The sequence below is a fragment of the Salvia hispanica genome, chromosome 6 (assembly GCF_029641045.1).
Source record: "Salvia hispanica isolate PSC_SH4W2 chromosome 6, Shi_PSC_v1, whole genome shotgun sequence".
NCBI classification, from domain to species: domain Eukaryota; kingdom Viridiplantae; phylum Streptophyta; class Magnoliopsida; order Lamiales; family Lamiaceae; genus Salvia; species Salvia hispanica.
In genome coordinates, this window is record NC_142697.1 from 7305953 (window position 1) to 7378041 (window position 72089).

Genomic DNA, 72089 nt, shown 5'->3' on the forward strand with positions numbered 1-72089 from the left:
TTCTTTTATTTTCACAACCTTTCACATTTTTTTTTCTTTTTTTTTCTTTTTCTTTCTTACACATCCTTTATTTTCTTTTCTAAGGTCAAGCACATACTTGGAATTTTTCTCAACTTCACAACTTGTACTTTCTTTACATTAAGCACACTACTTTTATATTTTCCCCTTATCTCTCCAATTCCTTTACAAAATAAGATAGTAATGACTAACTAACCCAAGGAATTGTCCCCATAATTTTGGCTTCCAAAGAAAGGGCTTAAAGGCTCAAACTTGGCTCTGAAGGGAAAAATTTTGAATATAAAATTTTTTTAGAGGGTCAGGATTTTTAGATAAAAGTAGGCTAAGAAAAGATGGTCAATCATCCTCCTAAATCGACTTAAACACTATGTAAACTTAGGCAAGACTAGGAGCAAGTTCTAGAAACATATACATGCATGCAGATAAATCACACAAGAATAAATTTTTGGCTCAAATCCTCACAAGGTATAAACATGATTAAAGGCGAACAAGCAATTCACTAATTATGCACATTTTTACCAAACCATCAAATCAAAACGTTAAGTCACACTTAAACATTAGATGGAATGTAATATCATCGACAACTCGATCTAAAGTATGTCCCTAAGCATGCGTGTTTCTAAGTTCTTCATGTTGAATTCACGACATGGATTCAAGAAAACATTTTTAGAACACAAAATTCACCTACGGGGTTTTTGAAAATAAAAGCAAAAACTAAACTCACGGTCCACCACTTCATCCCCCCAAACTTATTTACAACAAAGTGTAAAATAGTTTGCAGAGTTGGTAGGGACGTGAGTGAACTACTGAAAAAAAAAACGTACCTTGAAAATTCTCGCGTTGAGGCTTGACCGGGCGAAAGTGGAGAAACTTTGGAAAAATCACGCTGGAAAAATACCCCCAGGCGGCGGCTCGCCGCAGACTGTCCTGCGGTCGCCACGCGACAACAAAATATTCCAGCGAGTATGTGGCGGACCGCCGCAGCACATGCGGCGGTCGCCACGGAGAGGTCAGAACCTGCAAAAAATTAGAACTGACACCAAAAACACTTAACTTAAAGCAAAAATAGTCAAAAACAAGAAAAGAAATTGTCTTGAAACATCCAAAACTATGATACAAATGCTCATTTATAGTCACTGAGCTTGACTTCTTCAATCTTGAGGAGGAGGGGGGAAACGGCCATTGAGGTCGTCAAATGCGCCAATAAGATAGGCGATTTCACCACTCATTGTTTGGCGCTCTTGGCGAGCCTCGGCGGCCATCCTTTGAAGATTTTCGATTTGTTGATGGCGATGCACGTCTTCTAGTCTTTGTTGCTCCCAAAATTGTTGTTCCGCCGTGCGCCAATCGCCTTGAGCCGTCCATCCTTGGCGGTTGTAGGCGTTCTCCCTTTGTTGCTCCGCCCATCGGGTGTCCCAAGTGTTGGACACGTTTTGCATGTAGGAGTATATCTCCTAGTTGGGCGGAGGTGTTTGCTTGAAACTCATCATCGGGGTTCGGCCTTCCGCGGCAGCGGTTTGCTCTAGTCCGGCGGCGATGTCCCTCGACTTCTTCTTCTTCTTGGCGGCATTGGGGCGAGGGTGACGGTGGCACTTGATTCTCTTGGGCGTGCGAGTGCAACCCTTCTTTGGTGTAATGATCGATAGTATCGAAGGCGGAGTCCTCATCGGCCTCGAAGATGGGGATGCGAGCCAGGATGTTCCTCTTCCTAAATTCCCCATTGACGGGGTTAGCCTCAATGGCTCTCCGGTGCGCCGGGGTGTTGAGCTTCCAATTGGTTTGGTTCGCCCAAACGTCAACCTTAGTCAATTGCGGGATTGGAACGAGGAAGTGATCCCCCGCCACTTGTAGAAAAAATCCTTGCCCCAATAATCAGTCTTTAAGAGCCCCACTGAAAATAGCACCTCATAAGTGATGAAGCGCTCCCCGCCATCCTCTGTCAAACCCGCGAAAGACAATTCCAAATGCTCGGCGATTGCCGTGATGAAACCACAACAACATATGACTCCGCCATCTTTCTTCGTGATCCGATCCACATAGATAGTAAAAAGGGTTCCATAGTCGAATCCCTTCTTGTTGAGGAGGCACCAAATCACATTTAACTCCGTTTGGGAGACACTTCCCCCGTCGACCCTAGCAAACATAAGTTGGGTCATGGCTCGGTGGAGGTACCGCAAAACCGGGTTGCGGATTGAGGAAGACTTGGCGTAGCCCGCGGCATGCTCGTGCTCATTCGTCATCGCACCCCAAACCTCATCAAAGTCGTACTCATTATCGGTCTCGGGGTAGGGGTCGAAGCAATGGAAGACTCCGCAAAGATCCTCCATGGTGAGCGAGTGCCATCGGTTGCCTAGGCGGAAATCAATGCTCAGCGGGATGTTTTTCCTGCGATCCTTCGTGACCTTCAACGAGCTTAAGAACTGGAGAGTATACTTCCTAAACGACGACCACATCCTCTCAAACATGTACCTGAGGCCTTTCCCGTCACCTACATCACATAATGCCCAAAAATCCTCCGCGATCCCCAAAGTTTGAAGAGGGAAATCGTGGGGGTACCGCGAAGGCGTCGTCTCTCGCGCCGACAACTTTTTCCACATAGCCTTTTGCTCGTCCGAGGCAAGGCTTATATCGTAGTTCTTCGCATTCTCGATTTTTCCCTTTGATCCCATATTTCTACAAATGAGAAGTACAACAAATAGAAAATATTTCAATAATTGGAAAATCAACAGTTCCCCCAAACTTAAACTTTTTTTTTTAATCAATACCAATGGATCAACATGTAAGACATGTAAGTGCAAGCTTAGGTGTATAAAACTTCCTAGATGGTATCGTGGAAACATATAGCACAAAATCATCCAAAATAGGAAACACAAATCCATCCCCGAACGTGAATTCATCCCCCATGCAGAGACGTATCAACCATAGATCAATACATATCAACAATCTCTATAGGATCCTAAAGTATTGCAATTCATGGAAGTAATAATAGCCTCATAATGCTATGAACATGATTGCAACATAAAAACAAGTAGAAACAAGAAGGAATCACTATTCACAAAGCTTCAAAACTTATCACCAAAACACAATATCACAATGGAAATCCATAAATAAGCATTCCCAATCATCCCCAATCATAAAATAAGAGTTTTCACCAAACAATTCATCCAAAACATGCTTAAATCCATGGAAGAAGTAGAACAAAACTCAGAAATTTAGTTAGGATGCATACCTTGTGTTGATTGAGAATTGGAGATGAAGAACTCTAAACTTGAAGAGAATTGAGAGAATTATAGTGTGGGTGTGTGAAATTGGTGATTTATAAAGGTGGGGGTTGTGTGCAAGGAAGGAATTTGAGAAGGAATGAGAAAAAGAATGGAAAACTTACCTTTTAAACTGCATTCCCGTCTTCTGGACTGCGCGCGGTGGTCGCCGCACAGGCGTTCTAAAACAGCGATTTCTGGCAGGCCGCCGCGGCCCATTCAGCGGTTCATCCGGCCCGCCCTAAGCCTGCCCTAAGCCCGTCCTATCCTGCACATGTGAAAATACGTGTGGCGACCGTCGTGTTAAGTGCGGCGACCGACACGCGTTGAATTAATTTATTTTTTAAAAAACGAAAACGAAAAAAAAATAAAAGAAAATAACTAAATCAATGAAAAATTGGGTTGCCTCCCAACAAGCGCTTTTGTTTTTAGTCGTTAGCTCGACTTGAAGTGGCCCACTAATTGAGCGGATCAGTGACCCTAGTGTTGAAAATGGGCATAGGGAGCAACTTGGTCCCTAGCTTCTTCCACCACTTGTATTTCCCCTTATTTGTTTTGATAACATAAATCTCGGGGTCCTCATTGGTTGCCTTCTTCCTCTTTTGCTTCTTTTTCTGCGGGATAGAGGTGGAGGGGTTAGTATCGTCCTTTTTGGGAGAACGTCTTACCTCGTTGACAATGTAGATAGTGGAGGTAGTAGGATCCTCCACTTCAAAGGGGTCTTGAGGTTTGGTCAAATCCGTGACCATGATTGTCCTACACTGCCGTTCCATCTTTGCCTGCTTTGCTTCCTCAAACTTGAGCATCTCGCTTTCGATCTTATAGGTGGATTGGCTATGGTTATCGCTAATTGTGATCTCGCCACGACCTACATCAATCAAAGCTTTGCAAGTAGCGAGAAAATCTCTCCCTACGATTAGAGGGACATTCTTGTCTACTTTCATGTCAAGCACAATAAAATTGGCGGGAAAAATGAAATCATCTATTTTCACTAAGACATCCTCAATCATACCAAAAGATTTTATGGTCGAGTTATCGGCCAACCTGAGTGTTACGTGTGAATTTTTGAGTGGCCCAATGATGAGCTTTTCGTAGTACTTCAGCGGCATGAGATTGATGGAAGATCCTAGATCACATAGGGCCTTGTCAACCTTCCCCTCTCCAATCTGGCATCGGATAATGAATTGGCCCGAATCTCTCTGCTTCACCGCCTTCTCCTTTCTCGCTGCAATGATTTGGTAGCTTAAGGTCGGCTTTTGTCGGCTTTCTCATTCTCATCACTGCTTCCCTTAGTAGCTTCGCATATTTAGGTATTTCCTGCAACGATTCAACTAGAGGAATGTTAGTATGAACTTTACAAAACATGTTCAAAAAATGTTTGAACTGCTTTTCGAGCTTAAACTTCCTCTTTGGCTGGAAAGGTAGCACAATCCCATTATGCCACATGAGTCCCTGCTGAGCGGGTGCTTCTTCTTTCTCTGTGGCGGCCCGCCGCGTAGTGTGCGGCGGTCCGCCGGCGGCTGGGCAGACGCCATTCTGGGCATCAGTGGCGGTCCGCCGCGTGGTGTGCGGCGGTTCGCCGGTGTCTGGGCAGTCCCCAGTTTTCTGCTTTGCCACCCACTTTTTGTTGACGTCGTCCACTAGTATGACTGCCTTTGCCCTTTCCTCATCTAACTTCTTTTGGATTTGCTCCATCTGTGTGTTGATGTTGGTTATGGCAGTCGAGATCGTGTTCATTTCCTGCTCGAGGTTGTTTATTCTGGCTTCAACCACTCCGATCTTGGTGTCATTAACCTTCATGTCTTGCGCGATTACCTCCAAGATCCTTGTGATCCCTTGTTCATACTCTTCCTCCTTCTTGAGTGTCTCAACTACTCCTCCCTTGCTAACATTAAATCCTGCGGGGGGTTGCAAGTAATTATTGTTAGAATAAGAGAGATTAGGGTAAGGTCGGTTTCCATTATAATTATTGAAATTACCACCCCCCTGGTTAGGGCGATAGTTGATGTTGTAATTTCTATTGGGGCCGCCTCCTTGTATGTAGTTGATTTCTTCCACTATCGGGGTAGGAGTTTCAGGCTTAGAGACTGCTATAATGGAGGTTGGTGGAATCGGGTCCTCCTTCCTTGATGAATCCATTTGGTCCACCCTAACTCGAAGCTCGGCCAATTCCTTTGCAAAGGAGCTTTCCTCGGCTTCTTCAACTGCAGCTATCCTTTCCACCGTCATGGCTTCCTCACCTGACTTCCTTAAGAACCCTCCATTTGCACCTGAATCAAGCATAGCACAAATTTTCTCGTTAAACCCATTATAGAGAATCCCTACCTGGTGGTCCACGGTGAAACCATGGTTAGGGCACTTTCGGAGAAGGGCTTTGAAACGAGCAAATGCCTCATAGAGGGGTTCGTCCTGGCCTTGGATGAATTGGAAGATCTCGCTTTTGAGCTTCAAAATTGTGCCCGACAGATAATACTTGTCGAGGAAGGCAGCTACAATGTCCTTCTATGTGGACACCTTTTCTCTAGGCATACATTCAAACCACTCTTTAGCAGAATCAGTTAATGAAAAGGGGAAGAATCTTACCCTTATGGCATCGTCGCTGACACCGTTCAGTATGAGAGTGTTTGCGATCTCCACAAATTTGGAGAGATGGCGGTTAGCATCCTTTATAGCCCTACCTGCAAAAGGAGTTTGCTTGACCCTTTGAATAAGGGGCATGCGTAACTCGAAATTATTAACGTCAATACGAGGTCCTTCGGGAAAGGTGATTATTCCACTTGATTGAACATGTTCATCACGGGTTGTATCTCCTGATTCTTCTTTTCCAGAGCCTCTCGGGCCGCCGTTTCCGCATCTCTCTCATCCATCAGTAGCTTCACCATTTCCTGCAGTTTCTCGATGTCCGTTCGGTCACCCATTGTTCCTGATCCTTTTTCACTTCTTATTTTCCTACGAGTTCTCTCAAGTTCTAAATCGAGCGGTTCTAGGCTGTCCTTCCCAGAGCGCGTTCGCATACAAAACCTGCAAGAACCAAAAACAAAAACGAATTAAAAACTAAAATTAAAAACTGAAAGAAATTAAAGTCCAAAGTAGCAAAATTATCCGTTTGAAGATATCACTCCGAAGTGAATTGTCTTCTCCGGCAACGGCGCCAAAAACTTGATGCACTATTTATTAGCACTAAATAAACCTGCAAGTATACAGAGTATATCTAGTATAGCTAAAGGTTAGTACCGGATATCGAACACGGGGAAGACGAACATAAAGTGTCTATCCTCTACTAAGACTCAAATACTATCTGGAAAAACAATTGGGTTTTGAAAACTTTTGAAAAACTAAAAACAATAGAAAGCATAGACCAACTAAAAGCGAATAAAACACAGAGAAAGACGATAGAGATAAGGGAATCCCAGGGATTTGTGTTCACAGTTATGGTTATACAAAATTCCAACTACAATACCCTAGCACAGTTTATACTTTCAAAGGACGAGTCACCTAGCTTATGCTCATGCGATACAAATGTTGATTACAAGATTAGGGTTGTCAATCCTAACACGTAACTCCAAAAAGCTCCTAAGACCCTTGAAAAGTCCTCATTCTCAATTAACAGTGCCGTTTTAAGGGAAGCTAACTGTAGTGTCTACTAAGTTCATCTAACTTGCTAGAACTCTGTCACAGTTATGAAGCAAGTTATATTAAATCATACACGATTGTGTCACTCAATCATGCAGCATCAAAACTACTTAGGGAAGAAACAAAGTAAAAACAAAACGAATATTAAATAGAAAAAGGAATTTGTATAACCAAAGTCGTTACTAACACATCCACAGAATCCTATGAGTTTAGTTGCACATAATTGAATAAGCTAAAAACATAGATTGAAGAGAAGACAATTTGAACATAAAACTAAAGCAAATAGAACCCGTGGGTTGAATCCTTGTCATTCTTGATGTTCTTGAAATCCTTCTCCAACTCCTTGCACCAATGAAGTACTCTAGGTCTTGATCTATATGAAGTATTTTGCAAGTAGAAGTTCTCTCTTTTGATGAAGCTTGAGGTCTTATTTATAGGGGAAAGCCATGACTTGTTGTAGAAGGAAAAAATCTCCAAAATATGGTAAAACTGGGCGCAAATCTAGGGCTTCTCGGATTCGCCGCCTTTCTCCGGCGGTCGCCGCGTTGGACTCCAGAGAGTCTGTTCCCTCGGCGGTGGACTGCCGCACATCTTCCGGCGGTCACCGGACGAGACTTCTCTTCCAAGCACATTTTTCCGAGGTGGACCGCTGCGTTGATCTGCCCGTTGGGCGCCGGCGGTCGCCGCACACATCCGCGGCGGTCGTCGGTCGCCGTCTGACTCCAGATTTCCAAACTTGGCGTTTTGGCTCCCTTTTTTGGGATTTCTCATAAAACACGTCAACATAACAAAATACAAAATATGCAAATAATGGATGTGCAGAGTGACTTTGAAATAAAAAACGGACCAAATAATGGCCTTAAAATAGTGCAAAATCCGAGCGTATCACTGGCTCACCGTCTAGATGTGCAGTCAGCGAGCCAATCTCTGGATCTGGATCTGCCACGTTCGCCATATCACCAACTGTCTCCTCCTCTGTTTCCGAATACTATGTTTCTGATGATGACTTTGGATCCTCTTCGCCTGACGAATTCCACTCCTCTTCACTTTCTGAATCAAACGGAAATGGATCTCCCGTTCTTAACCCTGATCTGGTGGTGACAGTGGATGTAGACTCCTTGACCTGCCACTTGTATCGGCCGTTTCCTGACCCAGATGAGTTAACCCAACTTCCAAAACAGCGGCCCGCGTTCATAAACTAGAAACAACAACAACGAAACAGAAAGAAATTAAACTATATACACCAAAAACCATCTAAACACATTAGAAACAAATGCCATCCATCCCCGGCAACGGCGCCATTTGAACTCTGATATTTTTTTAGCTGCGTGCACAATATGGAATATTAAGCTTCCTGGGTCCAGAGAATCCACTAGATCACAAGGTTTAGGAACTCGCGGAACGCTGAAAGATCTCGGTCGTTGGACACACAGTATATCACTTCAAAACCCTCAACCCGCGTATACTTGAATTAGTATAGGGAAGCAGGGATAGATCCCACGAGGACAGGGGCGAAATCATGCATTTAAAGGGCTTTTGGATGGTTTGGTTGCTGCCACGCAAATTTGGGTTGAGGAACTTATACTAGACAGGGGAAAAGCAATTTAATTATCTCTAGATCTAGGAACAGGAAAACATCCACGTAACACAGATTGACATTATATCATCACTATCTTCAAACCAACTTCCTAGATCTAGTAATATTACTACCTAATCTAGCTGGACTGACTCGATGCATGTAGTGGGGACCATTTTTCCAAAAATAGAAGTGTACGACCAAAAAGCTGCAAAATAACCAATTCTAAGCCTAACTACCTACAAAACGCAAAGCATAATCGGAATTTAACTGAAACATGATGAAAACAGAACAATGATAGTAACTCAACGGCGACCAACAGATCGGACGTCAGAAAACGCCGAGAAACCCAAAAAAAAAACTCAGATCTCTATCTCCTAGATGAAGTAAAACAAAAACGAAAGCAGATTTTCAAAATCCATGCATAATTCAATTCCCCTGTTCAGATCCACACTTCGGATGCTAAATCCACTCCGGATCCAAGCATCCGAGACAAACTCCGGTCGAAATCATCTCCGTAACTACAGATTCACCAATTTTCCACAGATCAACAACAACAACCTCAGATCAACTCAAATCACCCAGATCAAGTACGCAAAGCATCCAACAAAGTGAATAACAATCAAACCTCCAGAACAAACTCCTCAAAACACAAAATTAACATAAATCAACACAGAATCAACACCATCATAACATGAAATAAAATTCATAGATAAACAGCAAGTAGCAAAACGAACAAATCGACTTTGAACGGCGAAGTTCGATAGAAATCAAAACATAAACGCTGAAAAAGGAAATGATTGTATCTTCGTCCTCCTTGAGGACGGTGTTGCACAGATTTTCCCGAAGATTAGACCCCTATTCTACCCCCGAATTCCCATTTCCCAAATGTGTGTGTGTGTGAGCTGAGAGCTATCGTCTATCTCCTCATGTCTGTTGCATGCACCTTCTTATATAGGCGTGAAAGTGGGTCCAGCAGAGGCTCTTTTCCTTTTGTGTGAATTGTCTTCTTTGCCCTCAGCTTCGGACTCCCCTCGTCTAGCCATTTTCTTCCTCGATTCTGCTCATTTTTCGCCTTCTTCCTTCGCTAGTCCACTTCCTTCAATTCTTCCTGGACCTGGCCAATTTCCTTCACACACCTGGCTTAAACAATGTGTTAGACCCAGTAAATGGTGACTTTTCATCATATAACCGATGCATGAAATTAGCCTTATCAATGGTATAGCACGCACGATCCTGCGTACAAAAGGATGTGCAAGGATGTGATCGACGCATGTCGGCGCAATTTAGGAATGCCACCCACTGATGATTATGGCATCGAGATTGGGGGCGGGGACGTCGGAGGCGGCAGCGGCGCGGGCGACGGGGATGAGGACGAGGACGAGGAGGAGGAGGAGTGAGAGCCGAGGGTTGTATTTCTCGACTTTTTATGATTATGTAATATTTAACTTAATTATATATTTTTTTAAGTATTATGTAATTTTTTTTTAATGAAGTATTCGTATTTTTCCGTATTCCTTGTAGACATTTTAATTCCGTAAATTTTAATTCCGTAAATTGAGTAATTGTGAATTTATTTTATTGCGGAAAGTCCTAGTGGAAGTCCTACATTGTGCAGTGGGATAGGAAGTTCTAGTGGAAGGTCTAGTGACGTGGCAGGAAGTTTTTGTGGGAAGTCCTGGTGGTAGTACTAGTGGGAAGTCCGCCACCGAATATGCTCTAGAGAAGTAATTTATGTGAAATTTTGTGATGCGGATGATCCAATACAAAACAAATAAGGTTTGTAAAATTAAAGAAGAATGCAACCACTGAATAGTCAATACAACTTTCATTCCAAGTCAAAACATGTTCCTTCAAAATTTTGAAAAGTATCCGTAACATTAAAATTAGAAGCAAATTGTCACTGTACATATTTAGCAAACCGACGAACCAACTAGCGTCGTGGTTTACTTTGCATTCTAACATATTACACCCTGCTGCGTAATAGTAAAATAATTTTTTATTCTGGCCGTTTTATCTTAGAGTTATTTTCTTTTTTAAGTAAAAAGTGGAGTAACATATTTTCACACTCATACTTTTCATTCTCTCTTAATTTATTGTCTCTATTTTTCTCTCTCTTCTACTTTATTATCTTTTTATTAAATATCATTACACATATTTTTTTTAATCTTCATGCCGAAGAGAAAAATGTTTCCACTCCTATGAGGGAGTAGTATAATACTTCCTTAGTCCCATGGAAGATGATACATTTTCCTTTTTAATTTATCTTATCAAAGATGACTCATTATTAGAAATAGAAATTAATTTATCTCTATATTCTCCTTTTCTTACTTTATTCCCCCAATCTAATTCACAAAATAAAATTACATAAAATCTCGTGAAGCCCAAGGAAGGGATCATCTTCTTTAGAATTTACTCCCTCCGTCTCCAAAAAAATATACTAGTTTTTTCATTTTGGATCCTACGATCCACTTATACTACTTCGATTACATTTTTTCTTTTCTCTCTTCCTTACTTTTTCCTATCTCTTCTTTAATTTATTTATTATACATTAAAACTCGTGCTATATATAACTTTCTCAATTTTTTGGGGATGGAGAAAGTATTAAATTACAAAGTGTTTTATTTTGATAGAATTCTGTTAGCATTCATTCCTTCCTCTCTCCTCAACCGAATCCTCCTTAAGAAACCCATCCCTTATGGAGTATATAGTACGCCCTCCGTCCCGGCTAAGATGACACATTGCTTAGCCGGCATAGAATTTTAGGAGTTATAGATTAAAGTGTTTAATTGAAAAGAGAAAAGGTGGGTGTAAGTATTAAAGTAAAGAGATAAAAAAAGATGAATAATTTAATAGGAGTGAGAAAAAGTGGTTGAATGGATTAATTGGAGAGAGAAAATTTTCAAAAAAAGAAATGTGTCATCTTAGTTGGGACAAACTAAAAGGAAAAACGTGTCATCTTAAGCGGGACGGAGGGAATAGTACACATTTTCTCGCTACTTACAAAAAAATCAAACATAGATAGTTACAGACAACAAACCCCACTCTCAAATCTCAAACAAACTAACTTCAGCTCTTGACATCATTCGCCAACACCTCCTCGACGATTATGCTTTTGTTGAAAACTACTCCCAAATCTCAACGAGGGAGAAGGTGAAGTTCGCGGCGGAAAGGTTTAGGAATTTGTGAATGCTTTGGGTCTCTAGTGGAATTATGCATTTTTTTAATTATTTCTATGAAAGATAGAAAAACCGTTGTGGATTTATTATTGATCTTTGTTAGAGATGAGATTACACGACATTTCAATATGAATAACGTACGTCTCTGTTCGCATTTTTCCTTTTTGTCGATCTACGCAAAATGCGAACTACAATAATGGAAATTAATTAAATATGCCCATCATGAACTAACAAGTTTATTAATGAGGAATCAAACCAGCCACTACACCGAGTACAGTATTGGCTAAACTTATTATGTTACAATTTTGAAGCAAATGAATTTCAATTTTATTAAAAATATATGGAGCTTCTGTTTTGTCATCATTATCCCTTTTGGTAGACTTCATTTTATAATTAAAATCAGATGATGTTTTATCTAAAATCTTATAATCCTTTTCTGTCCCATAAAAATATGTGCACTTTCCATTTTTATTCGTTCTACGAAAATGTATGCATTCTATTTTTAAAAAGTTTTCCTAATTTATTATCTATATACATCAATTTATTTACAACATATACCACCATTTAACACTATTAATAATGTAACAGCCCGGCATTTCTAGGGTATAATAAATGCAGCGACTGCTACTTAGGCGAACTTAAAAACAACAAGAACAGAGACTAGGGTTTCAATTAAAGAGATTTACCCTAGCAATTAATGAAGTATCAAGGCAAAAGTCAATGGCTTAGCATAATTCCAACAAAACGCAATAATTCCCCTCATTCCAAAACAAAGAATTAAGTTCACCATAACCAAAAATAATAAGTTTTCCAAAAATATTCAGCGGAAGCATTTCAAGAGAAAGCGGAGCCATGTATGAAGACACGACTACACTTATAGTTCCAAACATCCATTTTATTCGATTCAATCTTCTCAACACCACCGACCGTCCATCGCCGCTCAACCTGCACATAGGGAAAACACATGCAGGGCTGAGTATTTTAAACATACTCAGTGGACTCATGCCAAAACATTTTAATAGTTATGCCACCCTTACCATAGTGAACTCGAGGTTTTGCATTTATTTAAAGATAAGCATCGAGTGTCACAAAATATATCATGGACTGGCCAGTCAAATAATACCTCCCATTTTCTCATCAATCATCATTTCATAGTGCGACGAAAGTGTGGCCACACTATTCGCCCACGAGATCGGCCGACTAGCAAGGACGGCTCCCGATCCCACCGTGTACACAGCCTGGTAGGGTTTGCGGCCCATACTCAGACCCGAATTCGTTTAATCATAGCCACTATAGCCTAATGGAGCGTACTCACAATCTAGGCATCAGGCACACACAATATCCAAAATAATTCATAGGCATGGCATAACAGTTTAATCCACCCTTATTTCTCCAACATCATATATTTGCATATAGAAGAGAGTTTAGAATAAAGCCCACCTCGATTTCTTTTGAGTTCAACAAAAATGCACTCCTTCTTGATATCCCACCGGGAACGCGAACTATCACCTTTAGTTCATATTTTTCAAATAAGTCTCAAATCATGGATTTAAAATTATGCATGATCTCACGTTTCCCTTTTCCCTTCGATTATTTTCCAAAATCAACAATCAAAATCAAAGTACGATTATCATATCGTTTTTATTCACACAACAATTCCAGATTTATCATCAAATCGTGTCACGCATGAGTGCTTTTCTACACACAACACACGCACACACACCACACACATGTGCACGCCTACCGAGGCATGCATCACACACACACTCTCGGCCACACACACACACACACACATGCATCCAAATTCACCGAATTATTTCCCCCTTCACTCGTTCTAAATGCATGTGGACTCAGAAACACCGATTAATCGGTAGAGGAAGAAAAGATTAATAATAAAAGTACATTTTCTTGCAAAACAAACGGTAGAAACAAGTAGAATCTTGATTCTTCAATGAATTCTTGAATTGCAGCTTCAATTCTTCTCCAAAAGATGAAGAATTAATGGAGAAAATTTGGAGAGAATGGAGAAAAGGGGTGGACGAAAATATGGAGGAGTGGGCGGCGGTTTTGGATGAATTAGGTTTAGGATTTTCACTCCTTATTTATAGAGTGCAAGATATACTCCAATAATTAAATAAATCAAGATTTGGAGAAGATATGGTGGTTAAGTAGCGTTAAAGTGGTAGAGAAAAATAGGGAATTTCGAATTCTAGGCTATTAAATTAGCCTATGATTAAATTTGAATATTTCACGGAGTAGGATCAAATATCACGGAGCAAGAATAAAAATAATAAACTCCCCAATAATAGCCAAAAGTGGCATGACCTTCCATTCCTTAGAAGGAATTAGATTTAAATCCTATTTAAATTAGGATATGGTAAGATCTTCTTAGATTTGGCAAGATATGCTAGGATATTTGAATTTAATTATAGAGAAGAATAAACAAGGGATCAAATAATATAATAAAAAAATAATCCCTTCTCCCATAAAATAGGAGATTTCGAAAATCTCCTTTAGAAATAATATAGGGGCCGAAAATTTCACCCATTAAAAGGAATAATCGGACTTTGGATTTAATTTGGATAATTATTCCAAGCAATAATTAAATCCAAGAAAAATAGGATTTCTTTCCCATAAATAGGAGAGGGTCGAAAATTCCACATGATTAAATAATGCTCCTATTAAATTCTCACTCATCCCTTAGGATATTATTTCACCACAATTTTTCCCACATCAAAATATCCACATATTCGGATTTCCACCTCCACTTCACATTTTTCAACGACTTTGACCATTCCACGGCCACGTCATATTTTCCACAATATTGACTATTCAATAGTCACGTCACATATTCAACAAGTTGACCATTCAACTTAATCTCAACTCAAAATCGCAATTAGGTCACATAGAATATTGCAATAAATCACTCATCAATTAATTTCACATATCATAGCATTAAAAGCATTTAATGCAAAAATTTCCACGTCACAAAAATTAGGGTTCGAAAAAGCGGGGCGTTACAAATAATGCTACTATTTTAACTACCCTTCTCCTCCTCTCTCTTACTTTACCAATTTTGTCTTAATTCTCGTGCCATATCAATTGCCCGTATTTTTATGGGACGGAAGGAGTAAAAAATATTAGAGTAAAAGGCTAAATTTGATCCTTAACATATGGTCAAAATATTTAATTTTGAAAATCGGCTTCATAACAAATAAATCTTTGTCGATCCGGTTCTTTTCTGAGAGTTCCACCAATTTCTTACGGTCAACTGCAAATTAGTTATTTTTTAACCAGATTAGGCTTAATCTAGGATTATTAGTGACCTAATTATTTTGATACATAAATACACTTTTTTTTATTATAATTTGTACGAAAAAATCAGCCTAACATAATTATGAATGGTAAAATGTTCAGGACTAACTCAATGTTGATTATGAATATGAAAGGCTAGTTTGACGTTTATTTTGTTGTATGTTTATCTTCGACGAGTCCAAATGCAGAAAATTTAAAATTCAAAATCCAGATTCAAAATATACATATGCATTTCAACATACATCGTACAAAGTTTTTTTCAGATTCAGGGGCTAGATTCAAAATTCAAACAAGTGTGACAACAATAACAAAGCATAGACAATACGACATAATATTCACTAATTTCTCAATATTTTGCTTAATAGTATATGATAACTTCAAGGCTAAACAATCAAAATCGAAACCAACCACTGAGGTTGACGAACCGACGGCTTTGTCTTCGTCGATGGACTCGCACCACTTGAAGAAACAACATTTCTTTCTCTCACATACAAAGTAAAGCTTCTTCATTGTCGGTTTTGCTTAATTGGAAGTGAAACTAATGAGTTAGTAGAAAGTGAAGTCCCTTCATATAAATTTGGGCTAGAAATTTTTTATCTGATATGATAATCCGGTACGTTGGGTTGGATTTGACCTTATTGGGTTTGGTCAATAACGTGTTAACCTGATAACTACCCAATTTGCACGATTTGACAGTCTTAGTTCGCCCAGTATCGATCATACTTCCTTGATCATTTCTTCCAAGAAGACGATTTCGTCTAATTCTATGAACTTTTCTAGAATACTTTTTTCTTGAATATCAGTCAAAAAAATTTCGGATTGGCCGATATTCGCCCAATTAATAACCCAAGATTCCATACTTTTAGTAAATGAGAGAGAAATCCACCAGGGCAGAAATACTATAGATGCAAGATACAAAAGAGGAGTGAAAGCTTTCTTTTTTGCCATTTTTTGCCTGTTAATTTTTAATTAACCCACTCCATCTGTCGACTTTATATAATCGAATCTTTCTTTCAAACATGAGTTGTAGACAAGGCATCAAACCTATGAATCTATTTGATTTGTGATTTTATTTTGAATCTAGAAAGAATACAGAAATAGACTAAGACTCCACTTGGAATTTGACTAAAGAAATAATACAAGTGTTTCCAGATATCTCAATTCATCAAATTCCAAACAAATATCTCCTTTCGATGAATGGCCGAAAGAAGTACTTTAAGTAATGAATATTCTTGATATTTTGAGACGAAAGAACACCTTATTCTATCAAAATATCCAATATTTCCAAAAAAAAATTCCAATGATTCCCCATAGTCAAGAATAGACTAATTGGGAGAAAGATATTGGGATGGTCAAAAAAATGAGCGGCAAAACAAGAGAGAACCGGGCCAGTTATCATTAAAACCGATTATTGGGTAGTAAAGAACCCAAATGAAAGGATAAAAAGATCGATTGAAAAAAAAATTACAAGATATGGTTTATCTGTATCTGTTTATCCTAAAGTATCACTTAGTTATAGAAAAAACAGGATTCTTGCGTTTTTTCCCTCCTGCTGAGAAAGCATTCGTTCTTCAGCCCAGTTCCTTTTCTCAAAATACTTCAATCGGTACGCGCAAGAAATAGGCCAATTCCGCGGCTTTTTGTTCAATTTCTCGTGGAGTCAAATTCTCATCAGTACGAGTCAACGGAACAGCCCCCCGGCCTCTGATATCCATATAAAGGACAGGACGAGCAAAAATACCCTCTTTAACTTCTATTCGAACGGATTGAATATCTTTTATAAGGAATCGGAGGAATATGCGATGATTTTTTCCGGGAAATCCCCAACGAAAAATACACACTATTCCTTCCTTTCTATCGAATCGATCATAACCACTACCTACATTCCAGGAGATTGTGCACCACAAATAGGAACTAATAAAGAGACCCGCAATCCCGTAGAAAGACATCACGATCCCCTGTGGAAAAAAAAGGATTTGCTGAGACGGAACAAAAGATATCAAATTTCTACCAAAAAAACTGGAAGTTCCAACCAATAAGAATCCTAATGAACCTAAAAAAACGATAAGGGCCCAGCAAAAATTACTTAGTTTTCGAGACCCCGTTATAAGTTCTATCCATATATGTTCTGATCGCCAACTCATACTTCATCCGATTGCATTTTATTGAAATTGAGAGAATACCCCAAATGATTTTGACTTTACTTTTTTGGTTTCCGAATGAACTTTCATTAACTAGCACTAGTTTGGTGTGACTGGTGAAGACACCAACAAACTAGGTTCGAGCTTAATACGAGAGATTTCTAGTGCATTCACACGACATCTAAATAAAAGAGTGCGAAGCACCCGTATCAAAACAGTATACTGATATGTAGTTGTGAGATCGTGTCCATACCTACCAGATTATCCTTGTCCTTTTTGCGTTGCGGCTCTTGTCCATGTTTTCCTTTGAGCGCATAGGCCTTTGCATTCTAAGAAAGTAGTAGTTTCACAAGTTGACTACATAGAAAATGTTTTTGTATTTTTCTTAACTACTCTCACCGCCGCATAAAAATATGAACAATTTCGAGACGACACAAGAAATAATATCCAATTGGTAAGTAAGAGAGAGAATAGAAAGAAAAAGTAATTGTAGTATCGTTAGAGGAGAATGGAGCCCACCTTTTTGGAAAAAATGAAGTTACCAAAAATAGAAGAGGATATTTTTATGGAACAACCTAAAATAGAAAATGATCTTATTTTTATGGGACGGAGCGAGTGCAGACTTGAAGATATTTTTGAGATTTTCGGATAACACTTGAAAATATTGCAACAGTGGGATCAAAAGGTAAACTTAAAGAAAGTTTGAAAAAACAATAAACTTAAATAAGAAAGCGAGAAAGTGACACTAAAATGAAAAATAAAATAAATCCGGAAAGCGAAACAAACAAGAATGAAATAAAGATAAGTTTGAACACCACTACCAACAACAACTATATAAACAAATCTAAAACTAGATTGTTTCTGGAATAGAGGATGCTTTAAATGGGATCATAAGGACTACGCGACTCAGAGCATATGGTGCTCCTAGAGTGTAGATCTAATAAGCTTGAAGATTATTCCTAGCATGCTCGCCTTAGTCGGACTGATCAGACCAGATCTATCTAAGGAACTCGGCTGGTGCAAGCGACTTGTTGTGGCCGCAAGAATGGTTTTAGAACCATTTCTTCATAGTCTATGGTACGCAGAGGGAAGGGAGATGATCTACTGCAACCTACAGCAATGTTCTTTTGTTTGCCACATATCTCTTGGTCGAGTTCCTCGCATCAAGATCCTATCGCTACAATCGCTCGACCTACATACGCACATTGGCCATTGCCACATCTTTCTTTTGTAGCCTACTAAGTGTAGCCCAGGTGGTCATCAAGACTTGTTCGAACTATACACTTGGTTTCATCAACATACATTATCTATAGCTGGAAAATAATTTACTTCCTCTGTCTCATTCAAGATGTTCACTTTTCCTTTTAAATTTGTCTCACTCAAAATGTTCACTTTCCACATTTTAAAACAAATTCATCTCTCAATAAACCATTCAATTCACTCTAGTTTATTATACTCAACCACTCCACCTAAAATATTCAATCATCTTTATTGAATGGAACGAAGGGAGTACGTTATAGTAGATCACAACACACGTTCTATTTTTTACCACGAAATCAAATTTATTAAGTAAAAACTATTTATTAAAAGAATAACCAAATTAAACCAACACAAATCACATAATACAGAATTCTATTCCAAATGAGTCAGACTTGACCACATGTTTGCAAACATTAGGACACTGCTATCTGTGGACTGAACTACTTGAAAGTAAAAACAATATAACAAACGAAAGCTATTAAGAGTAACCCAGTCCTTCATAATTTGTACAGCCACTTTAGCAAATCAAATATATTTGAAAGAATAGAGAACTAATATTAAGGTGTAACACTTATAAGGCTGCACAAACGTCAGACTTGCCCAGCTGACTGCCAACCCCCACCAAGTATTAACAGCAGTCCCACTAAGACGAGCAGCATCCACTCTTCTGGGCAACAGGTTGTCCACGAATCTGCACAGTTGGTGGCCTAGCACTGTTTGATGCAGGCTGACTTGCCATCCTGCATTTATCATGAAATATTATGCTTCAACAACAGATTTGGTGTGGAGACAGGTCACTCACGCACAAGGCAACTATGATCGACTTGAACAAGGAATATTATACTCATTCGTAATATGCTGAAATCACAAAAGTGTACTGACCGATAACAAATGAACTTTGAAGAACAAGACAAAATAAAGCAAACCTATTCTTGATGTCAGCAGACATAGCCATGAAAGCCTGTTCAACGTTTGTTGCATTTTTGGCACTAGTCTCCATAAAGGGGATGCCAATTTCATCGGCGAATGCCTTCACCAAAAAAACAATTTATTTCAGCAAAGACTTATCAGTCTAAAGCAAAAGCACACAAGCAAACATAGAAAATGCTTACCTTTGCTGTTTCATAAGGCACAGCCCTGTTATCAGCAAGATCGCACTTGTTTCCAACAAGGAGCTTGTTCACATTCTCACTTGCATATCGGTCAATCTCATTTAACCATTGTTTCACGTTGTTGAAGCTTTCTTGGTCAGTTACATCATATACTATCTGCAAATATTCCAAGTCCAGAATATATCAGAAACTAGAAACACAAAGTTTTACATTTAGAGTAAATCAAGAAGAAAGATACTAACTATAATTCCATGTGCACCACGGTAATAGCTACTGGTTATAGTTCTGAAACGTTCCTGCCCAGCAGTATCCCACTGCAAAAAAAATGAAAATATACTTGCTTTTAATATACACTGGTATTGGGAGGAAGTATCACAAGGATAAAATGCAATAACATAATCGTACCCCAAATCAGTATACACCATCTGCAAATCACCACAGGATATCTAGTTTCTCATTACAAACAGAAATTTACACTTACAGCATTTGCACACATTGAAAGCTATGTCACTCATACTTGATACATTCAAAGATTAGCTGTAAATATTCCTCCACTGCAAAACTAGATGATTTGACTAGAAAACCGTACAGCAGCAGAACAAAAGGAAACCAGCAAAATCACTCCATCGGACTAAGAACAGCACTACAAGAAATGGAACATTGGTTTCCCCAAATAATTGCATCCCATTGTCTTATTGATATCATAAGGGAGCCATAGATACAACAAGGTAAACAAAAGAAACAGGTTTGTGTTCCTCAAAAAGCTACATCTAATCAGATTGAACTACATGAGAACCAGCCCTCAAAACATAAGTTTGAGATTTCCATTTCCAAAAAATGGATGGTAAAAAAAAATAAAAAATAAAAGAAATAAAAAAAAAGTTTGAGATACAAAATTACTAAGTTTCGAGTAAAAAAGACCAAAATAATCCCTCAAACAGATTGAGTTCCAAAGTTTACAATGATAAATGACTATCTACATTCCACAAGTAAACACCCAAATTATACTGTTCATAATAATATAGAATCAGAAGGGAACCATACACACTACAAAATGAAAACAAGAAGCATGTATGTGTCATTCAAAAACATTACATCTAATAAGATGATGTACATCAGACCTAGCAAGTAAAAGACCAATATAAGCCCCCAAACATATGAAGTATAAAACAATTAGACAATGATGAAACAACTATCAACAAATAAACAGAATAACTCTGCCATTGATAATAAAATAGAATGAAAAAGAAAAGCTTACTATCTGAAGCTTGATAGTCTTCCCATCTTGCTCCACTGTACGAATTTTCTGCAGTAATTGAATATGTGATTAGAATTGTAACTAAACCATGTAAAATATACAGAGCAAAAAGGATAACCCCTTACAAAATCAACACCGATTGTGCTGATGTAGCTATCAAGGTAAGAATCATCCTGCCATAAAATCAAATACAGGTAAATCAGTAATGCTGTTTGAGAAAATAATTGATTTACATGAGAGAGGAATTCTTTTGGAAAAAAAGCAAAGGCATGCAAAACCAAAAAAATATAACAGACAATGACCAAACACTCGCTTAAGCAACACTTACAGCAAATCTGAGTAGAAGGCATGACTTGCCAACACCAGAGTCTCCAATCAAAAGAAGCTTGAACAAGTAGTCGCTGAAAGACACAATTAAGGGGGGAAAAATTAGATGATTTAGTATTCAGTGGCAAAAGTAAGTGATACTACCTAATTTGAGCAATCTGCGAAATTTATCTTATCTACGTCCTGCTCCAACAGGAGAAAACGACAGTTGTTATCCATTCCTCAATCCTAATATTAGATCATGACTACTTTAAGAACAAAAAACCAAGGAATCGACAATTTGTAAGAATCGCCATTGATTTATAAACTAGAAAAAATTATACTCCCCAGGCATCCTATTACTAGCTTGAAGTCCAATCTATATTCAAGAGGCTTCAGGTCCTAACTCCTAAAGCAGACACAACTCTCTAAACCTCTCAATTTTGTAACCACATACAAAATTGAGAAAACAATCTCTATAATCAAATAACCTAAATTCAAAACCATCAAAATCTGGTAATTTACAGGCTGATTTATAATTGCCGAAATTCCAAAAGATCCCAACCAAAAACTTCAAATTACCATCACAACAGCAGTCCAGGTGCAAACTCAGCAAAAACTATGCACAGACACAACAAGAGGATCCTCGATCCCAACAGAAAATCACAAAGAAATAATCAGCTAGAGAAGGAAGATCGACCAATAGATGCATCAAAATCCAATCTTACAAAGACAAAATTTCACGGATCTACAATCACGACCTAAAAATAAAAAACCAAAAAGAATTCCCAATGAAAAAACGCTTGTGGATCTATCAAATCCAAGCCGAAACAAATCGGAATATATGAGCAGCGAAGATTTTCGCAATCGTCACGCAATAATCGGTAAATAGAGAGATGTGAGAATTACTATTCGGGATTCATGATTGGTGGCGGGAGGTTGACGGAGAGTAGCCGGAAATAGTCCTTCTCGATGATCGCTAGCGAGAAGGATTGAACAGCGCCGAAGGAGTTGACCGGCTTTGGGCTTTTTCTTTTTTTGCTGTAGAGGTTGTGGAAGAAATGAAGTAGGATTAGGAGTCTGAGTTGGATGAGAATTTATTTATACAAACACCGACATTGCTATATTGTTTAAATCTCACACGGAATAGTGAAGATAAATTTGTTTATACGTCTCCACCTACAATTTAAACGTCTTGCTCTAGGGGTTTGTTTGGTAGACAGAATTAGAATTGAATTGGAAGAAATTGAATTAGAATTTAATTCCAAATTCTTTATTCGGCAAAATGAAATACTTCCTCCGTCTACTAAAAATAGATCACTTTATATATGACACAGGTTTCAATGTAGAATTGGTAAAATAAGAGAGAGGAGGAGAAAAAGTAGGTAAAGTATGAGAAATTGGGAGAAAAAGTGAGTAAAGTATGAGAGAGGGAAGAAAAAGAGGGAAAAGTATGAGAGATAAACTTTTCATTTTTAGAAAGTGATCTATTTTTTGTGGACGTCCCGAAATGGCAAAAGTGATCTATTTTTTTTGGACGGAGGGAGTAATTGATATGGAATTGAATTTAAAAATTTGAATGTGCGTGTGTACAGTGTTTGTGTGTGTGTTGTGTACTGTGTGTGTTAGAGTGTGTGTGTGCAGTGTGTGTGTGTGTGAATGTGTGTGTTGTGTACTGTGTGTGTTAGAGTGTGTGTGTAGTGTGGGTAAGGATGTGTGTGTACTATGTTTGAGGATGTGTGTGAGTGTGTGTTGTGTTTCTGCTGTGTGTGTGAAGGTGTGTGTTGTGTGTGTTTGCGTGTGCGGTGTGCTGTGTGTGTGTTTTTGCGTCATTGAATGTGTGTGTGCAGTGTGTGTTTGCGTCATTGAATGTGTGTGTGCAGTGTGTGTGTAGTGTATATAGTGTGTGTAGTGTGTGTATGAATGTGTGTAAGAATGTGTGTGTAGTTTGTGTAATTTAATAAATATTTGGAATTCCACTCCTTTTGATATGAAATTCAAATTGTAGAATTGAAGGATTTGGAATTCAATTCCAAATCCAAAATTTTTTGATACCAAACACTAGATTTGGAATTGGAGCTTCCAATTCCAATTCCAATTCCATACCTCCAATTCCATATACCAATCACAGCCTGGGGTTTTATTTGTTACATGGAATTGGAACTAGAACTAGAATTGGAATTGGGAATGGAAATAGAAATGGAATTGGGATTCAATAGAGAGTCAAAAATTGTTGCGGAGACTAAGAAATTGTGTTGAAAAATAGGAGATAGGAATAAAGTATGAAGGATAAAAAGAGAGAGTAAAGTATATGATGAGATAAAGTAAGAGTGATTGGATATTTTATTTTTAGTCAAGAAACAAATGACTCAACTTAGTTGGAACATCCTAAAAAAGAATACTCTCTTCGTCTGCCATTAGTAGTCTCATTTTGCACGAGTTTTAAGAAATATAAAAAAAAGTAGGTGAAAAAAAGTTAGTGGAATATGGGTGTCAATTATATATATTAGTGTTAAATGAAATGTGAGTGAAATGGGTTAGTGGAATGTCGGACCCTATTACCATTTATGATAAAACTGAACAGGGACTTCTATTCGCGGACAGAAGGAGTACAACTGAGCTTAGTTGGGACTGATGGAGTGATTGATTTGAAATTGAATTTAAAGAATTTGCGCACACACTATACACAAAATGCACACTTATACACACTTTACATAGAATACATATACTATACACAAATACACATTATACACACGCTATACACAAAATACACACAGTACAAACATTACATACACACTACCCACACACTATATACAAAATATACAACATTCCACATACTACAAATATTATACACAAAATACACACAATGCACATACTATACACAAAATACACACAGTGCACACACAGTGCACACACTATACACACACTATGCATATTATACACATATTGCACATACTATGCACAAGATACACACATTGCACATAATATACACACACTACACACATTATACATAAAATACACACACTATACACAAAGTACAAGCACTGCACACACACTATACAAAAAACACACTCCACATATTGCACACTATACACACAAAATAAACACATTACATACACTATACACAAAATGCACACACTATACAAGTATTACACAAAATAACACTATGCAAAAAATACACACACTAAACACACATTATTCATAAACTAAAATTTCAAATTTCGTTCAATTTTTCAGTTTTTCGGTTTAGTTCAATTTAAACTTTTTGCAAATTTCAATATTTCAATTCGATTCGGTTCGGGTCAAAAAATAAATTGGATGCTTGAAATGTGTGAAGTGTCTGTAATGTGTGAAATGTGTAAACTCGCCATTAGCTGTCTGAATATGAGATTTTTGAGATTTTTGAATGCCTGTAAGTCACAAGTTTTGTGACAGTTGCCCCACAATCAAATATCAATTTATCGTTCTTTTCATGTCCACTAGATACTTTACATGCAATTCCATTTTTTTCTAGGCACAAAAACCTATTTTTACACACAATTTGGGCATTTACGGGATTGCTTCGTAGTTTGGGGTCTAATTTTCATGAAATATGAGTGTGGGGGTCATTTGGCAACAAATACGGTATATTATGTAATTTATTAGAGTGCTTGGGTAAAAAAAATGAGATTTCCGCAGAGTCTGGGGTTCTTTAACAAAAGAACCCTAAACCCTACATTACCTTCACCAGCCGCCGTTGTTTCACCATATCCCCCAAATTCTTCCTCTGACTAATTTGCTATCACTGTCCCTCCGACAAAATTAGCGGTTCCGGTTTGATTCACCGACTGAGCAGCACCGATCATCGCTCCCCCCTGTCACTGCCCCAAGTCTGAGCGGCTTCCCTGTTGCTCCCGGCGTGGTGACGGGATTGCTTCCTCCATCTCCTGGTTTCAGGGTGTGCGAGTAGGCGGTGGTGTGGATGGACCGTTGCCGTGTTTCTCTTCCCACCAATCGGGAAATCTGATTAATTCGAAACATGATTCATTTGTGTGCTTCTTCTTCTTGAAATAGAAACAAACTAGCTTCGACTTGTCTTCATCATTGATTTGTACATCATTTTCGGATTCTGATTATTTTCCAGTTTGATTAAAAATAGAAACAAACACAAAAATTTAAATATTAAGAAATCAGATTGTTTTCCTGGACAGAATCCTGACAACCAAACATGGACTTAAAGTAAAATACATTTTTCAATAACAATACTTCAATCGTATTATATATTCATCATCCAGAGGCGGGCTCACGTTGGGGCACGTGAGTTCCTTGGAATCCCCAACCATTTGAAATATGACTATATATATTACTCCCTCCGTCCCACAATAGGAGTCACTCTTATTATGGGCACGGATTTTAAAAAATATAAAGAATAGTGTGTTAGAAAGTTAGTGGAATATGACACTCATTTTTTATATTGGTTTTATAATAAAATGTGAGTGAAATGAGTTAGTAGAGTGTGAGACCTATTTACCATTTATGGCAAGGATGAAGTGTGACTCTTATTGTGGAACGAAGGGAGCATATTCATATGAAATTTTTTGAAGTTTCATTTAGCGGAGCTGGTTTCCTTATGCGGATTCTAGTCTGGAGGTTGATAGTTCAATCCTTTATGCAACGCTTCATTTTCCATTTTTGCATAGATGGTATTTGTTTGGTGATTAATACTCCCTTCGTCCCTAAAAAATATATATTTTGGGTTCGACACAAAATTTAATGTACAATTGGTAAAGTAAGGGAGAGGGAGAGAGAAAAAGTTATTAAAGTATTGTTAGTGGAAATGAATCGCATCTGATTAGAGAGAAAAAAGTTTCCAAATCTGGAAAATGCATATTCTTGTGGGACGGACTAAAAAAGAAAGAGTGCGTATTCTTATAGGATGGAGGGAGTATAAATTTTTGACATGAGTAAGTTCATTTCCCTAGTTATTAAGGCTATACATTTTCCACGTAAAAATTTGTAAAATATAAATAGCTAATTTTATACTACGTAATAAAATATAAATGTAAAATTTAAGGAAGTAGTACTACTTATGAGTCTGTTTACCTAAAGTAAAATGTTTTAGAGACATAATGGCATTGCCATAATGGAGTTAAAATAGTAATTTTGTTTTACATTTAATTTTAAATTAAATTTAAATTTTGTATATGTACTTGTTGCCCATGCATTTTATATATGGAAGTAGTATTAATTAAGATCTTGATAAGGTTAATTTGATTATGAAAGTAATTGGGATCTGCAACTTTTGGCATTGACCATGCGTTTTGTAAGGTTTGGTATACTGAAAAGCATGTTTCGAGCAAGTTTCGCTCGAATAGAATCTTGCTTGTATACGTAAAACTCTATAATCCACTTTTAACCCGATTCAGTATTATTCGAGCAGGTTCGCACGAATAGAATCAGTATATTATTACATGTGTTTGCTTGTGCATTTATAAGATGTTTTATAAACATTTAAATATATAAGAAGCAAACAAAGTCTAAGTCTTTTGCTTAGTAGACTGGTTGTGGGCGACGTCCACTTTAAGGTAACACAGTCGGTTCTATGCAATGCTTTGCAAAAGAAAAAGAAGAATTTCACAACCTAGATAGGCTAAGACTACCTATCGTGAAAGGTTGCAATATCAGTCCGATTATTTCTAAGCCTTACTGAAATGAGATGACGTTGGTGTGGTATAGCACTGAATGGATCTAACAGCAAGACGTGTCTTTATGCTATCTACTGAAAGACTAGGTCTTGATAAATAACTATTTCTTAATCTACATACGTTAGCATTGAGCATACGGTATTGAATATGCACTACTTTGACTTATTAAATGGTGCGGGTTTTTCGCAACCCAATAATCCTGATATATTGGGTAGCGGTGATTAATATCTAGCGGTGCTAGGATTGCTATTATGTTGAATCGTGCGCGAGGTGAGTCTCGTTTGATAATGTCCTCAAGAGGAACTCGAACAAGGTTTTATTATTCAGAAAACTGGCCAGTTGGAGTTTTATTACTCTATGAATAATAATTAAGTGTTTCTTGCTAAGTCTACTCTCGGAATTAATAAGATGTTAATTAATTAAGTCCATAGCAGACATTAATTAATTAATGGACATTTATATCTTAAGCGCGGGAAATAAATAATATAAATAATAGAAATCCGGATCACTTGTAATTTCGGATTTGGATGGAGAGTGCAATATTACTTCTGTAGTGGCTGCTCGTAATATTCCAATATAAACTTGTATTAAATTGTGGGTTTAATTAAATTAGTAAAAAGCTAATTGGGGGAGGCCATATCCAAAACCTTCCATAGATCCCTGACTGGGCTCAATATGAACTTAATATAAATAGGAGAATAAAGGAGAGACAGAATTAATTAATTAGTTGTAGAAATTTTCGTCCCCCTCTGTTTTTAGAGGAGCTCGAAAATTCTCTCAGCTCTCCTCCGTGAGATTTTTCTGTCTTCTTTATTCGAGACCTAGTATTTTGATAATTTCAGCCCACCCTGATATCGAGAAACAGTTCGGGAACTAGTCAGAAGATCCGTGGTCTAGTATTGAAGATCATCATGTGGAGAAGGCGCGAGCAATCGACGATTCTTTGGAGAATTAAGTCGGTAACCCAAAACCGTAGAAAACATGTTTAGGATTTATATTTTCTAAGCATGAATTATTTGCGTTCTAGCATGCAATTATCTGTTTAACATGTGAATTGATTAATCGCATAATCGGTCAAATAGATCCTTATCTGATTTATTTGTTTTGTACAAGTCTTCCGCTGTGCAAGGGGTACCAAACCCCATCAGCGTTTAAGTTCTATTTTTTTTTCTCTCATATTCCTTAAAAAAATTTATAACTTGCTGAAACTAAAGAATATTGAAAAGGAGAAAATGTTTATGAATTTTACCATTTTTTTTGTTAAAAATGAAAAATATAATAGTAAAAGAGACAGACAATTCTAAAATATTAAAAATTCCAATGCTTTAAAATTTTTATAAAAATATAAATTTAATACTTCCATTTTTTTTAACATTTATTTTGGTCCGTCTATCAAAAAAATAATCACACATATTTAACTCATTTATTTAATATTAAAAGGCTATAAAGTTTAATATTTTTCTGTTTCTTTCTAAAATAGTTAGTTCTTAGCTCACTTTACTATGGCATGCAAAAAATCCAAATTTGATAGTATATGCTATATTAACACTAATTGAGTTTATGATTTTAATTTAAAGAAATTTTTCATTTTTAAAAGATTCTTCATTTACAAAATTTATTTCGTTCAATTCGTAATTTAAGGATAGTTACAATCAAACTAAGATAAGAAAAAAAAACATGTTCCTAACTTATCTATTTAATATTTTAAAGTTATATATTTTATATTTGCTTTATAAAATATTAGAATCCTTAGCGTTATTCACTATACCATGAAACAAATTAAACATGATATACTATTTTCAAATAATCATACAATTCAAATTTGAATAAGAAATTTAACTAAAATAATAATAAAACGGGCTATGAAAGTATAAAATTAAAAAAGAAAATAACGCATAATTAAATTATCAACTGATTAGATAAAAATTTATTTGAAAAAATAATAATATATGAAGTTATCAAATTATTTTATTGTTAAATAACAATTTAGAATGTATTTTGTTAATTAATACTATAGTAACTAATTTATAATCTAAATTCATGATTTTTAATTAAATAATATAGTATAAAATTAACATGAAAAAAATGATACGTAAACATATTAAAAGTTTTGAGTGATTGTAGTTTATCTCTAATCAAATCAATAAATATGTATTTATATAAAGATATTTAATTTGATTTAATATTCCTTAATTAGATTTGTATCTATTTAATATGATATTGGGTAAAGTAGTCATAATAAAAAAAATATATTTATGTCAAAGTGCCATAAGGGTATTATGGCATAGAGACATTATGTCTCTAAATCACTACTCTTATCTAAAATGGAAAAATAAATGAGATTACAAATAATGCACATCCGTAAATGATAATATTAGATATTATCTCCGTCTTTGAAAACTTTTGAAACGACAACAAATTTAATAAACAATTGGTATAGTAAGAGAATTAAGAGAAATTAGTGGATTGTGGGGTTCATATTATTACTTATTAGTGGTGTTTAAATGGTACTATATAAGTTGTAAATAAATTGATGTATTAAAAAATTTCATAAAATATAAAGCTTAGAAGTTTCTATTTTTAAGGTATAAACTAAGATAGCTATAGTTTTTATTTTTCAAAGGCGAAGGTAATATTTTATGGAAAAGGGAAGTAAATGTGTTTTATTTTACAAGTTCATTTCCACTTACATTTTCTCTTCCATAGTCAAATCTATGAATTCTAATTCTTCTCTTTATATTTATTTTTTCATGGCTATCTCTCTCACCTTGATTGTCTTATACTCCTTCCGTCTCATAAAAGTAAAGAAACTTTCTTTTTTCATTCTTTCTATAAAAATATTTCATTTTTATATATGTAAAGTTCTCTCATATACATAAATTTATTTACAAGTTATACTACTAGGACCCCATATTAAAAAATAATAATGATGAGGGTCCAAATTGTCTTTAATATTTTTGGGACGGAGGTAGTATATCCATTCTATTTTCGAATGCATCTACAATGAAGAAGGATTTCAAGTTTCTGAGCAGATAGTATCTCTTTTGTATTTCTCTCTCTTATATACTCTCACTCGACGACTTAGTGCTTGAGAAGAAATTCAAACTTTCTGATCTTTCAGAATATGAAATCGACGGATGTGAAATTTTCAAAATAAGGGATTTTCGAGTTTTTCTTCTTTTTTCTTATTATTTCTCTTACAACATTTATGAATTGACCAAACAACTTTCATCCCAAATCTATTTTTAACCCAATTTTGATACCTCCCATTTTCTCTCAACTTAACTGTTTTCCATTCTACTTGATTGCCCATTCCCGTCAATGCAAGTGAATCCATATGAGACAACAAATCACCTGTTCCTATGGCCATTAGATCATGGGCTCCTACATAGAACATTTGCAGTATCTACCTTAAATTGAGTACTGCTACTAACCCCTAGTTTTACCACACTACTTGACATCCATTTACATACTAATAATATTTTTAGTTGGTTAACTCTTTTTTAATCATGCTTGCAAAAACATTCTGACAGCTCATTGAAACGGTACTTAACAAAATGGAACGATAATTACCATGGAGATGTGGCAATGACATCACTGGAAACATCAACTTCAAGCACAAAAATCAACCAATGATTGATAAAGATCATTTTCTATAGAAATGCTTCATAACTCCCTACCTACATCGGCATTCGAATGGGTAATACAGTTGTTGAATATATGTGGACTATTATTGTTAGGCCTGATTTAATTTGTGTTTGGGCCTTTTATCCTTACTGGACTTGGTCCAGAAGCCCAGCTACTTACCCTTCACACCTGGATGGCTGCCACGTGCCTCTTCACTTGGATCCTGCTTCTCGGTCGTTGGATTGAGGGTTTGTGTGTTGTGTTTGTTAAGTGAGAGTGGGAGCCGTTTTCTTATTCTCATTCTACACTCTACTCTTTCTCCCTACACTCTGAGACTCTCTGTTTTCTCTCTGCTTCTCTGATGGCTTCTCCTGTTGATTCCTTGAGATTCTTCACTGTTCTTGTGTGATTAATCTAGTGTGAGTTGTTGAGAAGGCAACTTCTTCGGTTGCTTAGCGTTTGTGAAAACTAGGGTTTCTCCTCTGAGTTGTGTGTGGTGAACCAATCCGGTGTGAAGGGGCAGTGTGGTGGAGGTATTGACGGTGCGAGGGTAGACTTCAGTCAATTCATCGATGCACCCTTGGATTCGGTTCTAGTTGAATAGATCTGGGCTATGTGGCGGGTTCTGAGCCATATCTTGTGATCTATTCTGAATTGCTTCAATTCATTGTGTTAGTTACTTATATTTGATCCGAGAGGATCTTGTGTGAAGTTACTAACTGATTTCTTGAGTGTGCAGGATACAAATCAAGTGGGTAAACCAACTAGGGTTTCGGTCAAGAGACTTGTAATAGTTAGGGTTCTCTTACTTGTATCTCTTGTACGTTTACACATTTGTATAAGTGTAAATCAGCCGCGTGGGTGAGAGTTTGGCTGAGCTCTCTTGTACAAGAACAAAGAGGTCTTGGTAATTAGTGAATCTGGACTGGTCTGATCCATACAGTGGTATCAGAGCCACGGGGGGACTAGTCCAGCACGCCAAGTCGTTTAAGGAGGTGGGCAAATGGAATCCTCTTTCGAGAGGGGATTTACTCCGGTAAATTGGCTTCAACTCCCTTACTTTTCCTTTTCTGCTTAGTGCCAAATATAGGCTTGGGATCTTGTTTTCTGGTAGACAGTCTCTGGCAAAGACTTAGGACTTCATGTGCTTTCTGTTTCTGTGTTGCTTCCGCTGGTTCTTGTTTTCTGTGATCTTGTGATCTCATTTTACTTGACCACCAAGCATCTTGTACTGCCCAAGTGACCCCCTGCGCCCTCCAGTAGTGAGTGATTGCGAGCTAGGATAGCCTTGACCAGTTTTGCTCGTGACAGTCAAGGATTTGAGGTCCTATCTGTTGTGTGAAAGCTGTATGTCTGTTCTTGTGTTGCCTGTGTATGTCTCTGTGTTTTCAGGTGTGTAAGGCTTTGTGTTTTTGTCTTGCTTCCTGTGTTCTTGCAAAATTTCTTGCTAAAATGTGTCAGCATGTTGGTTTGGTTTCCTATAATGGTAAAAATGATTTTGCTATTTGGAAACAGAAAATGAAGTGTATTTTGATTCAACAAAAGGTTTTCAAGGTTGTTGATGGTACTTTACCTGAGGATATTGCTCAGGATAAAAAAGATGAGATGAATGAGTTGGCTCGGGCTACTATAGTGTTAAACTTGTCTGATTATGTAATTAGGAAAGTTGATCATGTTGAGTCAGCTTCTAAAATGTGGAAATTACTTGATACTCTGTTTATTGAAACTTCTATGTCCCTGCTTGAAAAATTGTTTAAATTTAAGCTTGATCTTGCTAAGGACATAGATGACAATGTTGATAGGTTTCAGAAGCTTGTGCAAGATATTAAGAGATCTGGTGACAAAAATATAGCCCTAATGAATGCCATTCCTGATTCTTATAGTGATGTTAAAGCTGCCATTAAGTATGGCAGGGACTCTGCTTCTCTGGAATTGATAGTTAGCTCCCTGAAATCTAAGGAACTTGAACTTAGGGAAAGAGCTGCTGATAAGAATGTCTATAACAAAGTGCTTAATGTTAGAGGTAGGTCTAAATCCAGAGGGGGAAATGAATCTAGTGGTGGCTCTAACTCAGGTAATAATAGCAAGAAAAAGTATAGATCTAGGTCCAGAAGTAAGGATCCTAAGACCTATAGGAAGTGTTTTAATTGTGGGGATGTTGGGCACTATAAAAAGGAGTGCACCAAACCTAAAAAGAATTAATTCCAGAACAATAATTCCCAGGTTGAACCTCTTGTCAATGTGGCTACTTATGATAATATGAATGACTCTGTGTTCAAGGTGCATGATCTGCCATTTGTGAATGCTTCTCCTGCCTACCCTTTTACATCTAATGATTGGCTATGTGATTCTGGATGTACTTGTCATGTAAGTCCCTTCAAGGAAGTGTTTTCTGAGCTGAAGCCTGTAACCAAAACCTATGTGTCAATGGCTGATGACAAGAAGTGTGAAATTCTTGGAATTGCCACTGTGTGTTTGAAGTTTGAAAATGGTTATGTGCTTAACTTAAAGGATGTGAGATATGTTCCAGATCTTCGCTATAATTTGATGTCATGTACTGCTCTTGAAAATAAGGGTATAGGGGGAAAAAGGGGGGAAGGCTGTATGAAAATTTGCAAAGGATCTATGTGCCTGTTTAAAGCTAAAAAGAAGTGTGGTTTATATGTCTGTACTGTTGTGCCTCTTACATGTGATAAAGCTTTTGCCAATGTTGTTAAATCTGACAAAACTATGTTGTGGCATAATAGGCTGGGTCACATGAGTGCTAAAGGCGTAAGTATTCTGAAAAAACATGCCATCCTATCTGATAATGATGTTCAAAGTGAGTTGCCTTTTTGTGACTCTTGTGTGCTGGGTAAACAGCATAGGGTCTCTTTTCCTTCTACTCCTACACCTGCAAATGTGAGTAAATGTATTCTGGAATACTTGCATATGAATGTTTGGGGACCTGCTTCTGTGTCTTCTCACTTTGGATGTGTCTATTTCTTGTCTGTGATTGATGATATTTCAAAAAAAGTTTGGTATTTTTTGATGAGACATAAGTCTGATGTTTTTGAAAAACTGAAAACTTGGAAAATCTTGATTGAAACTCAAACTGGCAAGAAAATTAAGGCTATTAGAACTAATAATGTCCTGGAGTTTTGTAATAATCAAATGGATGACTTATGTGATGGTTTTGGAATCAAAAGACATAAAACTGTGCCTTATACCCCTCAGCAAAATGGGGTTGCTGAGAGAATGAACAGGACTTTGCTTGATAAAGTGAGATGCATGCTTTCTAAGTCTGGTTTGTCTAAAATTTTTGGGTTGAGGCTTTGTTAACTGCTACTTATTTGGTAAATAGGTCTCCTTATGTGCCTCTAGTTGGTCAATGTCCTGAATATGTGTTCTGCTTTTGTGCATACCAAGTCTGATAAACTTGAGCCTAGGTCTAGGAAAGGTATTTTTCTAGGTTATCTTGAAGCTGTTAAAGGTTATAGAGTCTGGCTTAGGGATGGACCTGGGTTTAAGGTCATAACAAGTAGGGATATAGTCTTCAATGAAGATGAATTCCACTGCTTAAGATTGACATGTAACCTAGATGCTATAGATGTGGACAATGAATCTCTTAATGAGGTGGAGTCCACTGTCTCACTCACTGATGTGGAGTCTCTCAATGATGCTCCAAGTGAGGTGGAGCAGCCTTTTTGGAACACCTATCTAGCCCATATACCTAATGAGACTCCTGATGAAGGAAATCCAAATGTTGTTCATGATAATTTTCCTGCCCAAAATGTTTGTGATAATGTGCCTAATCTGCATGATAGTCCTGCTAGAAATGCTCCTCCTATTCTTGTTCAAAATGTGATTAATAGCCCTGCTGCTCCTAACTTACAGGATTATGTGCTTGCTAGAGATAGAGCTAGAAGAACTAATGTAAAGAAACCTGTTAAGTTTGATGGCTTTGTTGGTTTAGTTTCTCTTATAAACTTAGCTTTCAATGTGCATGAATCTGATGGGGATGAGCCCCAAACTTATAAGCAAGCTACTAAATCTAAGTTTTGGAACCAGTGGCATAAAGCTATGTTGGAGGAGATGCATTCTTTAAAGGTTAATTTTACTTGGTTACTTGTACCTTTGCCTCCTGGTGCATCTGTGGTAGATCGCAGATGGCTTTACAAACTGAAAAATGAGGTGGAGGGCCTGAGGTACAAGTCCAGACTTGTGGCTAAGGGATTTACTCAACAAGAGGGGGTAGATTACACTGAGATCTTTGTTCCTGTTGTTAAATTTACCACTGTGAGATTAATGCTTGCCTTATGTGCTCATTTTGATTGGGAATTAAAATAGATGGATGTTAAGACTGTCTTCTTGCATGGTGACTTAGATAAACCTATTTACATGAAACAGCCTGAAGGTTTTGTTGATCCTAAGTTTCTTAATCATGTTTGTTTGTTGAAAAAGGTCCTGTATGATTTGAAACAATCTCTCAGGCAGTGCAACATCAAGTTCAATAATTGTATGCATAAGTTAGGTTTTGAAAGAAGTACCTTTGATGCATGCTTGTATATGAAAGACCTTGTTTCTGTTCCTGTTTTTCTTTTGTTACATGTGGATGATATGCTGATCATGGGTCCTTGTTTGAAAACTATTAAGGCTGTGCAATCTTCTCTGAGTGATAATTTTGACATGAAAGATTTAGGGGATGCTCAGAAAATTCTTGGCATATGCATTGAGAGAGATAAAAAAAATTGTTCTCTTGTTCTGCATGAGGAGCCTTATGTGTACAAAGTGTTGAAGAAATTTAACATGTTTGATGCTAAACCTGCTTCTGTTCCCCTTGCTGCTCATTTTATGTTGAGTAAAGATTTATGCCCTAAGTCTCAGTTTGATATTGATGCCATGAAGAAAGTCCCCTATGCTAATGCTATTGGATCAGTGATGTAACAGCCCGCCCTCCTAGGGTACAATAAATGCGGCGGCCCTACCCAAACAGACTCCAAAGAAGTAAACATAGGCTAGGGTTTCAATTAAAGAGTGTTGACCAAAAGATTAGAAAGAACTATCAGAGTGTTTAAAGCAATAACTTAACCTCGAAACTCGAATAAGAAAAGGAAGGTGTAATAAATGACATTCAACAATGTCAAGAGTATGACATAGTTTTCCAAGATAAAAACCACAAGATAGTCTAAAGCCTCTAACTCGAAAGGAGAGTGCAACATATTCGAAATAAACATAAGTGTATCAAAACTCAGCGGAAAACGACCAAGAGAAAGAATAGCTATGTATGAAGACACAACTACGCTTGATGTTTCAAATATCCATCTTAATTAATTATCATGCTCAAAACCCACCACCGCTCGTCATCGTTCAACCTGCACATAAGGAAAACACATGCAGGGCTGAGTATTCGAGTGGGAGCCCTTCGCGGCAGTTTCCCGGACTCAAGTTCTACGTCGCTTGGCATCGTCACGTGACTTCACATTCCAAATTTGAATAGGGTTTCCAAATCCTTGGATTCAATTTTGAAAATAATTCAAGATTAATTGGAAAATAAGATTTGAATATATCTTTTGTGGATTTTATATATTATAAATGATTTGATTTTGTATTAAATCATGGATTAATTATGGATTTTATCCTTATTTTATGGATTAGTATGGATTTAGTTCCTAGATGAATCCTAGTTAAATTTGGATAATGACAATTTAATTTTTATTTATATCCTATGGATTAATGTGGATTTATCCCTAGATAAATCCTAGTTGAATTTAGATAATGATAATATTATTTTATTCTTATCCTATGAGTTTATATGAATTTATTCATAGATCAATTCTAGATGGATTTGGATAGTGATAATATAATATTTTATTCTTATCATATAGATTTATATGGATTTATTCCTAGATAAATCTTGGATAGATTTGAATAATTCGAATATTATATTATTTAATTCTATGGATGTACTCCAAGTTAAATCCTAGACGGATTAGGATTAATATTAATATTGATTTATTTTATCCTATGGATTTGAATAGATTTAATTCTATTAAGACAAATCCTAGATGGATTAAAATAAGTATTAATTCAAGTTATCCTTATCTTTTGGATTTATGTCCTAGATAGATTAGGATAAAGATGATATATAAGAAAATCCTTATTTAATTGGATTTAGATAAATTAATTTATCTAAGAAATCCTAAGTAATGTTTGATATATTCTGGATATCTATTCTAAATAGAATTAAGATTTGTATAAATCTTGGTTGATAGGATTTTATTTTTATCTTATGGATTATGATGGGATTATTTCTATCTAGTAATATCCTAGTGCGATTTAAATAATGATAATTCTAGATCAACATTATCTTGAATTGTAGGATTTGATTTTATCGAGATAAAATCTAGAATAATCCTAAATGGATTTGGATAGTTTACACTATCTTGATAAATCCTAAATGAATTTGGATAAAGATTATCCAATATAAAACTTAATTATTTAATTGATTCTCCCTTACCTAGATTAAATAATTGTCGATAATTATCCTATGTGTTTAAATGCCATGCATTAAATGGATTTATCTGTTTATTTGGTGTTTATCTATTTTAAGTGGATTATCTGCCTTATTTGCTTATGTGATAATTATGCAAAAACCATACAAAATATCTAAGTGATGATTACAACAAGTGCGTTGTATACGGTCTCCATCGGTTGGACTGCCAAATTTTGTGAAGCTGATTTTCTAATATTATCGCCACCTACAGAGTAGGGACAATAATCCTACGAAAACAGTAAGTTCATAAGGGCGGACTTCTCACATAATAAATAGAATGAACTAGAATCTGGTTCCCAATATTATTGCCACCTGCAGAGTGGGGACAATAATCCTAAGGAACTGCGAGTTTCAGGGTTCAATCAGAATTTATGAGATAGCTTGGTTTTGTTATCAGCACATGAACATTGTTATGGGAGTGTGTTGTAGAAATAAAATTCTGTAATGCTAAATCTGATGGTTGTGCTTAGGCAGCATTAGGCGTATCAACCTCCAGAGGAGGAAGCAATTGATGCGTCGGTGTTGTGACCAGTAAATTGTCAAAATTTTAATGCGTATTAACCTCCAGAGGAAGATACAATTTATTAATTTTGCTGTTGTAAGATACATAATTGTTTTGTGGTTATTCGTGATTATGTATTGAGCATGAGTATGTGATAATAAGTTTATTTGCCAAATCTTCATTATGTCATTTAATATTTGTCTGCGATCCTTAAAGAAAGACAACTCGAATGCCTAAATTATGTAGACCGGAAACGAAAATGGATAAGATTCTCATCGCTGAAAGCTTGGAGTTTATACTCTTTTTTTTTTTTTTTCCATAAAACACCTTTCGGTGGAGGGTTCGTGGGTCCCTCATCCCTATATATCATAGACCAAAGGAAGTACAATACTTGGCCACGCCCAAAAGTGACGTGCCGGAAGGTACAATACACACGGCCCTATTAGCCCAAACTCTTGGGGAAGCAAAACTATACAAGCAAGAGGTTACAAGGGCAATAACACCATAAGAGTATGGAGAGGGCGAGCCAAAGGGCTCGACACCTACCTACTCTAAGGTGACCAAATCGGAACACCGGCCGAATGTCTTCCTCGTGGTAAATCGGCCTAGCCGGGGTCTTCATCACATATCCGAATGTTGGGTATTCCCATTTCCTCCATTCGAACGATGGCTCTAAGCATCCTTGGGGCTGTTTGGGCATTGAAGCAGGTGTGTTCCTCTATCTCCAAGCCCATTTTGGCAAGGAAATCCGCAGCTTTGTTACCTTCCCGGGGGGTGAAGGTAATGCGGAAGTTCCCATTTCTCCTGTGCAAGGCCAGGTGGGCCATGGCTCGGCGTGAGTGAGCTGGTCCCCAACTTAAGCCCTTGGCTAAGCTGATTGCTTGGGCAGCATCCGATTCGACCCAAAGTGGCTGGGAAAACTCCCTAGCCAAAGTCAAACCATGGTGGATGGCCAAGAGTTCTGCCTCCAAGGCCGACTGTGCATCTAGGGGGGTGGTGAAAGCAACGAGCAATCTACCCGAGTGATCTCGCAAGATGCCTCCACCTCCGGCCCTCCCTGTTATCTCTGAAAAGGCACCATCCGTATTGAGTTTGAGCCCCGGGTGGTCCGGGGGGTTCCACTTCACCGCCATGGCACGCGGTATAGGGCGCCTCCCTTCCGCATGGCTTGGGCTGCACACGCCAAGCTTAACGTCCTTCCAATGCTTCGGCTTGATACTCCCATTGGCAATGCTATTTCGGACATACATTTGGACTTGCCAAATGACATTGAACGGCTTGAACTGTGTCTCTTGATGGCGGCTCCTATTTCGTTCAGCCCAAAGAAACCACAAAATGAGGTAAGGCATGGCACGACTAAGGTGTTTCTTACTTGTTTGGTTGGTTCTTTGGGGCCATACTTCCAGCCTGTCCGGGATAGTGTCATTGATGCGGAGTGGTGTGGAGGACCCTTCAAACCAGCCATCGAACTCCCTCCATACTCTAGAGGCCCCGCTGCCTTGGATGAAGAGGTGTTGGAGGGACTCCGTGTCGGGTCTAAGGGGGCAGCAAAGGCACTTAGACGCCAACTCAATCTTGCGCCATTGGAGCTTGGTGTCGACTGGAATTCGATTCGAAAGGAGTCTCCAAGCAAAAATGGAGATGGAAGAGGTGAGACCAGCCTTCCAAATGTCATCAAGGCTTGGGACAATCGGCCTCTGTGTACGGATAGTATCCCAAGAAGAGGACACTGAGAAATCGCCAAGGCGAGATAAAGACCATCTCGGGATGTCTGGCCCCCCGAGGATGATTGGGGTATTCCGAATCTTCATAATGATGTTTTGAGGAAGTCCAGCCTGGTCTTGAAGCTGCTGGAGTTTGGGCTCGTCCCAAGTACCCCCGTCCCTAATGAACTCCGAAACAAGGGTCCTAGGGCTGCCCCTCTCATCAAGGCATAGTTCTCTCAAGGTGTTATCGCCAATCCATATGTCATCCCAAAAGTAGATTCTCCCTTCCCCAACCAGCCACCGGATATACGGTTGAGCGTCAGGTCGAGCTCTTAATATCCTCCTCCAAGTAGGGCTAGCTCGACTCGAGGCACCATGTGTGAGCGGCGATGAATTGAAGCAATACTTAGCCAGCAAATATCTTGCCCAAAGGGAGTTCTGCTCCCGGAAACGCCACCACAATTTGATAGTAAAGGCTCGGAGTACCTCTTTGAAATTCCGTATTCCAAGACCACCTTCGGCGGTTGGGCGACAAATCTGGTCCCAGCTGATCCAATGGGTCCTTTTCTTCTCGTGTGATGATCCCCAAAAGAACCGCGCCATGAGCTGATCCAGTTGTTTAAGAATGCTAATTGTTGGCTCGATGGCTTGAAAGATGTGGATCGGGATCGCTTCGAGGGTGCTTCTGATGAGCGTGAGCCTTCCCCCAAAGGACAGGTGTCGGTGGGCCCACCCCGAGATCCTGTTGACGATCTTTTCCCGAAGAAACATGAACATCTCTGTGCGTTTGGCACCACGATAGATAGGCACTCCCAAGTAAGTACAAGGAAACGAACCCGGAGAGAAGCCTCCTTCCCGCTGAATAGGGTTGGACCATCCCACGTGCGCCTCCGCAATGTAAAAATTACTTTTGCCAAGGTTAATCTGCTGCCCGGAAACCGCCTCATACTCGGTGAGGCAAGCTCGAAGTTGACGCAAGGCAGGTGTAGCTGCTTGCGTGAAAATAATGATGTCATCGGCATAGGCAAGGTGGCTGATCTCCATGCACCGACGAGCCGCCTTGAATGTCATTTCTCTCTTGCCCAAAATGAGCCTATCAATGGCTTTCGACAGATAATCCGCTGCAATCACAAACAGAGCTGGGGAGATGGGGTCACCTTGTCTGAGCCCCCGCGTGGATTTGAAGAAACCTGAGGGGGCGCCATTAATGAGGATAGAAAACCAGCACGATCCCACACATCTATCAATAAGGGACAGCCAAGCTTCCGGGAAACCCATGCACCTAAGGACTTGAATAAGGAACGGCCATTGAACGCGATCGTAGGCCTTAGCCATATCAATTTTAATCGCAACATTTGGGGCTGGTGAACATCTGTGGAGTTCATGAAACATCTCTTGGGCAAGGAGGACATTGTCGTGGAGGAGACGCCCTTTCACAAAGCCACTTTGGTTAGGGGAGATAACCAACGGGAGGAGGGGGGTGATTCTCGCTGTAAGGATTTTGGTAATGATTTTGTTGATAACGTTGCAAAGACTAATGGGGCGATAATCAGCCCAAGTCTCTGGGAGGGTTTTCTTTGGGATGAGGACAATGCTTGTCGCCGTGATGCTACGGGGTAAGAAGGCCCCGTTAAAGAACTGTTGAACTGCAGCAATAACATCCGAGCCAACAATACTCCAACAAGATTGGTAGAAGGTAGCCGAGAAACCATCCGGACCAGGTGTGCTATCCCCAGAAATATCAAACACCGCTCTCTTCACTTCATCCGCATCCGGAGGTTCGGAGAGGGCCTCAAGTTGGGCTGAATGGGGAAGTGGCTGTATAAGAGTCGGGTCCATCTCGGCAAGGGCTGGGGCATCAGGAGCAAGGAGGTTTTTAAAGAAATCAACCGCAGAGCTTTTAATCTCCAAATCATCAGTAAGCTCTATGCCGTTCACTTGAATTTTATGGATGCGAAGCCTTACCCTTTGGTAGAATCTAGTGTTTTTGTCTCCCTCCGCAAGCCATTTCATGGCTGCTTTTTGTCGCCAGAAATCCTCTTCCATCTTTAGGCATAGGATGTAGGTAGCAATAGCTTTGTTGATCGCCGTCCTATTTGTGGTCGAGGGATCAGCTTCAAAATTAGCTTGAGCTGTAGCAATCTCCCCCTCCATGATCCTAATGTTGGCGTGGATGTTGCCAAACACCTCTCTATTCCACCTCTTGAGGGTCTTCTTCACTTTGGCAAGTTTGATTTGGAGTCCAAGCAGACCGTGTGCACCCGAGGGCTGATCCCACGCCTCCCGGACCAGCTCCAAAAAACCTTCATGCCGAGTCCACATATTTTGAAACCGGAAGGCACTTCCCGTGGGCGTGGTGCTCAACAATTTGCAACGAACAAGAACCGGGCCATGATCCGAGGACACCCGAGGCAGGTTTGTCACCCTAGTGGCCTCAAAGATCCTAGCCCACATCTCGCTGACCAAGACCCTATCCAACCTCTCAAGAAGCCCATTCTTAGCCCAAGTGTATTCCGAGCCATCGAAGCCCGGGTCCAGCAGTCTGCAATCCTCAATAGTTTCCGCAAAGTCGACCATTTCGGCTTGTCGGTTGGTATCGCTACCAGCCCTATCTCCCCGGGTTAAAATGGTATTGAAATCCCCCCCGATCATCCACGGAGATCCATCAAAGCTGTTTGAGAGTTCCCTCATTTTATCCCAAAGCAAGTATCTTTCCACCCTCGCACACTTAGCATAAACGGCCGAGATGGCAATGTGATTAGCTAGCCGCGGAGATGTAAAACGGCCATGTAAGATCTGCTCCGAGTCATCTTCGACAACAAAATTAGCCCCTTCTTTCACAAAGATCCAGATCTTTCCGTTGGTGTTGGAGCCTTTGAAGACTAGCCCCAAAGCCTTGGAGTATCGATCCGGGTTAGGAAGAGTGAGCGGCTCCATTATTGCAAGAAAATCAACATTGAAATTTTTAATTAATCGTCTAAGGACGTTTTGGGTAGGCGCGTTAGCGATTCCCCGAACGTTCCAAAACAAGAAATTGATAGACATAATTAACAAGGTAAGATCGTACCCGGCGAGGGGGAAAACCCGCCTTGAAATTCAGTGATTTGTAAATCGGTCCCCCCTTCGATGTTTGGAGGGGACGTTGCATCAGCCCCGGGGCCATGTTGCACTTCCATCTCCGAGGCCTCACCACCGCCGTTGCCATCAACGTCGAATTCGCCGTTTTCCATAAGAGAGTAGTATTGATTGGAGCTCATATAATTTCCAAATGAGGCGTTTCCTCGTCCCCCACCGGAGTGGTGGCGTCCAGCCCCCCTTGAGCCTCCTCGGCCATTGGAGAACGACCCCCGTCGAGCATGGTGGAGCTCCCACGTATGACTTGAGGAACCACGCTCGTGTAGAGTGGTGGCTGCACTAAAACCCGTGGGCTTGGCAGTGGGCCAAACCTCGGTCCGGTCTCCATTCCCCTTTTGGGGTTCGGCCACCCCTCCCCGGTCGTCATGAAGCTCCCCCATAACATCTGGGCCTTCCCATTCCGACTCCTTGACTTCCTTCCCTTTCGACCCCGGCTTGAAAGCGGCCCCGGGATCAGTCATCTCCGCACTCCTAGCGCCGCTCCTTTGCTTCTCATGCCCCGAGTTCCTTTCTTGTTGATCTAATTCGTTTTCTTTTGGTGTTCGATGTGGCTGATCTTGTTTTCCTTTCCCGTTTTGCTCTCCATGATATTTCGGTTTTGGGGTATTGTAGTTCCTCTTCGCCGGCCTTTCCATCTTGCCCGCCGCGTAGCACACCTCACTTGAGTGTCCCACATGTTTACACTCTCGACAATATGAGGGGATCTTTCCCCACTTAACTTGCTGCACCGTTTCGCGCCCACAGATATCAAGGATGATCTCCTCCGGAGGCGGCTTCGTGATGTCGATCTCTACGCAAATGCGAGCAAATGATAGCCTTGTTTTGTCAGCTGTGGCACGATCAACTTGTATCGGTGTTCCAAGAAGTTTCCCAATGGCGAATAGGGCAGATTGATCAAAAAGGTGTATGGGGAGGCCGATTAGGTTGCACCAAATTGCCGCAATCGGAGACTCACAATAGGCATCGAAATCCGGCGTCCATTTGAAGACCCTCATGGGATGGCGATCAATATACCAAACTGGTGTGCCTTTCGGACCACCAAGCATCCGCGCATAGTCCGCAATATCCTCAAATTGAACAAGAATGTGTTTTGCATTAATATACTTCCAAGAGAAACTCCGACCAAATTTAATGTTGTCAAGAGCCTTTTGAATTTGAAAAGAGGCCGGAATGGAGTGAGAAAACTTACCCACGATTGCGTACCCGACATTGTCCGCAAGCTTCTGAATTTCGGCTCCGGAGAAGTAGATTGACGGAATGCCGTTTGAGAGGGAGGCGTATCCGATATTCTGAATCTTTTCCGGCACGAATACTTGTGGGCCATTGGGGTCCGGTCTCTCCCGAATCACATCTGCCATGGTTCTCGGTTTCCCAGCATCACCCTCGACTTCGGCGGCTCCACCAGCCCCATTTGAGTTGTTTGCGCTCATGTTGGTTCTTGCCTTTGACACACTCGGGATACCGTCATTAACCATGTTTGTAGGCTGCCCATTCGGGTCCCCCTTATTCGTAGGGATGCCGGTGATTCTCGGGAGTCCGTTGACTCCCCCATCGAGATTGAATACAACCGGGCCGGGGCTGACCCCCTCCCCGATCAGTGGTGTCTTCACGAGAGGGTTTGGCATGGCTGTTGAATCCATTGGTTCTTGTGCGCCCTCAAGCCTTCTCGGCCATACCGAGTCCTTTCCCCGCTGCACCGCGCCCATCTCGAATGAGTCACGAATTTTCAAGGTCCGGCCTTTGCCGAGGGGGGGAAACTCTTCTAGAGATGGAATGAACGTTGCTAGAGGCGTTGGCATTGGTATTGGGGTCGGTGGAGGTGGGTTTTCGCGTAGCACAACAGCAAGGTGATCTCTCTCCGGTGGGCCTCCGGCGAGAAGGGGTTGAGCCGCGGCTGTATCAAGCAAATCCGGCGAAGTCAAAGATGCAAGCTGCAAGATGGTATCAATTTTTGGCTGCATTGAGTTTGCAACGGCTAGTACACCATGTGATTCTTCATTGTGGCAAGCCTCCAAGCCTCTTTCAAAAAGTAAGTTTGTCTTTAGGTCTTTTTTGGGAAGGTTGACTATCTCACCAACCACCACTTCATTTTCATTGGAGGATGCATCCAGCTTTGACCAAGATTTGAACACCCTATTATCTTCATCCAGTCCAGCATTCACGACGGCGCCGGCGACCTTGCCGGAATCCGGGGAGACTTCGGAGGCATTGGCCGGAGGGGTGCAAGTAAGCTCCATTTCAGCTCTCACATCATGCTCTTCATGAGATTTGCTCTCCTTTGCTCCGTAGGCCGTTCCAGCCGGGAAAATCGGGCCTTTGCACGTCGGAGCTTCCATATTCCGGCTAGCCACAGCTCCAAAATCAATCCTTTTCCGAAGTTGTTTATCTTCCGGGAGGGGCGAGAGGTCTAGCCGTTTCCGGCCATTACCTTTAGTTGGCGGCATCGGGGTGTTCTTCCGAGACTTGAGCCTTGTCTTGGCTGCCGATTTTCTAGTCATTCCTTCCGGTGGTGGGGCCTGGTTTGACCGGAAAACCATCAAATGGTCCGGGATAGATGTGCCTTCGTCGATAGCTTGGGCGTTGGCAGCGGTTGGTGTCGACAAGCTCGACATGGCCGTCGAGGCCAAGCGCGACAGCTCGTGTTCTTGGGGGGAGGGGGGGATAGGAAGGAGGATGTGGAGAGGTGATCGGAGAGGATGATCGGACGTTGGTCGGCGGTGGTGGGGCGTCACCGGAGGACCATTACACTTAGAGAGAGAAAGTTAGAGAGAAGGGAGAGCGTCAGGTCAATTCAATCTCTTAATTCGTTTAGAAGAAGGTTGCGAAGGCTCATCGAGATGCACAACGGAAACTAGCTTGGAGTTTATACTCAATGATTCATGTCCTCCATTTCCTCGACATAATTCCACGAAGAATGTTCGAGAATGCATTATGCATGTACTTGACAAGTTCTTTGAGGAATAAGGTCAAGCTATTTTCCTTTAAGTAGCTCGACAAGTCTTGGTTAATGACGATGAAAGATGGATATCAATAGAATCTGTCAAGATGATTCGATTGGAATATCCTAGAGTGACAGAATGTTTTGAGGATTTTTTGATCACTCAAATAGTTTCTGACACAAGTCATCGCTTAAAGTAATAAGAAATGATTACAAGAAGGTTTAACTGAAAAGTTGAAAATCTTCAGAATAATAGTCATTATATTACTGTTAGAGAAAAGTAACATGATAGATGACAAATTCATAAAGGCTGCATTTTTCTTAAGTCCTAGTTCATTTGAACAAAAGACTAGATATAGAAATGGGAGAGCCTGAATTGTCATCAAAGTTTGTTTAAAGCGAGAAAAGATGCTTTGTGAGTTGGATTGACCTATATTATAGAAGGACAATGACTTACATGACAATGCAACTTCTAAGTAAGAGATCTTGATCCAGTTAGGTTTTTGTTGCAGTGGGAGCTATTAATGCTCAACTATTGTTTTATGGTTGATGCTTAAGGCATCATAGTATTAAAATAATATAATTGCGACAAGGTTGAGTATTCAACAACACATCAACTTCTTAATCATTGAATGATAAAGTATTTATGGCTCTTAGTTTTAAAGCCAAGAAAATACTTAGCTATTGTTCAAACTGATCTAGACTATCAAGATTTTAACAATTTGTTTGTTAAATAGCTTGAAAGTCGACAATGTCTGTTTAATGCACTATGAGTTGGAATCGTTTGATTCAGAATACTTATAGAATTGCAACATAGAAAGACTAGCAAGTATCAATGGTTTACACCATAAAGAGACGAGCAAAGGGTTATGATCAGTAGTGGGAGTCTAATCTCCATTAACAAATACAAGCATTCATCTAATGAATGAGATAGTTATGCAAGAAGGAATCGAAGTCTTTCTAAGACAAGTTTGATTAAGTGATGAGTTGTACTCATTAAAATCTTATCACTGATGGGATAAACATTAAAGAAACTACCAACATTAGTACCTTCTACAAAACACGAGTTGTGGACTAGAGCGTCTCTAGTCTAGCACATCTCAAGGTGTAATGTTGTTCCAACACGTGTTGGAAAAGTGTCCAAGAAATTGGAGTTGAGTACTGAGGCATGTTTTAAGGTTTGTCCCAAATGATGTAAGGTTATAAGTCTGTAATCTTCAAAGATATAATTCTTGTATGAAGATCAAGAGATGAATTACAAGCCTAACAGCGTGATAACTCTCAAAATAAAGAGAGAGATATCGGATTTTCCACATTACCAAGAAGTTATACCATTAGAAACTTTTGCACTAATAAAATCAACTTCAGTACCTAAGATTGTAAGAACCATATCGTAGTGGGAGCGTTCCACTGGAACACAACAAGTTCATGGGTCTAAGAGTGTCGTAAGACTCAGTCTTAGATCAACTTGAACATAATCCCTTTAACTACAATGTAGTATTGGTTCATTTGGATATTCATCCTTGAAAAGGTGATAGATTTCAAACTACAATCTAAGATAGACAACATGTTTTACAAGACTTGCAAAACTACCTATAGGCTGTGTCAGTCAGTGGGAGCTAGTATATTTGCAAGTGTAAATATGGATCTCAAAAGGCTAGACAATGACAATGGGTTATCCCCAAAGAGAATTATCTTCTCGCTATCGTTGTGCCAGGATTTATTCGATCCTATTGTCTATTAAAACTTACATAAATTAGAATATATGTATTATGATTGTCAAGACAGCCTTCTATAAATAGAAGTCTTGAGGAAATCATCTACTAGAACATTCTAATGGGATATGTAATTAAGGGCAAGAAACGCATGATTGGAAGCTTATATAGACCTTCGTGGTCTTAGGCAAGCATCTAAATCAGAGTATATATGTTTTATCAAAATTGTCAAATATTTGGAATTTGACTTTTTCCCATAGCAGTGCTGTAAGCACAAGGAAGTTGAAAGTGCATTAAATATGGTATTATTGGTACTCTACGATGATGAAATCTAAAAAAGTTTCAAAAAACTAAGATTGGCATCTGGCGTAGCAAACTGGTTTTCTACCCAATTTAAGATAAATGATTTAAGAGAAACTAATTACATTCTTAGCATTTAAGTCCTTTTACAATTGCTAGAAAGAATGTTGAGATTTTCTTAGGAATCATATATCTACACATTGCTTGGAACATTTTAGCATTAGAAATTCCATGAAAAGGTTTATACCTTTCAAGGTGGAATTGTCTTGTCTCTAGTCAAGTGTCATTTGACGCTTAGTGAGATCAAGAATTATGAGACTAGTTTCGGAGATAGTTGTCTCATGTATGCTATAGTGTGTACTTAGTTTGATATTAGTTGTGCTTTTGCATAGCAAGTATATATCATAATAACCATGGCAAAAGATTTTGATTGAGGTAATGAATATACCCTAGTGCTTGAGAAAGACTAGTAACTATATTCTAGTTTACCAGTCATTCATGTAATGTCCTTGAGGTTACACTGTCTTAGTTTTATTACTAATCAGTGATCGAGTAAGTTATCCTCTGAATATGTGTTTACCTTAGGAATATCTTCCTAATAGCTTTAATTGTAAGTTTGAGTATTGTAACGCCCCCAACTCTATAAACGGGTGACGCTACCAAAAGACTTAAATTCTAACTTCTTTTATTTAAAAAATTCAGATATTAAATGGAAATAAGAAACGAAGCAATTTTATAAATTGAAAAGAAGTAAACATCATTTACTTTTCATTTTAGTTCTAAAAAAAAACATTGTCATTTGACTTCAATAAAGTGTATATATTTCATAAAAGAAAATCTTTAGCAAAATTAAAATAATTTGTCTATTGGAACATTCCCCCCAAAATACACATCTTTAATAGTAAACCTACCTCTGGCTCACAGCCCATACAAATTCCCATCATCGGACACATGCACGTTTTCAAAATATATAATAATATCTCAACGATCATATTTACCCCAAAATCCAAAAATGGATACTAGTCAAATATAGGGTTGGGAGACCGTGGACCACGTTGACCGCTGCCTCGTCACCGACTCCTTAATCTGAAAAACATTAAATAACGGGGTCTGAGTATGCAAGCACACTCAGTGGGGAATACGCTGCAAGCATTCATAACCAATTGTGTAATGAATCATAACATAATGAACCATCTCAACTTTGCTGACATCTATATGAGACTAGTCTCGGTCCCTCGTGGACCTTACCCCTCGTGGGCTATTGGTGGGCTATCAGCGACCCATATGATCCCTCGTGGATCTGGCCCCTCGTGGGACCATAAGCTCATATGCATGATGCACGACACAACAATGATTATAACCATGTAACCACTACGCTTACAGATAAAGTAAACCCCACCTCGAAAGCTGCAATCCAATATAAATAACCACCTCAAGCTTGGTTTGGTTGTCCTTCCTCGAGCCTCGGATGCGCCACTCCTAGCACTTAGGCACTTTAACTTAATCTTTAAACTTTCAGGCTTAAACTTGAAAATTAAACACATTTTTAACTTTAGAACTTAAACCAATTAAGCATAGCATATAACTCCAACTGAGACAAAGGAATCATAATCCACTTGAAAACACTACTTATATCCAACATTCTATTTAACATAAGCTTTAACACCTGCATAAATCATTCAACTCATAACAGTCTCTATTTTTAATCAACTACAACAATAACCAAAACAAACCATCTTATAAAAGCTGTCAAACTTACTACTCATATGACCTACTGAAATAAATCACAAAAACGATACGAAACGGTTTTCAACAATTCCAAAAAAAATCACACATCTTCTCTACATCATTATTTAAAGCATATCTCAAGTTCATAATCATCTCACACCAATAGGTTACTCAAATAAAATTAACAATATCATGTTTTACAATTTTCAGTTACTAATCATAAATCATGGCAGAAAGCACTAACTTTGGAAAATCATTCGAATTGACTCGCAAGTCAAAAATCAACGAAACCAATTGCAAAAGAAACATATATAAGTCGGGTTTATGAGGATTAATTTTGAGCTTGAAATTCCTTTTCGTTTAGGATTTATGAATATTTTCCAACCACCTGCCAGAAACAGGGCAGTCCTTTTAGAAAATTCATAATAAATCCATATGAACTTAGTTGAAGCTGAATTTTGGTGAAAATGTAGAAGACATCTAAGGATAACTTCTGGTAAAATATGAGCCTAAAATTAACTCTTTTGGTCTGTCAAATAAACCCCGAAACCTACTGTTTAAACAGTGTACTTATTGGCTATCAAAAACATTACTCTAAAAGTTCATTTCCTGATTCTAAAAATAAAAGTATAGTTTCAAAAGCATCGACACAAATCAAAATCAAGCATCCCTTTGTATCTAGGGTTTCAATAATCCTACTAACTAAATGAAAATTGATTCAAGCCATCAATTCATACAACTTCATCCCCAACTACCGAGTAAAAGAAACTAAAACAATCAACATAACTAAAATCCCCAATTCTAGACAAAACATAAAAATTCTCACTTTTCCACATTGACAACCCAAAAAGCACAAAGCTTAAGATCAAATCCACATTCATCAACTTAGAAAGTGAGATGATCCAAAGAGGAATTCAATTGCTACCTTAATTTGCAAGAAACTTGAGTTTGGGGAAACAAAGCTTCAACCTTGAAATCCATTAATGGAGATTGGAGAAGATAGAGAGGAAGAAGTTGTGAGCAAGAAGGATACGGCCAATGGCCGGCGGCTAAGGCGCTGCCGGAGGAGCAGAAGATGGCGGTCTGGAGGGGAGCCGATGTTTTTCTTGGTTTGTTGTTGTATGAGAGTGTAAAGTGTAGAGAGATATTTAGTGTGTATCTATGTCGGTGTGTGTATAGTGGGTTCTAGAAAAAGGTTGCTTAGATTTTTTTCTTTTCCTATAACTACACATAATTCAACAAAAATAATTTACAACATTAACATGTATACCTATTTCCTAATCCTAGTTCGTCTAGTAACTTTAATATTAACACACACATAACATCAAAATAAATAAATAAAAGGCATTAAATAGTTGCTCTAAGATTTTCTATTTTCATTTCAAATTTCTAAAACTACTAATTTCACCCAGTAAATCAAATACGAACACTTAAACCTTATTTATTTTGCTAGGGTGCATCTTCGGTTAAGTAGGACAACCTGTAAGACATTTCGAAAATCAAACTTATTAGTTCAAAACGTTTACAAGTAATCAATTCACAATTAAATGATTTCAAAAATACTTTTGAAAATACCCAAAAATATAATAGCTTCTTCGTTTTTTATTTTTTTTTATTTTTATATATATATAAAGGATACGGGGTATTACAAGTATGCCTATGAGTATTATATTTAATTACTCTAGTGAAGGCTAACTCAAAGGACACACGAGTTTATTAAGCTAAGCAATCACATATGTGGATGAAATTAATTAAAGATCAAGTACGCAGCAAAGACATTATGGTGACAAAGATATAATCAGAGAACAACCAAGCAGATTTTTCTTTCACTTAGTGAAATGAATGGTAGTTCGATATATCTAGTACCAAGACTTGCTTTGAGTATAAGTGGGAGAGTTTTTGGCAGTGGGTATACTCGAAAGCATGTTTTGAGTATAAGTGGGAGATTGTTAGGTTTGGTATACTGAAAAGCATGTTTCGAGCAGTTTCGCGCGAATAGAATCTTGCTTGTGTACATAAAACTCTACAATCCACTTTTAACCCGATTCAGTATTATTCGAGCAGTTCCGCACGAATAGAATTACTATTATTATTACATTGTGTTTGCTTGTGCATTTATAAGATGTTTTATAAACATTTAAATGTATAAGAAGCAAACAAAGTCTAAGTAAGTCTTTTGCTTAGTAGACCGGTTGTGGGCAGCGTCCACTTTAAGGTAACACGGTCAGATCTATGCAATGCTTTGCAAAAGAAAAAGAAGAATTTCACAACCTAAATAGGCTTAGACTACCTATCGTGAAAGGTTGCAATGTCAGTCCGCATATTTCTAAGCCTTACTGAAATAAGATGACATTGGTGTGGTATAACACTGAACGGATCTAACAGCAAGACGTGTCTTTATGCTATCTACTGAAAGACTAGGTCTTGATAAAACACTATTTCTTAATCTACATATGTTAGCATTGAGCATACGGTATTGATTATGCACTACTTTGACTTATCAAATGGTGCGGGTTTTTCGCAACCCAATAATCCTGATATATCTGGTAGTGGTGATTAATATCTAGTGGTGCTAGGATTGTTATTATGTTGAATCGTGCGCGAGGTGAGTCTCGTTTGATAATGTCCTCAAGAGGAGCTCGAACAAAGTTTTATTATTCAGAAAACTGGCCAGTTGGAGTTTTATTACTCTATGAATAATAAATAAATGTTTCTTGCTAAGTCCACTCCTGGAATTAATAAGATATTAATTAATTAAGTCCATAGCAGACATTAATTAATTAATGGACATTTATATCTTAAGCGCGGGAAATAAATAATATAAATAACGGAAAACCGGATTACTTGTAATTTCAGATTTGGATGGGGAGAGTTCAATATTACTTCTGTAGTGGTTGCTCGTAATATTCCAATATAAGCTTGTATTAAATTGGGGTTTCAATTTAATTAGTGAAAAGCTAATTGGGGGAGCCCATATCCAAAACCTTCCATAGATCCCTGTCTGGGCCCAAAAGGAACTTAATATAAATAGGAGAACAAAGGAGACAGAGAAATCACAATTTTACTTCTTGTAATTTTCGAAATTTTCGAAAATCTCCAGCTGAGGAGAATTTCGAATTCTACTCCCTTTTCTAAAAGGATTTCTTCTGTCTTCTTTATTCGAGTCCTAGTATTTTGATAAGATCAGCCCACCCTGATATCGAGATACAGTTCGGGAACCAGAGAGAAGATCCGTGGTCTAGTATTGAAGATCATCACATGGAGATGGAGAAGGCGCGAACAATCGACGATTCTTTGGAGAATCAAAATCGGTAACTCTAAACCGTAGAATTCATGTTTTAGGATTTACTATCTTTAAGCATGAATTATTTGCGTTCTAGCATGCAATTATCTGTTTAACATGTGAATTGATTATGTGAATTGATTAATCGCATAATCGGTCAAATAGATATTTATCTGATTTATTTGTTTTGTACAAGTCTTCCGCTGTGCAAGGGGCACTAAACCCCATCACTGTGATCACCACCTTGCATGTTAGTCGGTAGAGGCAGTTTATAATTTCAGTTGTTCATCTTGAGTTAAGCATTTTAATCAATGGATCTTGAGTTTGAAGTCATGAATTTGAGTTTAGTTATGGTGTTTGTGTTCGTATGATTTCTATTAATGCTTGGTGAAGAAGAAAACGTCAAAATCAACTTTAGTTTGGACCACTTTACTTTTAAGTTACTTTTGCTTTTGTTCCCCACTTTTCAGTTGTACCTTCCAAACCTGTCAGAAAACCAACCAGCCACCAGATATACCTTGTTGTCTAAATTTCCTCTTTTAGTAACTGTCTACTTTTCATATACCTCTGAGGCACCTTGTCCCCTATTTTCACGAACACAACCACATGCCTGTTATTTTCACGCCAACCAGTCAGTAGAGTACCATCTTTATTTCTTGCCTAGGTAAACTCTCAACCCAAGCGTGGTAGCTAACCAAAAATATCCAGGAAAGTCACCGCAGTTATCCGAACGTGTCCATCCTTGTGGGATTCGACCCTTACCTCCACTATACTAATCAGTAGAAGTGGGTTGAGAAAACTTGTTTGAAATCAGGTCCCGGTTGTCGTACCAACGACTCAGCTGGGTCAGGAATCTCTTTCTGATTAGTTGGATGCACTCCCAATTACATACGTTGACCGAGAGAAAACCTGCCGTTTTCAAAATGGCGCCGTTGCCAGGGATGGATGGCGTTCATACCTGTTATTGTGTGTGATCTTTTTGGTGTACATAATGTTTATAATTTTCCTTTTCTTTTTATTTTCAATGTATGAGAGGTGGCTCGGCTCCTGGCCAGTGGAGACCAAGGATACTTCCCCGAGGAATGATACTCGTTACCACTCGTTCTGGCCTGTGAACAGCACTGTCCGACCTAGGCACGAGCAGCGACGAGGAGAAAGAGGATCTAGAGTACCAACTCCCGGAGCTTCCACTCCAACCAGTAAGAGCACTAGTGAGAATGGCTGACCAAGGTGAGGACGATCCCGAGCTCGCAACACTTACTGCACATGCTGACGGGGATCCCGCACAAGCCATAGTGGTCACCCCAGGCCAGACTGCCTGTGATGTGAAACCCCACGTTATTGCAATCCTACCAACGTACTGTGGGAAGAGTTACGAGGGACCCTACGAATTCTTAAATGAGTTCTGCAAAAGCTGTAAGGCGCAGAGGCGGCCAGCAGGAGCAAGCGAGGATGATTACAGACTGAAAGCCCTACCTATTGTCCTAAAGGGAGAGGCCAACACCTGGTTTATGCGCCTGCCAGCCGACTCCATCAATACATGGGCCGATTTCAAGTCAGTTTTCCTAGCTGAGTTCTTCCCGTCTTCAAAGACAAGTGCATGGAAGAGGAAAATATATTGCATAAGGCAAGAATACGATGAAACCCTAAGCGAGTACTGGGAGAAGTACATGAGTCTTCTGGAGTCATGCCCCAACCATCACATGAAGGAGATAGAGGTGCACTACACCTTCTATGAGGGGATGAACAAGGAAACAAAGGATCTGGCGAATTCATCATCCGGAGGCGATTTCACCCAGTTGAGTCAGTGAAGCCAAGAAGGTGTTACGCAAACTGTTGAATGCGAAGAAGACGTACGACAACGCAAGGGATGGGTACAACAGAGAAAGGGTAGCAAGTGCTTCTGCTACTGACCAGGAGGAAAGGATGGATTTGAAGATGGAGGAACTAAAGAAGGAATTACTGACTGCAATCAAGCAAAACACTCCACCACCTTCTCCGACTAGAGGCAAAGAGGCCAGAACCACCATATGACCAGCAGGACAACTCGCCAGATGTGGAGCAAGCAAATGCCGCAGGATACTACAATTCCAACAACAATTGGATTCCAGGAAGGCAGAGGGATGCACCGTGGAGGGACCACCAAAACTTCCGATGGGGGGATGGAAATCAGAATCAGAACCAAAATCAGGCTCAAAATTAACCCAACCCCTACCCGAACCAAAATTCCAACCGTGGCCCAACGAACCCTGACTACCAGTCTAACTGGGTAGGAAGAAACCAGCATCCTCAGAACCAAAACCCTCAAAACCAGAACCCGAACCCTGCCTATGTGCCACCCCATCAACGAAACAACTAGAACCAAAACTAGAACCAATTCAACCCAGGGCCTCAACATAACAGCCACAACCAAAACCAAAATCAGTACCAGCACAACCACGACCAGTACAACCCTCCTACCCAGTATAACCAGTACCCACAGAACCAAAACCAACAAAATTTCTGGGGCTACCAGTCAAACCCACCACCCCAGTATAACCAGCACCAGGGCTCGAACCAATTCCATCACCCAACACAGGTCGAGGAGGTCTATGGAGGACATGATGGGAGAGATGCTTGCTTCGCAGCAGAGCATAAAAAGCGACTTGCAGTCCAGTAACGAAACAATGCAAGGAATGCAAAGTGCCCAGAAGGAGCATAGGGAAAATATGGATATGATGAACAGGCAGTTGGCCCAGCTCGCTAACTCGGTGGGCGAAATGAAAGGGAACTCAGGGAAACTCCCATCTACAGTCCATGTATCTGAAAAGGCAAATGTGAGTAAGATTACACTGCGGTCCGGAACAGCCTATAATGGACCTCAACTCAAGAACCCTATTGGGGAATCTAGTAGAGCAAGGGTGTTGGGCGACACCGTCTCAGCGGAAGAGCTCAAGGGGCCTCTGCCTCAGATGCATGATCCGTTTTTTCTAAACGAGAAACCTACTGTGGAAGGAAAGGAGGGAGAAACACAACCTGGAAACGAGCAACCTGAAGGAGCAATACCCGCATCGGGACCTCAAACCCAGGAGGCACCAAGGGAAGGTCCACTAAGGCTAACTGAAGAGGCTAAGGGAGAAAAGTCGTTTCCATATCGGTTTGTTACGAAGAGGAGGAAAGAAAACCCTGTGGATTTCATGTCGATCTTCAGAAAGCTGGATGTCACCATACCATTCCTCCAAGCCGTGAGACTGCCCCCTCTGGGGAAGTTTATAAAAGAGTTCATAGCCGAAAAGGCCCAGGAGAATTTGAAAAATCATGGTGGAAGGGATAGCGTCAGCTATTGTGCAGGAGAAACTACCACCCAAGAGAGCCGAACCAGGTATGTTTACTTTACCCATAACAATTGGAGATGTAAAAATCGAGCATGCAATGTGTGATTTAGGAGCATCTATCAATGTTATGCCGTCATCCATTTATGATCGGTTGAAGGGGGTAAAATTGTCAAACACTAGGGTGTTGATCCAACTGGCTGATAGGTCATGTATAAATCCTGAGGGTGTGTTAGAAAATGTGTTGGTCAGGATACAAAACTTTACTTATCCCGCTGATTTTTATGTAATTAAAATGAGTGAACCAGAAGCTAGGGAGTCTAGCGGGATATTGTTAGGAAGACCATTTTTAAGAACGGCTAAGACAATTGTGGATATGGCTGAGGGGACAATCTGCATTGACTTTAATAGTGAAAAAATTGTTTTTGACATCAATGAAGCCATGAAAAAGCCAATAGATTCTGAAAATATATGCTATGTTGATGTAATTGACCCCTTAGTCCAAGAATTTCTTGAGACAGAATTATTGCAGGAAAAACTCCAAGCCTTGGATGTGTATGCCCAAGCTGATGTGGAAGCAGCTGCATGGTGTGATCTGATAGTAGCCGAGGGTTAACTGACGAGGAGATCGAAGGAGCAATTACGAAATTCTGTCAGGAGTCGGAACTAGCTGGATCCGTAGGGGCTTTACTACCGGCCAGTATGGAGGATAAATCAGATGGTGAACATGAGCAAGAGGAGGATTCTAAAAAGAACCCTCTACCTACAGACACGCTACCCCCACATGTGGAGTTGAAGAAGTTTCCAGCGAATCTTAAGTATGCCTACCTCGGGGAGGAAGACTCGTTCCCTGTAATCATCAATAGTGGGCTGACTGAAGAGCAAGAGGCAAGGCTACTAACTGTGTTGAGCAAAAACAAGAAGGCTATTGGATGGAGCCTACGGACTTGGTGGGGATAAGTCCGGACGTCTGCATGCACCACATTAGGCTGGAGGAGGGAGCCAAGGCACATAGAGATTCGCAAAGAAAGGTGAACCCAAACATGCGGGAAGAGATACTGAAGGAAATCTTGAAGTTACTCTCACTGGGCATTATATACTCGGTACCCGATAGTGAATGGGTCAGCCCAATCCATATGATCCCCAAGAAATCAGGGATCCAGGTGGTTAAGAATGAGAGGAATGAGCTAGTGCCCACCAGACTAGTCACTGGATGGCGAATGTGTATAGATTACCGAAAGCTGAACACTGCAACCAGGAAGGACCATTTCCCCCTGCCATTCATCGATCAAATGCTGGAGCGACTGGCTGGGAGGAAGTACTTCTGTTTTTTGGATGGGTACAGTGGCTACTTTCAAATCTATGTGAACCCGGAGGACCAGGATAAGACCACATTTACCTGTCCGTTTGGAACCTATGCGTATAGGCGTATGCTATTCGGTCTATGCAACGCCCCCGGTACTTTCCAACGATGTATGATGAGCATATTCTCGGATTTAATTGAAGATTGCATAGAGATCTTCATGGATGATTTCAATGTCTACGGAGACTCTTTTGACTCGTGCTTGCAACATTTGGATGTGGTGCTGGAAAGGTGTCAAGCAAAGAGTCTGGTTTTAAATTTTGAGAAATGCCACTTTATGGTTACAGAAGGAATCGTCTTAGGACACGTGGTATCAGAAAAGGGAATTCAAGTGGATCAAGCTAAGGTGGATGTCATATCCAAACTGCCCTTCCATACTGACCAGAAGGGAATAACAGGTTTTCTGGGCCATGCTGGATTTTATCGAAGATTTATCAAGGATTTCGCCAAGATTGCCCAACCCCTTACCAGACTTCTCCAGAACGAGGTGGAGTTCGTTTTCGACGAGCATTGCAAGGCTGCCTTCAACCTCCTTAAGGAAAAATTGATCTCTGCACCGATTATTCAAGCTCCTAACTGGGATTACCCCTTCGAGGTGATGTGCGATGCTAGTGACTATGCAGTGGGAGCCGTACTGGGTCAGAAGATCGATGGGAAGAGGTACGTGATATTCTATGCATCTAAGACCTTGAATCAAGCTCAACGGAATTATGACACCACCGAGAAGGAAATGTTGGCTGTTGTCTATTCGTTCGAAAAGTTTAGGCAGTACCTACTAGGATCCAGAGTCATCGTCTATAAGGATCATGCGGCCATTAAGTATCTCATTGCGAAGAAGGAGTCAAAAACCCGACTGATAGATGGGTGCTGCTTTTGCAAGAATTTGATTGGGAAGTAGAAGACAAAAAGGGGGTTGAAAACAAAGTAGCGGACCACTTGAGAAGAATAATACAAGAAGGCAACGATGTGAGAGATCGATTCCCGGAAGAGCATTTATGTGAAGTAATTTTCTCCGCAAGGAAGATCGACTGGGAAGAAGTAATGAGGCTTATTGGGCAGGACGCAACAACCAAGGGCAAGGAGAAAGTAGGACAGGAACCCTGGTATGCGGACTTGGCCAACTACCTAGTAACGGGAGAGCTACCAATGGTGCCATACGTGACAAAGGCTCAGAGGATGAAGATCAAGAGCGAAGCAAAGTATTATTTCTGGGACGACCCATACTTGTGGAAGGCAGGAACCGACCAGGTCATAAGGAGATGTGTTCCTGACTGGGAGCAACAGGATGTACTAAAGCACTGCCACTCCTTGGCATGTGGAGGACATTTCGGGCCAAGGAAGACTGCCAGAAAGGTGCTGGATAGCGGATTCTACTGGCCGACCCTGAACAGAGATGCATACGAGTTCTGCAAAAGCTGTGACCGTTGCCAACTGACCGGTGGGACCTCCGCAAGGGACGAAATGCCGCAAGTTCCAGTAATTGTTTGTGAGGTGTTCGACATCTGGGGTATGGACTTCATGGGTCCTTTTCCCTCATCTTATGGGAACTCCTACATCCTGGTGGCAGTTGACAATGTATCAAAGTGGATAGAAGCCAAAGCCACGAGCACTTGTGAATCTAAAGAAGTCACCAAGTTCCTAAAGAGTCATATATTCAGCCGATTTGGGATACCAAGGGCAATCATCTCCGATCAAGGGACTCACTTCTGCAACCGAATGGTCAAAGCATTGATGAAGAGGTACGGGGTTCATCACCGCCTATCTAGTCCTTGCCCCCTCAAGCCAACGGGCAAGCGGAGATCTCAAACAGAGAAATAAAGAGCATCTTAGAGAAGACAGTCAACCCCTCTAGAAAAGATTGGAGCACAAGGTTGGAGGATGCTCTGTGGGCATATCGGACAGCCTACAAAACTCCTATCGGGATGTCCCCATACCTCATCGTCTTTGGGAAGATGTGCCACTTGCCAGTAGGAATTGAGCACCGAGCGTACTGGACAGTTCAGCAGGTTAACGCGGATGCTAAGGCCTGTGAAGAGGAAAGGAAGCTGCAGCTACAAGAGCTGGAAGAACTCAGATTGGAGTTGTTTGATTCAGCCATGTAGTACAAGGAGAAAACAAAGATGTGGCACGACAAAAATCTGAGAACCAAGAATCTCCAAGTTGGTCAGAAAGTACTACTCTTCCGGTCGAGATTGAAGCTAATGCCTGGGAAACTCAAGTCAAAATGGGCAGAACCTTACATTATCACAGCACTACGTGCTAATAGAAGGGTCGAGATTTCAGGGAGTATCCCTAACTCTGAACCTTTTGTCGTTAATGGGTATAGATTAAAAATATATAGTGAAAATGATGAGATGTGTGTAGTGGAAGAAATTCCACTAAACTTTAATAGCGTCTAAATGATCAGTAGAAAACGGGTTTTGGAGTTTCACCTGGTCAACGTAAGATAATTTGTGCTTATTGACCAGGTAAAACTTTAAATACCCTTAGTGATGATGTAAATATTGTGAATATTTAGTAATTTAACTTAGTTAAGTAGGAAAAATACCAAAAAGATTTTCGGATCTTAAATATTAATTTGGAGTCTGTACTGACCACGAGGATACCACTTGGGTGAAACTATGAATTATATTTAAGAGCCATTTATTTGCTCTATTTCTATTTTTAGCTAGTTGAGAGGGAGGTATAGAGTGAAATTTGAATTTTGGGGTGTTGCAGCTTTGCAGGCGAGTGCAGAGACTGGGAAGGCGCGTTGAGCAGAGACGTGACAGGGGACGTCCAATCAGCTGCGAGAACGCCCAACCGCCTCCCACCCGAAGCGTCGCAACAGGGCAACCGCCTACAACCGGTCAAAACCCTCAACTGCCACCCCACTATAAAACACCCCACCGCCTACTCCCCTTCAGTTTACAAACCCTTACCTGCATTCTCTCACCCACAACCACCACCCCACGCTGAAAACTACCACCCAAATCCAAAAACCACCGTGAACCACTAACTGAAAAAGAGAACCACCGCTGACACAGACCATGGCGAAGAGAAAAGCAACCAACAACCCGGCATTTACCACCGGCGAAGACCCCCCAGAAGTCCGAGCGACAGCCGAATTGCAGCCACCGAGTCCACAACGATCACAGCCAACACCGACGACACAAATTCTGGCAATGGTTCCTTTAGACGCACTGGTAGCGTATCTAAGGCAACAGGACCCGAACAAAGACTGGACAGCGACCCTGGCCGGATTTAGCCTGACCGGAGGAATGCCGGCAACGCCAAACCCTACCCCAACTGCGACCACAGTAAACCCACCCACCACCACCCCAAAAACACAAATCCGACATCCGAAAAAACCTCCCCAACAGTAACTGCACAATCAGAACCCTCTCACCTTTCTCCCATACACCAACAAACAGAGCCGCTCGACGTTAGCCCTCTTTCCGCCTATCAAGATCCCAACTGGGGAGAAACAGAGGAAAAGGAGAGCGGAGGGGGAGTAAGCGAGGGAGAGAAGGTTGAAGCAGAGGAGATAATGGCCACTAAAGCCACAACCGATGAAGAAGAGAATGAGGAGATAGACCTGAACGAAACGGCCAAGAAGCAAGGGTTAATGACGGATGAAGAGTTCCAATCGGTTTTACACAAGGGAGATAGGATCGTGGTAAACCCTGAAGGGGTGGCTGAGGTACTGGACCTCGCATCCCAGGAGGCAATAGGGAGAATGGGAACAACCATGGAAGCAGGCGAGTCAGAGGAGGTAGTCCACCAATCCGTGGAGGAGATGACAGAAGAACAACCCGAGAAACCTGAAAAACTTGAAGAGGAGAGGCAGGAACCAGAAACACAACCAGAGGAAGCCTCAATAGTGACTAAACCAAAGCCGGTAAAGAGGAGGCTAGTGTTGAAAAACGACCCCAAGGCAGAAAGGCAGAAACCACAAAGAGTGTCACAAAGATGCTTAGGAAAGTGGAAGTCCAACAAGGCAGAAGCAAACACAGCAGCAGATGCAGTGGAGGTCTCTAGCGAATACGAGAAGACTACTCCTACAAAACCTGGGGAGCAGCCCTCGACAACTAGCCAGGAGGACACACAGAAGACAGCAGGGACAGTTTCATCAACGCCGACTGACCAGAAGGAAAAAGCTGACAAGGTGGCTGAGGGTCTGGACCTCGCATCAGAATCAGTAGGTCGGGAGGAGGCGGTAAGAAGTGATACCGGTACCCGTGTGGTGACCGAGCCTACCACCCAGGAGGACGTTTCAACACAAGCCGACGAAGAAGCAGAGACAATGGAAATCGAAGAAGCCAAGTACGTCCAGGAAAGAAAGAGAAAGGCGAAAGCCCCCGTCAAGACAAAGCAAGTCGTAAAGAACAGCGCACTGCCAATGCCAGTATAGTGATCAGAGAGCGGGAAGAAAGAAGGAGGTTAAGTGACAGCGACTACACGTCCAGTGAAGAGTCTGACTCAGAGAGTGATATCTCTCTAGAGGGAGAAGAGTACCATGAGCAGAAGCTCCCCCGACAACCACCAAGAACTAGTCCACCCTCTGGTAGAGAGGACCGTGTACCGACGTTGGAGGGTAGAGCTCACTGATGAGCTTATGGAGGACATGAAGCACTAAAACACCAAAAAGTTTTAGGATGCATTTGACGACAAGGAAGATAGCAGCAAGCAGGTCAAATGCAGAAAGGTACTCCACATACCCTCTTTGGATGAGTTATCTGTTCGTGATTCCTTCCTAGCCAGTATGGAAGCATTGGGTTTTGAGTGGCTTTTAGAGAATAGGGACCCGGAGATATCTGTGAGATTAGCGAAGGAGTTCTTCACCGTGTTTAGGTTCCAAGTCACAACGGACCTAGACGAGGTGTCAATTTCCTTCAGGATATTCGGTGGAGAGCTGTCCATGAGTCTGATCGAGTAGACCGTGCAACTGGGAATGTGTAGCCTGGAGGAGGCTATAGGACCAAAATGGAGAAGCCGAGAGAGGGGGTACCGAGGAGACACATAGACTTTGAGCCCCAGGAAACCAGGGTGGACCTAACCCACCCCGATGCTGGTCAGTTCGCCTCCACTACATCCAGATCCACCCATATCAACAATTCCATGCCTACTAGTGCAACTCTACTTGGGCTACAACTTACTGGGACAGAGTAATTCGGTTGCCAGAACATCTATGACTGAATTGTACATGGTGTGGTGCGCTAATCGCGGTAGGAGGCTGCATTTGGGATTCTGGACAGCATACCAATGCCACCTGATAGCAACCCACCCAGCTAGGAACTTGTCCCTCTGCCACATACTAGGAGCCTTCGTGCGCAACAACATCATCATAACAGAGGCAGAAGACCTATCTCTGATGTACATGGTCGACGCTCCTGGCCTGTTCGATATACCCTTCTTCGTCCGCACAAACTTGGTATACTACAGAGAAGGAGTGCCCCAATTCTACCCGATGGGAGAAGCCCCTGGTGGAAGGGCACAACAAGGTCCAAGAGGGGCAAGCTGGGCAGATCGACCAAGCGCAAAGGTTGAGGCAAGAAAATCTGGAGAGGGCAGTCACTGAGCTAGCGGAGGAGTATAGACAATCACGGGTAGAGATGGCAAAGCTGACAACCTTGATGGAGAGCATCCTAAAGGAATTGGCAAGAGGAAAGGAAAGCACTGGAGCTGGAACAAGTGGACATGGAGGACAGAACGAGGAAACCACCGAACTCGAGGAAGAAGAAGGTGATGAACAAGAGGAGGCAGATGACAACCAACCGGAATCCACTGAAGAGGAACTAAGGGAACAACCTGCACAAACCCCTGCACCAAGGACGAGCAGGAGGTACGTCTGATCGACCCCCCCAAACTGACCAGTTAATTTTCTTTTTAAATTTTTTTTAGTATTCTTTTATTTCTGTTCTTTCTTACTTTTGTTAAATAGGTAGAATTATGTGTATTTAAGGTGAGCAAACCCCATTCATATCCCTTAGCCTATCTAATAGTCTAAGTGTGAGAAGTAAAGGGTTTGCTACTTCGGTGCATGTGTCTTGTTTATGTTTTTTGTGTTTTTTTTCATAACCATGCTAACTCACACTTAGCCTACTGTGTAGTCTAAGTGTGAGAAGTTTATATGTGTATATAGCATGTTTTGTAAAATTCTGTTCTGTTTTGTTAATTCTATGTGTATACCTGAAACTCTCCCACTTAGCCTATTGCATAGTCTAAGTGTGAGAAGTTTTTAGATATAATATGTGCTGTTATAAATGTGTGTCTGTCATACTAGTCATTCCCATTTTTCACTTCACAGCCCGTATCTGGGGCAGACACTTGTAAAGGGAGAGGGGGGAGCAAATGGCCAGTATGACATGTGTAAATGTGTTATGTGAGTCAGTGCATGTTAGTGTTTTTAGGGTTTGGTTAGGTCTAGGAATTATGTGTTATGTGTTTTTTTTTATGAATGGGCTTAAAACTCAACTGCCTCGAACTGACGGTGAGGGGAATTGAGGGAGAAAAGGCATGCCGGAAAACAGAAACCACCCCCTCCAGTAACCCCTAGTCAGTATAGATGATGCAAGTATGAAGGAAAAAACCCATCCCTTAGGTCAGAAACGAAAGTACTCTTAAAAGGTGAGTTAGAAGCCCAAAGTGGATCTGCTTTACACTAAACACTTGAAAAAAAGAAGAGTGGCTACCACATGATGTCTAGGGGGAGGTGACCGCGTGTAGCAACCCTGAAGGCAGTAGGAAACCGCCCCTCACCCCCCCCCCCCCAAAAAAAAAAAAAAAAAAAAAAAAAAACCTACCCTCAGAACCCCATTTTCTAACCTAATCTATACCCCGAAATAACCCATCAGCCACTGGAACTGTGTGTGTGCAAGGCATAAGGCAAGGAGTCAACTACCCAGGAGGACATACAAAAGGGACCAGCTGAAGGAAAAGGTGAGTTAGAAACCCCAAAGTGGAACTACTTTCCACTAAATACTGAAAAAAAAAAGAAGAGAAGAGAGATAAAAAAGGAACCTACCCTTAGAACCCCATTTTCTAGCCTAACCTATACCCCGAAATAACCCATCAGCCACTGGAACTGTGTGCGTGCAAGGCATGAGGCAAGGAAGCAACTGCCCAGGAGGACATACAAAAGGGACCAGCTGAAGGAAAAGGTGAGTTAGAAACCCCAAAGTGGAACTACTTTCCACTAAATACTGAAAAAAAAAAAAGAGAAGAGAGATAAAAAAGGAACCTACCCTTAGAACCCCATTTTCTAGCCTAACCTATACCCCGAAATAACCCATCAGCCACTGGAACTGTGTGCGTGCAAGGCATGAGGCAAGGAAGCAACTGCCCAGGAGGACATACAAAAGGAACCAGCTGAAGAAAAGAAAAACAAAGAAAGAAGGAGAAAATCGATCTGAAATTTCCAGATCCAAAAAAGAAAATAGAAGAAGGAATAAGGGTGGCAAAGCCACAAAAAGGAAAATTGAAGAAAATGGTCGCAGATACTTGACCACAAAAGAGAAAGTAGGAAGAAGGAATAAGGGTGGCGAAGCCACAAGGAAGCTACTGACCAGCTGGAAGCCAATGTCAGAAATTGTCCAGCCGAAGAAGAAGCCCTAGCCAGAAGCCCGAATGCACACAGTTCTCCCACACCAAAATAAGTAGATGGTTTTTGAACCTTAGAGCCTTAGGAACAAGCACCCCAAACATTACAAACCAATAGCCCCGTTAGAAGCCTTAAAGACCTTCAGGAGCTGCACGTGAGATCTGAGTCCGAAGCATCTGTGGTTCAACATAGAGAGAAAACAGTCCTAACATCCCCTTTGAGGAATGAGTGATTGAGTGAACCCAGTGTTTGACCTAGGATTGAGTGATCCTGACAAGCGTATATACTGACTGGGGAGGAAAAGGGGGGCGGCGGAAGTTCAAGGCTGCCTAAGGCCGGATTGCACTGATCTCGAGGGGAGGGATAGTTGAAAATATAGCCTGTTCTATGTGTTTAAGTTAATTATATGTGTCATGTGTTTGTGTCGTTGTTTTTTTTTTCTTTGCGTGAAAGTCTTGAGTCTAGTTAGGTAGAGTCGGTCAGGGGAAGTAACCAGACTCGAATTCGACTTATTTCTTTTTGTTTGTCTTCACGCTTGAGGACAAGCATGTGGTAAGTGTGAGCAGTTTGATAAGTCGTATTCTAAGCCTTGGTTACTGGTCAGTTTGTCGTGAAATGCATGTATTATCTGCAAAACAGTTGCTGAAGTGTGCAGGATTTAGGGATCCAAGTCAGTAGGAGACGATTCAGGTGACGCAAGTGAAAAGAGCGCTAGAAGGGTGCAATACTGACCAGGATGCATGCCAGAGAAAAGGCTCGAGATGGAGAAGAAGGATAGCTGGGATGATCATTAACAAGGGCAGAAAAGTCAAATTGTGAAGGAAGTCTACCCTAAAAGCAAGGGCAAGCCTCCCTATAAAAGAAGCCACTTGGAGAGAGAAAAAGGAGAGTTCGGTGGGGAGTTCCAAATCCTTCAGCATTATCCAATCTCTCGTTCCTCGCCACAGCTATGGTCACTGGACGTCCAAGAGTCTGCCGGAGAAGTCATCAATCTACCGTTCCAGCCAGTTTGTCGCAGTAGTATAGCAGTATCACCACCCGGAGTGGCAAAACAATCGTTATTTTGCTTTCTAGTTTAATCTTTATTCGCTTTCTTCGTTGGATCTGTGCAAACATTTATCTTTGTTGCCTTTTGAAGTACTTTGTGAAGATCCAAACATTTAAATTATGAAGTTTCTATTTCGTATGTCGCTTTGGTTCAAGTTTGCTTCATTCTGCCTAGGAAAGTTAGATCTAGTCGTTGCTTTTAATTTCTAAGTGTTCTCTTATCTGGAGTTGTTGATCTAAGGTTGTAGTCATGTTTCCATTCTAATTTTCGTGCATGAGTTTTCTGTTCTGCGCTGTGATCACCACCTTGCATGTTAGTCAGTAGAGGCAGTTTACAATTTCAGCTGTTCATCTTGAGTTAAGCATTTTAATCAATGGATCTTGAGTTTGAAGTCATGAATTTGAGTTTAGTTATGGTGTTTGTGTTCGTATGATTTCTGTTAATGCTTGGTGAAGAAGAAAACGCTAAAATCAACTTTAGTTTGGACCACTTTACTTTTAAGTTACTTTTGCTTTTGTTCCTCACTTTTCAGTTGTACCTTCCAGACCTGTCAGAAAACCAACCAGCCACCAGATATACCTTGTTGTCTAAATTTCCTCTTTTAGTAACGGTCTACTTTTCATATACCTCTGAGGCACCTTGTCCCCTATTTTCACGAACACAACAACATGCCTGTTATTTTCACGCCAACTAGTCAGTAGAGTACCATCTTTATTTCTTGCCTAGGTAAACTCTCAACCCAAGCGTGGTAGCTAACCAAAAACACCCAGGAAAGTCACCGCAGTTATCCGAACGTGTCCATCCTTGTGGGATTTGACCCTTACCTCCACTATACTAATCAGTAGAAGTGGGTTGAGGAAACTTGTTTGAAATCAGGTTTCGGTTGTTGTACCAACGACTCAGCTGGGTCAGGAATCTCTTTCTGATTAGTTGGATGCACTCCCAATTACATACGTTGACCGAGAGAAAACCTGCCGCTTTCATTGGGCCAGATTTAATCTGTGTCTGGGCCTTTTATCCTTACTGGACTTGGCCCAGAAGCCCAGCTACTTACCCTTCACACCTGGATGGCTGCCACGTGCCTCTTCACTTGGATCCTGCTTCTCGGCCGTTGGATTGAGGGTTTGTGTGTTGTATTTGTTAAGTGAGAGTGGGAGCCGTTTTCTTATTCCCATTCTACACTCTACTCTTTCTCTCTACTCTCTAAGACTCTTTCTTTTCTCTCTGCTTCTCCGATGGCTTCTCCGGTTGATTCCTTGAGATTCTTCACTGTTCTTGTGTGATTAATCTAGTGTGAATTGTTGAGAAGGCAACTTCTTTGGTTCCTTAGCGTTTGTGAGAACTACGGTTTCTCCTTTGAGTTGTGTGTGGTGAACCAATCTGGTGTGAAGGGGCGGTGTGGTGGAGGTATTGATGGTGCAAGGATAGACTCCAGTCAATTCATCGGTGCACCCTTGGATTCGGTTCTAGTTGAATAGATCTGGGCTATGTGGCAGGTTCTGAGCCATATTGAAAGTGCCTGGTTTCCTTTCCACTCTTTCGGGTGTTTTGTGGTTTATTGTATGTAATTTTGGAGTGTATCCAACTGATCAGGAAGAGATTCTCGACCCAGCTGAGTCGTTGGTACGATAACCGGGACCTGGCTTCAAACAAGTTCCCTTAACCCACTTCTACTGGCTAGTATAATGGAGGTAAGGGTCGAATCCCACGAGGATGGACACGTTTTGATAACTGTGGTGACTTTCCTTGGTGTTTTGGTTAGCTACCACGCTTGGGTTGAGATTTTACCTAGACAGGAAATAAAGGTGGTACTCTACTGACTAGTAGGCGGGAAAATAACAGACATGTGGGAGTGTTCGTGAAAATAGGGGACAAGGTGTATCAGAGACATATGGAAAGTGGACAGTTACTAAAAGAGGAAAATTAGACTACAAGGTATATCTGTTGGCTGGGGCTCTCTGACAGGTCTGGATAGTACATCTGAAAAGTAGGGAACAAAAGCAAAAGTAACTTAAAAGTAAAAGTGGTCCAATAAAGTTGATTTTGACGTTTCCTTCCTCACCAAGTATTGACAAAAATCATATGAACACAGACACCATAACTAAAACTTCAGATTCATAAATTCAAACTCAAGATCCATCGATTAAAATGCTTAAACTTAAATTAAACGGTAAAACTGTAACTTTACTTCTACTGACTGACATGCAAGGTGGTAATCACGGCGCAGAAAAGAAACTCATGCACGAAAACATGACTAAACATAGCTACAACTTTTGAATCAACAACTCCCGATAAGAAAACACTTAGAAATTGAAAGCAATAACTAAATCTAACTTTCCTAGGCAGAATGAAGCAAACTCGAACCAAAGTGACATGCGAAATAGAAACTTCATAACGTAAATGTTGGAAAATAACAAAGTACTTCAAAAGAGCAACAGCGATGAGTGTTTGCAAGTAACTAACGATGAAAACAAGTAAACTTTAAACTAAGAAAGCGATTAAGATTGTTTGTGCCACTCCATGCGATGATACTACTACACTGCTACGATAACTGGCTGGAACGGCGGACTGATGACTTCTTCGGCAAACTCTTGGATGTCAAGTGACCATGGCTGTGGCGAGGAACGAGAGGTAGGATAATGCTGAAGGACTGATCTTCTAGAGAGAATTCTACTAAGTGTGTTGAGAACCGAGAACTTCGAACCGAACTCTAAGGAACCAACTCTAAAGGGGCGTTGATCGAACTTTTCCCTCTCTCCAAGTGGCTTCTTTTATAGGGAGGCTTGCCCTTGCTTCTAGGGTAGACTTCTCCCGCGTTTTGACCTTTTTGCCCTTGTCAATGATCATCCCAGCTATCCTCCTTCTCCATCTCGAGCCATTTCTCTGGCATGCATCCTGGTCAGTATCGCACCCTTCTGGCGCCCTTTTCACTTGCGTCACCTAAATCGTCTCCTACTGACTTGGATCCTTTAATCCTGCACACTTAAGCAACTGTTTTGCAGATAATACATGCATTTCACGACATACTGACCAGTAACCAAGGCTTAGAATACGACTTATCAAACTGCTCACACTTACCACATGCTTGTCCTCAAGCGTGAAGACAAACAAAAAGAAATAAGTCGAATTCGAGCCTGGTTACTCCCCCTGACCGACTCTACCTAGCTAGACTCAAGACTCTGACGCAAAGGAAAGAAAACAAACGACGACACAAACACATAACACATATAGTTAACTTAAACACATAGAACAGGCTATATTTTCAACCACCCTTCCCCTCGAGATCAGGTGCAATCCGGCCTTAGGCAGCCTTGAACTTCTTTCGCCCCCCTTTTCTTCCCCAGTCAGTATATCTGCTTGTCAGGATCACCCAATCCTAGGCCAAACACTGGGTTCACTCAGTCACTCATTCCTCACAGGGGATGTTATGACTGTTTTCTCTCAACGCTAAACCACAGATGTTTCGGACTCAGATCTAACATGCAGCTCCTGAAGGTCTTTAAGGCTTGTAATGGGGCTAGTGGTTTGTAGTGTTTGGGGTAGTTGTCCCTAAGGCTCTAGGGTTCAAAAACTAACTACTTATTTGATGAGGGAGAACTGTGTGCATTCGGGCTTCTGGCTAGGGCTTCTTCTTCGGCTGGACAATTTCTGACATTGGCTTCCAACTGGTCAGTAGCTTCCTTGTGGCTTCGCCACCCTTATTCCTTCTTCCTCCTTTCTCTTTTGTGGTCAAGTATCTGCGACCATTTTCTTCAATTTTCCTTTCTGTGGCTTTGCCACCCTTATTCCTTCTTCTATTTTCTTTTTTGGATCTGGAAATTTCAGATCGATTTTCTCCTTCTTTCTTTGTTTTTCTTTTCTTCAGCTGGTTCCTTTTGTATGTCCTCCTGGGCAGTTGCTTCCTTGCCTCATGCCTTACACGCACACAGTTCCAGTGGCTGATGGGTTATTTCGGGGTATAGGTTAGGCTAGAAAATGGGGTTCTAAGGGTAGGTTTTTCTTTCCTTTTTTATCTCTCTTCTCTTCTTCTTTTTTTTTTTTTTCAAGGGGGGTTCCTACTGCCGTCAGGGTTTGCTATACGCGGTCACCTTTCCCTAGACATCATGTGGTAGCCTCTCTTCTTTTTTTTTTCAGTATTTAGTGGAAAGTAGTTCCACTTTGGGGTTTCTAACTCACCTTTTAAGAGGGCTTTCGTGTCTGACCTAAGGGATGGGTTTTTTCCTTCATACTTGCATCATCTACACTGACTAGGGGTTACTGGAGGGGGTGGTTTCTGTTTTCCGGCATGCCTTATCTCCCTCAATTCCCCTCACCGTCAGTTCAAGGCAGTTGAGTTTTAAGCCCATTCATAAAACAAACCCTAAAAAAACTAACATGCACTGACTCAAATAACACATATATACATGTCATACTGGCCATTTGCTCCCCCCTCTCACTTGACAAGTGTCTGCCCCAGATACGGGCTGTGAAGTGAAAATTGGGAATGGCTAGTATGACAGACACACACTTATAACAAACACATATTATATCTAAAAACTTCTCACACTTAGACTATGCAATAGGCTAAGTGGGAGAGTTTCAGATATATACCTAGATTTATAAACAAAGCAGAGCAAAATATTTACAAACATGAAATATAAACATATAAACTCCTCACACTTAGACTACGCAGTAGGCTAAGTGTGAGGTAACATGCCCACGACAAAACACAAAGAAAAACATAATAAACATACATGCACCAAAGGAGCAAACCCTTTACTTCTCACACTTAGACTATTAAATAGGCTAAGTGTTATGAATGGGGTTTACTCACAATTAAAACACATAATTCTAACTATTTAATAAAAGTACGAAAACATAAACAAAAGAAAAACTTAAAAATTAAAAAGAAAACTAACTGGTCAGTTGGGGGTGGTTCGGTCAGATGTTCCTCCTGCTCCTTCTTGGGGCAGGGTTCTGTGCAGGTGGGTCCGTTGGTTCTTCTTCAGTAGGTCCGGGTTGGTTGTCATCATCCTCCTGTTGTCCATCGTCGTCTTCTTCCTCAGGTCCGGTGGGTTCTTCTTCCTGTCCTCCATGTCCGCTTGTTCCAGCTCCACTTCTTGCTTTGCCTCTTGCCAACTCCCTTAGGACGCTCTCCATTAGGGCTGTCAGTTTCGTCATCTCTGCCCGCGATTGTCTATTCTCTTCAGCCAGCTCAGTCACTGCCCGCTCCAGATTTTCTTGCCTCAGCCTCTGCGCTTGGTCGATCTGGGCAACTTGCACCTCCTGCCTTGTTGTTCCCTTCCTCCAGGGGCTTCTCCCATTTGGTAGAACTGTGGTACACCTTCTCTGTAGTATACCAAGTTGGTGCGGACGAAGAAGGGTATATCAAATATGCCAGGAGCGTCGACCATGTACATTGGAGACAGGTCCTCTGCCTCTGTTATGATGATGTTGTTGCGCACGAAGGCTCCTAGTATGTGGCAGAGCGACAAGTTACTGGCTGGGTAGGTGGCTATCAGGTGGCATTGGTAGGCTGTCCAAAACCCTAGGTGCAGTTTCCTTCCATGCTTAGCGCACCATACCAAGTACAATTCGGTCATGGACGTTCTTGCAGCGGAGTTACTCTGCCCCAGTAGGTTATAGCCTAAGTAGAGCTGCACCAATCGCAGCATGGAATTGTTGAAGTGGGTGGATCTGGATTTTGTGGAGGCGAACAGGCCAGCATTGGGGTGGGTTAGCTCCTCCCAGGCTTCCTGGGGCTCAAATTCTATATGTCGCCTCGGTACCCCCCTCTCACGGCTTCTCCAGTCCTGACCTATAGCCTCCTCTAGGCTACACATACCCAATCGCACAGTCCACTCTATCAAACTCATCGACAGTTCTCCACCGAATATCCTAAAGGAAATTGACACCTCGTCTAGGTCTGTAGTGAGTTGGAACCTAAACGTGGTGAAGAACTCCTTTGCTAATCTCACAGATATCTCTGGGTCCCTATTCTCTAACAGCCATTCAAAACCTAATGCTTCCATACTGGCCAGGAAGGAATCACGAACAGACAACTCATCCAAAGAGGGTATATGGAGTACCTTTCCGCATTTGACTTGCTTGCTACTGTCATCCTTGTCGTCAAATGCATCTTGAAGCTTTTTGGTGTCGTAGTGCTTCATGTCCTCCAAAAGCTCATCAGTGAGCGTTACCCTCCACCGCCGGTACACGATCCTCTCTACCGGAGGATGGACTAGTTCAAGGTGGTTGTCGGGGAGCTGTTGCTCATGATAGTCTTCTCCTTCCAGAGAGATATCACTCTCTGAGTCAGAATCCTCGCTGGAAGTGTAGTCGGTGTCGCTTGATCTCTCTTTCTCTTCCGGCTCTCTGATCACTATGCTTGCATTGGCAGTGCGCTGTTTCTTCATGACTTGTTTCTTCTTGACAGGGGCTTTCCCCTTCCTCTTCCTTTCTTGAATGTACTTGGTTTCTTCGATATCCATTGCCTCTGTGTCTCCATCGGCTTGTGTTGAAACGTCCTCCTGGGTGGTAGGCTTGGTCACCACGCGGGTACTAATATCACTTCTTGCTGCCTCCTCCCGACCTA

General features: G+C 40.4%; 1 protein-coding gene, 1 long non-coding RNA gene and 1 other non-coding gene across 3 annotated transcripts; 1 reads left to right on the forward strand and 2 right to left on the reverse strand.

Annotated features, from left to right (window-relative positions):
* The first annotated feature begins 5619 nt into the window (after nt 1-5619).
* LOC125198470 (small nucleolar RNA R71) lies at nt 5620-5726 on the forward strand. Its single transcript, XR_007172410.1, has one exon. It is a non-coding gene; the product is annotated as a small nucleolar RNA R71 (small nucleolar RNA).
* Nucleotides 5727-18722: 12996 nt separating this feature from the next.
* On the reverse strand, nt 18723-22160 carry LOC125207096 (ras-related protein RABD2a). Its single transcript, XM_048106307.2, has 8 exons — nt 21968-22160; nt 21081-21153; nt 20878-20925; nt 20753-20800; nt 19737-19808; nt 19495-19650; nt 19309-19412; nt 18723-19122 (listed from the first exon to the last, which is right to left on the reverse strand). The coding sequence occupies exons 1-8, from the start codon at nt 21979-21981 to the stop codon at nt 19026-19028; spliced, it is 612 nt and encodes a 203-aa protein (XP_047962264.1). The 5' UTR covers nt 21982-22160; the 3' UTR covers nt 18723-19025.
* Nucleotides 22161-47998: 25838 nt separating this feature from the next.
* Nucleotides 47999-50070, reverse strand: LOC148923138 (uncharacterized). Its single transcript, XR_016132587.1, has 3 exons — nt 49854-50070; nt 48600-48679; nt 47999-48286 (listed from the first exon to the last, which is right to left on the reverse strand). It is a non-coding gene; the product is annotated as an uncharacterized LOC148923138 (long non-coding RNA).
* Nucleotides 50071-72089: the final 22019 nt, after the last annotated feature.

What these genes read in the sequence shown, in the direction of transcription:
- LOC125207096 (XM_048106307.2), bottom strand. An exon ending in GCCTTCTACTCAGATTTGCT is followed by an intron (nt 20,926 to 21,080) that starts GTAAGTGTTGCT and finishes ATTTTATGGCAG; the next exon opens with GATGATTCTTACCTTGATAG. An exon ending in TCTGCTGACATCAAGAATAG is followed by an intron (nt 19,123 to 19,308) that starts GTTTGCTTTATT and finishes TGATAAATGCAG; the next exon opens with GATGGCAAGTCAGCCTGCAT.